The 72,089-nt window shown below is 39.3% G+C and overlaps 2 pseudogenes; both read left to right on the forward strand.

Moving 5' to 3' along the window:
* The first annotated feature begins 23,881 nt into the window (after window positions 1-23,881).
* Window positions 23,882-24,466, forward strand: LOC114896257 (annotated as a pseudogene).
* Window positions 24,467-59,827: 35,361 nt separating this feature from the next.
* LOC114896236 lies at window positions 59,828-60,901 on the forward strand (annotated as a pseudogene).
* Window positions 60,902-72,089: the final 11,188 nt, after the last annotated feature.

The following is a 72,089-nucleotide window of genomic DNA, read 5'->3' on the forward strand; positions in this document are numbered from 1 at the left end:
TTTAATAAACTGTAATGTTTTAGCTTTAATAGGAAAAGATAATAAGCTCAAACAGAAGAATGGGTTTAATTATCCTCTAGAGTTAGTGATTCTTATAAAAACACATAGGGCTTCCCTGGTGGCACAGTGGTTGAGAATCTGCCTGCCGATGCAGGGGACACGGGCTTGTGCCCCAGTCCGGGAAGATTCCACAGGCCGCAGAGCAGCTAGGCCCGTAAGCCATGGCCGCTGAGCCTGTGCGTCCGGAGCCTGTGCTCCGCAACGGGAGAGGCCACAACAGTGAGAGGCCCGCATACCGAAAAAAAAAAAAAAAAACATAGTAGCTTTCATGTGTGTATATATAATTCATTTATATTTAGCTAAATGATCATGATTATCTTGACTATTAAAAGCAAGAAGGACTTCCCTGGTGGCGCAGTTGTTGAAAGTCCACCTGCCAATGCAGGGGACACGGGTTTGTGCCCTGGTCCGGGAAGATCCCACATGTCGCGGAGAGGCTAGGCCCGTGAGCCATGGCCACTGAGCCTGCGCGTCTGGAGCCTGTTCTCTGCAACTGGAGAGGCCACAATAGTGAGAGGCCCGTGTACCGCAAAAAAAAAAAAAAAAAAAAAGCAAGAAGATTCACAAGTTTTGCTGGCTGTAGTGAACAGAAGGGGTTGAGAAGACTGGGCATTAGAATCCCAGACCCTGCACTGCACTCTGCACTGTACTGCTTCACAATCGTTGTCAAGTGACAGCATCTCTAGCCTCAGGAAATGAGAACACTACCTCAATTGTGTTTTGTTTTGTTTTAGGAGATTTCAGTGACTTAATGGGTAACTGGCACAGGGGCTGAGGCATGTGTGGTGCTCAAAAAAATGTCATTTTATAATGATTTCAAGAAATCCTAGGAGATCCCTGATTCTTTTGTTACCACATATATCTTTAAAATTTCCGCTTCAAGATGGCAGAGGATTAAGAGATGGAGATCACCTTCCTCCCCACAAATACATCAGAAATACATCTACACGTGGAACAACTCCTACAGAACACCTACTGAACGCTGGCAGAAGACCTCAGACCTCCCAAAGGCAAGAAACTCCTCATGTACCTGGGTAGGGCAAAAGAAAAAAGAATAAACAGAGACAAAAGAATAGGGACGGGACCTGCACCAGTGGAAGGGAGCTGTGAAGGAGGAAAAGGTTCCACACACTAAGAAGCGCCTTCACTGGCAGAGACGGGAAGGGTGGGGGTAGCTTTGGAACCATGGAGGAGAGCACAGCAATAGGGGTGCAGAGAGCAAAGCGGAGAGATTCATGTACAGAGGACCGGTGCCAACCTGCACGCACCAGCCCGAGAGGCTTCTCTGCTCACCCACCAGGGCAGGTGGGAGCTGGAAGCAGAGGATCAGGCTTCGGAGGTCAGATCCCGGGAGAGGACTAGGGTTGGCTGCGTGAACACAGCCTGAAGGGGGCTAGTGAGCCAGAGCTAGCCGGGAGGGAGTCCAGGAAAAAGGCTGGACCCGACTAAGAGACAAGAGACCATTGTTTCGGGGTGCGTGAGGGGAGAGGATTCAGAGAACCACCTAAACGAGCTCCAGAGACAGGCACGAGCTGCAGCTATCAGCACGGACACCAGAGACAGGCATGAGACGAAAAGGCTGCTGCTGCCGCCACCAAGAAGCCTGTGTGCGAGCACAGGTCACTCTCCACACCTCCCCTCCCGGGAGCCTGTTCAGCCTGTCACTGCCAAGGTCCCATGATCCAGGGACAACTTCCCCGGGAGAACACACGGCGCGCCTCAGGTTGGTGCAACGTCACGCTGGCCTCTGCCACCGCAGGCTCGCCCCGCACTCCGTACCCCTCCCTCTTCCCTCGGGCCTGAATGAGCCAGAGTCCCCGAATCAGCGGCTCCTTTAACCCCGTCCTGTCTGAGCGAAGAACAGACTGCCTCCGGCAACCTGCACGCAGAGGCGGGGCCAAATCCAAAGCTGAACCCCGGGAGCTGTGCGAACAAAGAAGAGAAAGGGAAATTTCTCCCAGCAGCCTCAGGAGCAGCAGATTAAATCTCCACAATCAACTTAATGTACCCTGCATCTGTGGAATACCTGAACAGACAACGAATTATCCCAAAATTCAGTCAGTGGACTTTGGGAGCAACTGTAGACTTGGGGTTTGCTGTATGCGACCGACCAGTTTCTGATTTTTATGTTTATCTTAGTTTAGTTTTTAGCACTTGTTCTCATTGGTGGACTTGTTTAATGGTTTGGATACTCTCTTCATTTTTTTTTCTTTTTTTATTACTTTATAAATTTTTAAATTTTATTAATATTTAAAAATTTTTTATTTTAATTATTTTGTTTTATTTTACATTTTTTTCTTTTTTTTCTCCCTTTTCTTCTGAGCCATGTGACTGACAGGTTATTGGGGCCAGCTGTCAGGCCTGAGCCTCTGAGGTGGGAGAGAAGAGTTCAGGACATTGGACCACCAGGGACTTCCCAGACCCACGTAATATCAATTGGCAAGAGCTCTCCCAGAGATCTCCATCTCAACACTAAGCTCCACCCAATGGTCAGCAAGCTCCACTTCTGGATACCCCATGCCAAACAACTAGCAAGACAGGAACACAAACACTCCTATTAGAAGAGAGGCCACCTAAAATCATAATAAGTTCACAGACACCCCAAAACACACCACCGGACTTGATCCTGCCTACCAGAAAGACAAGATCCAGCCTCATCCACCAGAACACAGGCACCAGTCCCCTCCACCATGAACCCTACACAACAAGTGAACCAACCTTACCTACTGGGGCCAGAGACCAAAAACAATGGGAACTACAAACCTGCATCCTGCAAAAAGGAGACCCCAAACACAGTAAGTTGAGAAAAATGAGAAGACAGAGAAATACACAGTTGATGAAGGAGCAAGGTAAAAACCCACCAGACCAAACAAATGAGGAGGAAATAGGCAGTCTACCTGAAAAAGAATTCAGAGTAATGATAGTAAAGATGATCCAAAATCTTGGAAATAGAATGGAGAAAATACAAGAAACATTTAATAAGGACCTAGAAGAACAACAGAGCAAATGAACAATGATGAACAACACAATAAATGAAATTAAAAATTCTCTAGGAGGGATCAGTAGCAGAATAACTGAGGCAGAGGAACAGATAAGTGACCTGAAAGATAAAATAGTGGAAATAACTACCACAGAGCAGAAAAAAGAAAAAAATAATGAAAAGAATTGAGGACAATCTCAAAACCTCTGGGACACCATTAAACACACCAACATTTGAATTATAGGGGTCCCAGAAGAAGAAGAGAAAAAGAAAGGGACTGGGAAAATATTTGAAGAGATTATAGTTGAAAACTTCCCTAATATGGGAGAGGAAATAATAAATCAAGTCCAGGAAGTGCAGAGAGTCCCATACAGGGAAAATCCAAAGCAAAACACACCAAGACACATATTAATCAAACTATCAAAAATTAACTACAAAGAAAAATATTGAAAGCAGCAAGGGAAAAACAACAAATAACATATAAGGAATCACTATATGGATAACAGCTGATCTTTCAGCAGAAACTCTGCAAGCCAGAAGTGAGTGGCAAGACATATTTAAAGTGATGAAAGGTAAAACCTACAACCAAGATTACTCTACCCAGCAAGGATCTCATTTGGATTCGATGGAGAAATGAAAACCTTTACAGACAAGCAAAAGCTGAGAGAATTCAGCACCACCAAACCAGCTTTACAACAAATGCTAAAGGAAATTCTCTAGGCAGGACACAGAAGAGAAAGAAAAGACCTACAATAACAAAACCCAAAACAGTTAAGAAAATGGTAACAGGAACATACATATCGATAATTACCCTAAATGTAAATGGATAAAATGCTCCAACCAAAAGATATAGACTGGCTGAATGGATACAAAAACAACATCCGTATATATTTTGTATACAAGAGACCCACTTCAGATGTAGGGACACATACAGACTGAAAGTGAGGGGATGGAAAAAGATATTCCATGCAAATAAAAATCAAAAGAAAGCTTGAATAGCAATTCTCATATCACACAAAATGACTTTAAAATAAAGATTATTACAAGAGACAAAGAAGGACACTCATAATGATCAAGGGATCAATCCATGAAGATACAACAATTGTAAATATTTATGCACCCAACATAGGAACACCTCAACACATAAGGCAAATGTTAACAGCCATAAAGGGGAAATCAACACTAACACAATAATAGTGGGGGACTTTAACACCCTATTTTCACCAATGGACAAATCAACCAAAATGAAAGTAAATAAGGAAACACAAGCTTTAAATGATACGTTAAACAAGATGGATTTAATTGATATTTATAGGAAATTCCATCCAAAAACAACAGAATACACTTTGTTCTCAAGTGATCATGGAACATTCTCCAGGATAGATCATATCTCGGGTCACAAATCAAGCCTTGGTAAATTTAGGAAAATTAAAATTATATCAAGTATCTTTTCCAACCACAATGCTATGAGATTAAATATCAATTACAGGGAAAAAATTGTAAAAAATACAAAAATATCGAGGTTAAATAATAAGCTACTAAATAACCAAGGCATAACTAAAGAAGTCAAAGAGGAAATCAAAAAACACCTAGAAACAAATGACAATGAAAACACAATGACCCAAAACCTATAAGATGCAGTAAAAGCAGTTCTAAGAGGAAAGTTTATAGCAATACAATCCTAACTCAACAAAAAAGAAAAATCTCAAATACACAACCTAACCTTACACTTAAACCAATTAGAGAATGAAGAACAAAAAAACCCCAAAGTTAGCAGATGGAAAGAAATCATAAAGATCAGATCAGAAATAAATGGAAAAGAAATGAAGGAAGCAATAGCAAAGATTAATAAACCTAAAGCTGGTTCTTTGAGAAGATAAAAAAAATTGATAAGCAATTAACAGACTCATCAAGAAAAAAGGGAGAAGACTCAGATCAACAGAATTAGAGATGAAAAAGGAGAAGTAACAACTGACACTGCAAAAATACAAAGGATCATCAGAGACTACTACCAAAAACTATATGTCAAAAAAAGGCACAACCTAGGAGAAATGCACAAACACTTAGAAAAGCACAACCTTCTGAGACTGAACCAGGAAGAAACAGAAAATATAAACAGACCAATCACAAGCACTGAAACTGAAAGTGTGATTAAAAATCTTCAAACAAACAAAAGCCCAGAACCAGATGGCTTCACAGGAGAATTCTATCAAACATTTAGAGAAGACCTAACACCTGCCCTTCTCAAACTCTTCCAAAATATAGCAGAGGGAGGAATACTCCTAATCTCTTTCTATGAGGCCACCATCACCAGATACCAAAACCAGCCAAAGATGTCACAAAAAAACTACAGGCTGATATCACTGATGAACATAGATGCAAAAATCCTCAACAAAATATCGACAAACAGAATCCAACAGCACATTAAAAGGATCATACACCATGATCAAGTGGAGTTTATCCCGGGAATGCAAGGATTCTTCAATATACGCAAATCAATCGATGTGATACACCATATTAAAAAATGGAAGGATAAAAACCATATGATAATTGCAATAGATGCAGAAAAAGCTTTCAACAAAATTCAACACCCATTTATGATAAAAACCCTCTAGAAAGTAGGCATAGAAGGAACTTCCTTAACATAATAAAGGCCATATAAGACAAACCTACAGCCAACATTGTTCTCAATGGTGAAAACCTGAAATGATTTCCACTAAGATCAGGAGCAAGACAAGGTTGCCCACTCTCACCACTATTATTCAACATAGTTTTGGAAGTTTTAGCCACAGCAATCAGAAAAGAAAAAGAAATAAAAGGAATACAAATCAGAAAAGAAGAAGTAAAGCTGTCACTGTTTGCAGATGACATGATACTATACATAGAGAGTCCTAAAGATGCTAGCAGAAACGAATTTGGTAAAGTAGCAGGATACAAAATTAATGCACAGAAATCTCTGGCATTCTTATACACTAATGATGAACAATCTGAAAGAGAAATTAGGCAAACACTCCCAGTTACCATTGCAACAAAAAGAATAAAATACCTAGGAATAAACCTACCTATGGAGACAAAAGACCTCTATGCAGAAAATGATAAGACACTACTGAAGGAAATTAAAGATGATGCAAATAGATGGAGAGAATACCATGTTCTTGGATTGGAAGAATCAACATTGTGAAAAAGACTATACTACCCAAAGCAATCTACAGATTTAATGCAATCCCTATCAAACTACCAATGGCATTTTTCACAGAACTGGAACAAAAAATTTCACCATTCATATGGGAACACAAAAGACCCCGAATAGCCAAATCAATCTTCAGAAAGAGAAACAGAGGTGGAGGAATCAGGTACCCTGCCTTCAGACTATACTACAAAGCTACAGTAATCAAGACAGAATGGTACTGGCACAAAAACAGAAATATAGATCAATGGAACACGATAGAAAGCCCAGACATAAACCCACACACATATGTTCACCTTACCTTTGATAAAAGAAGCAAGAATATACAGTGAAGAAAAGACAGCCTCTTCCGTAAGTGGTGCTGGGAAAACTGGACAGCTACACATAAAAGAATGAAATTAGAACACTCCTAACACCATACACAAAAATAAACTGAAAATGGATTAAAGACCTAAATGTAAGGCCAGACTCTATAAAACTCTTAGGGGAAAACGTAGGCAGAACACCCCATGATGTAAATGACAGCAAGATCGTTTTTGACCCACCTCCTAGAGAAATGGAAATAAAAACAAAAATAAACAAATGGGACCTAATGAAACTTGAAAGCTTTTGCACAGCAAAGGGAACCATAAACAAGATGAAAAGACAACCCTTAGAATGGGAGAAAAGATTTGCAAATGAAGCAACTGACGATGGGCTAATCTCCAAAATATACAAGCAGCTCATGCAGCTCAATATGATAAAACAAACAACACAATCCAAAAATGGGCAGAAGACCTTAATAGACATTTCTCTGAAGAAGATATACAGATTGCCAAAAACACATGAAAAGATGCTCAACATCACTAATCATTAGAGAAATGCAAATCAAAACCACAGTGAGGTATCACCTCACACCTGTCAGAATGGCCATCATCAAAAAATCTACAAGCAGTAAATGCTGGAGAGGGTGTGGAGAAAAGGGAACCCTCTTGCACCATTAGTGGGAATGTAAATTGATACAGCCACTATGGAGAGCAGTATGGAGGTTCCTTAAAAAGCTAAAAATAGAACTCCCATCCAACCCAGCAATCCCACTACTGGGCATATACCCTGAGAAAACCATAATTCAAAAAGAGTCATGTACCACAACGTTCATTGCAGCACTAGTTACAATAGTCAGAACATGGAAGCAACCTAAGTGTCCATCGACAGATGAATGGATAAAGAAGACGTGGCACATATATACAATGGAATATTACTCAGCCATAAAATGAAATGAAATTGAGTTTTTGTCGTGAGGTGGATGGACCTAGAGTCTGTCATACAGAGTGAAGTAAGTCAGAAAGAGAAAAACAAATACTGTGTGCTAACACATATATATGGAATCTAAAAAAAAAAAAAAAAAAGTTTCTGAAGAACCTAGGGGCAGGACAGGAATAAAGACGTAGACTTAGAGAATGGACTTAAGGACACAGGGAGGGGGAAGGGTAAGCTGGGACATAGAGAGTGTCATTGACATATATATACTACCAAATGTAAAATAGATAGCTAGGGGAAGCAGCCGCATAGCACAGGGAGATCAGCTCAGTGCTTTGTGACCACCTAGAGGGGTGGGATAGGGAGGGTGTGAGGGAGATGCAAGAGGGAAGGGATATGGGGATATAAGTATATGTATACCAGATTCACTTTGTTATACAGCAGAAACTAATACAATAATGTAAAGCAAGTATACTCCAATAAAGATGTTAAATCAATCAATCAATGTAAGAATCAAAATAAAAGTCCCCCCCCCATTTCTTGAGATCGATAGAGTGACTCTGCTCCTAGAAGTCAAAGGGCTTTCCTAACACATTACACTGTGTTACTTCATGAAGTTCTAATTTGTCAATGGATTTTACTTTCTATATTTTCATGCTGTGCAGCCATGGATGTTGGATAAGTAGTGTTGTGTGAACTCTCTTTAGGGTCACATGCGCATTTATTATTCTTTCATCTAATTTCGTTAAATACATGGAGAATACATTTATTGGTGTGAGGCCGTTTATTTGATCTAGTAGATAAAATAAAACATCCACAATAAGACAAATTGTCCTCATTTCCTATTTTCCTGACCATTGAGGGAAGAAGAAAGCTTACAATCCTAGATCCTTTCATCTCTGTCTCACATTTCATCTTCCCCTTCCATTTCCAAAGATGCTGCTTTTCTTTTTTAAGGCAGGGTAGTGTTTAGCTAGGGTTGGCTTCCATGTCTCACCTCTGAAAACAGTCACTAAGAGGCAGCATGACTCATTACCACTGTCTCAGGTGCTCCTGATATAGTGAATCTTTTGCCAACACTCAATACGTGTTTGTACAAAAAGGATTCAGCAATCCCTACAGTACAGGTGACCAGTCAACAGCCTAAGGAAACCTATAAAATGATCTGGAGGGCCAAGCTGAGAAGTAATGAATATATATCTGTGATATACTCCTCCTCTCCTCTCTCAAGTTACTCCACCCTGCTTTATACTTTTTACTCCCTTCAGGTTACCACTAATCAAGGAAATTTTAAATTATTCCATTAGCCGAATATGGTTTAAAGTGAACTAAGTCTGCTCATAGAGTGTTTGCCATATTTTGTACCCACAGTCTATAATATATATATACATATATATATATATACTTTAAAGGAGAATTGAACTTATGGAAGAGATAAAATGCACAGCCCTTGTCAAAAGCATCTATCAAACAACATGAGAATAATTACCAAGTGACAACTAGTGCCAGTTATTAAGTTACTTTCTCTTGGCTCCAAACCACTCTCTACACTCTGCTGGCCCCAGGTCTCTACAGATCACATTTCTGCTTTTCCAGCTGACTGATGGGGGCCCTAGAGGAAGACTGCAAGGCTAGAGGGCGAAGGAGAGGCTCACTTCTTCCCTTCCGCTCCCCATTTCCATGGACATCACCCCATTAACTCTTTTCCCACCAGCGGCAGCAACCCCTTCCCACAGCTGCAGCTGGATCAGGTTTGCAAAGTTTTCAGCATCACGTCCACACTCCGCACTGAGCGGCACCACCTCCTTTGAAGTCTGAACTCAGCTCTGTGGGGTCTCTCCTCTTAAGTTTCCAAGTTTTAATAATTCCAATACCTTCTCTTTGTTCTCTCAATCCAAAAAATGGTAGCTGCTTCCTACAGTTGCTACCTCCTTGTTAACTAGAATTCACTTTTTACTCTTTCAGCTACCTGGTTATAAAACTTAGGTTTCGTTAACAATTCTTCAAATTCTGCCTGTTTAATACCAGATGTGATTTCTATCTCCTATCTGGACCTTGACTAACATACAACTTAACACATATAAAGTAGTATTATATAAACTGGGTACACTGAAATTGTTGTAAAATAAAACTGTATGTAAAAGTAGGGCAGGCAAGAAGGTAAAGTAAATGTGTAGCTGTCAGAGGTTGTTAGATGGAGGGGGGAAATTGTGGAGGAAAGGAAGGGAGGACTAACATTATAAAGTGGGAAGACAAGAAATATTGTCTATGGTAAGTATAGTAACAGAGACTGTGAGTATAATTTGAAATTGCATAGCAGAACTAGGATTAATGACATATGACAACAATTAAGAGAAGAGAGAAGGAGAAGACCGTGTCAGCAAATTAAATTATTTTCTAACATAGCAGGATGATGTTTAGAGATGATAAATTAAAAATAATAAAATAAGCACATTATTTAACTATAAAGAATTAGAAACAAATGATTAAAGTGTTTATCTCTGAGGGATAATGCTAACGATGTGTAGGAGAAGGACAAAGGATAGTTGTCTTTCCCATAATGAATAAGTCTTTCCATTTAATTTTTAATATTTTATTAATTTGATTGTTTAAATTTTAAAAATTCAAGGAAACAGACTTGCACTTTTGGGATGATGGAGGAAATTACTTTTCCCTACTCCTCCCACTAATTACAATTAAGAACCATGACCATTATACATAAAACAAGCATAAGAAAGTTCTGGAAGGAGGAGAGAAGGCAGACAGACTAGGTATCTCAGGACTCAAGGAAGCACACACTATGAGATCCCTGGGTTACCTTTTTGCCTCATATATTCCAGATATAGAAGTAAAAAGTCAACAACTGGGAAAGACCAATGAACACAGACTAAAAAGCCCCAAGAAAACCTGTTCCTTCTAGCCAAAGAACCAGGGAAACGACAATCTAGCAAGGCAGAAAGCTTACAGAAAATAGCTGTTCTACTCCAAACACTACAGAAAAAGCTGTGCCCTACCCCTACCCATGCCAAAAAGGAGGCAAAACTTCCACACTCAAGAGTGTCAGTCAAGAGCACATAGGGTGTCTGGACTCCACTCTAGCCCAGCAGTAAAGAACTGTCCTTCCCCTTCCCCCCTGCGGTGAGGACAGAGGAAGGCTAGTACAGAGTCAGGACTTTCCACACCACCAGGAGGTGATGAGGCCACCCTCCCCCTACCCCATGGTGTCAGTTGAAATTACATGGAGAGCGGTAATAAGACGCTGAGAATTCTAGCTCCAGACCAAAATCGTGGGTCTGATTTTTTTTTTACACCCAATCATAGGCAATTACAAATGCTTCATCTGGTGGTCCTCAGCAGGGAAAGCTGCCCTCCCCACACCAGACTTGGTGCACAGCCAGAGCACTGCAGACTCTGAAGAGAGTTAGAGGCAAGGCCCCAGGCCAGACTGGCTGGCCTTGCTCTTATGCATATCTGCATTCTTGAAAGTCTCCTCACTGGGGAAACTTGAGGATACTTTTCCACTCCTACTCCTTTCCCCTCCCTTTCCCCCGACCCCTGGGTTCATAAATGGCGGTGGCCTTTTGTTCAGGGCTCCGGCAGCAGTGAGATAGTACCCAGAGCCCCTGTGTTGACCCACCTGACTCCGGTGGGGAGCCAGCACTTTCTGGTTTAGCCTCTGGCTCACACTAAAGGCTTGACTCTTGCTTTCATTCTGGCTCAGCTCCCTCCAGCTCAGCTAGTACCCCTCCCAGTGAGGCAGGTGTCCTTGGAGGCATAATCAGGAGTCAGAACTTCACACCCACTTGGCAATAGCAAGGTGGTGTCATTCATTCCCTGCTGGAGTGGTATCAGAGAAAACCAGCTAAAACAGAAGGTTTGAATAAGATCTAGAGTCTTTTAACATTCAAAATGTCCAAGTTTCCATAAAAAATCATTCATCATATCAGGAACCAGGAAGATCTCAAACTGGGTCAAAGAGGAAGTGTCAAGGAAATTTTAAAAATACTTTTGAAGAGAATGAAAATGAGTTTACAACATATCAAAAATTCATGGTTCACAGTTAAAGCTGTGCTGAGCAGGAAGTGTATAGCATAAAATGCATATATTAGAAAAGAAAAAAAGTATCAAATCAATAATCTAAGTCCCCACCTTAAGAACCTAGGAAAAATAAAGCAAGATAAATCCACAGTAAGCAGAAGGAAGTAAATAATAGAAATAAAAACAGATATTAGTGAAATAGAAAAGATAAAAACAATAAAGAAAATCAATGAAACAAAGAGATGGTTCTTTGAAAAACTGAATAAAATTGACTAACCTCTAGCAAGACTGACAGAAAAAAGAAGACACAAATTACTAATATCAGAAATATCATTATAGACCCTGCAGGCATCAAAAAGATCACAGACATTATTACAAACAGCTCTACACACATAAATTTGAAAACTTAGATGAAATGGACCAGTTCCTTAAAAAGAAAATGCTAACTACCATAACTCACCCAATATGAAATAGACTATTTGAATATCCTTATAACTATTAAGGACATTTAATTCATAATTTTAAAGCTCTCAAAAAGGAAATCTCCAAGCCAGATGGGTTCACAGGAGAACTCCAACAAACTTTTAAAGAAGAATTAACACTAATTCTATGCAACGTCTTCCAGAAAGTAGAAGAGTGAAGAAAACATCCCAATTCATTTTATAAAGCTAGTATTACCCTGAAACGAAAACTAGACACACACAGCACAAAAACAGAAAGCTATACATCAACATTTGAAGACCACATATCCACAGAGGACTAGTATCTAAAATATAGAAACAACTCTCAAAATTCACCAGTAAAAACAATAATCCAATTAGAAAACTGACAAAAGTTATGAAGAGACATTTTACTGATGGCTATAAGCACATGAAAAGTTGTTCAACATAATCAGCAATCAGTGAGTTGCAAATCAAAACCACAGTGAGATATCACTACACACATATCAGAATGGCTACAATAAAAAATAGTGACACTGAATGTTAGCAAGGATGTGGAGACACTGGATCACTCACTGATAGCTAGTGGGCATGTAAAATGGTACAGCCACTCTGGATAGCAGATTGGCAGTTTCTTAAAAAGCTAAAAATACAATTACTACACAACTCAGCAATTGCATTCCCAGGCATTTACCCCAGAGAAGCAAAGGCTTATGTTCACAAAAGAAAACCTATACATGAAAGTTTATAGCAGCTTTATTCATAACAGCCAAAAACTGGAAACAACCCAGATATCCATCACTGGGTAAATGAGTAAACAAACTGTGGTATATCTATATCGTGTAATACTTCTCTGTAATAAAAAACATACGGACCTTGATACAGGCCAAAATCCAGATAATAATACTCAGTGGGGGAAAAAAGCCAATCCAAAAGATTACATACTGATTCCATTTATATAACATTCTTGAAATGATGAAATTATAGACATGGAGAGGAGATTAGTAGTTATCAGAGGTTTAAAAGAAGGTAGGGGTAGGAGGGAAGTGGATGTGGATATAAAAGACAACATGAGGTATCTGGTGGTGATAGAAATACAGGAAGATCTAAATCCTGATTGTATCTCTGTCAGTATCTTGGTTGTGACGTGCACTACAGTTTTGCACGATGTTACCACTGGAGGAAACCAGCTAAATGTTATTAAGATCTCTCTCTATTATTCCTTACAATTGCATGTGAATCTACAATTATTCAAAATTAAAATTTTAATTTAAAAATATTTTAATTTCTTTTAATATGACGGAAAAGACCACAGTTTGCAGCCAGTTAACATGACAAGGAAATACTTAGAAAGAACGTGGCAATGCCTTCAGGTCATTGAATATGATACCACAGTTTTTCTCAAAATACAAAGAGGATTTATTATAAATTGTACTTCATAAAATATATTAACTCCCTAGCATTCAATTTTTATGGTCCACAGGGATTTGATTCCCTCTTCTGAATTCTGCAATTCTGATACAAATTACATTTAAGCTGATCCAACTGGGAGTTGCTAAACCTGATAAAAACAATCATGGTCATAAAGAGATACTGTAAAATTGGTATTAGAACTATTCAACCCATAACCTCCTCCCATCCCTCTAGCCCCTTCCTACACACACACACAAAGTGTTTGTCTTTTAGGCATGTGCTTCCAGGTAATCAAAGGCTGCATAAAGTTATTGATTTTAAACTCTCCTTAATTAACAAACTATTACCTTGACTTTCTGAATAATTCTAGCATAAAATAGCTCATGAAACCAACATTCCCTGTTTTTCCATTTTTCATACTTTTGGACATTGTCCTTTTGTATTCTATTCAGATGAGGAACTCAAAGCTAAGAAGCAGTTACCTAAAGACTGACAACTGGGAATTTATGGACATTTCTTTTTCTCCATAGTTACTTCTTTTCCTTTCTTTTCCAAGAAACTAAATACCATGGCCATTGTTCTGCTGCAAATTTACATTATTTTCTTACCCCAAGTGTGGAAAACTAAAAATATAAGCAGAGGCAAATTGTAGGGTGAAAAATAGGCTATTCCTCACCTACCTTCACAATTTAGTGTCTCTAGGGGATCAAGATGGAGTAAGAGGACATGGAGCTCACCTTCTCCCACAAACACATCAGAAATACATCTACATGTGGAACAATTCTCACTGAAGACTAACCGGAGACTGGGGGAAGCACTCTTGTACAACCAAGGCTGCAAAAAGACACACATGCAATCCGATAGGAAGGGAAGAAAAGTGATCAGGTCTGGACCTGTGCCCCTGAGAGGGGTCCTAAGTATGGGGGGGCGGAGAACAGAAGCCCCCTTGGCATGGTGGAGGACCACTGGGATAAACACAGGGCTGTGGGAAGCCTGGATTCTGCTCATGAGGCGCTTATGCTGGTTAGCACCCAAGGCAGGATGGAGACAGGTCTGTTCTGGCTGCTGCAGGATTTCCCCTGACCACCTCACTGTGCACCCCAGCCTGAGCCGGGCAGACGCTCTGGCCCTGCTCAGTCTGCACCACAGCAGAGCACTGGATCTGGAGCAGCCACAACCAGGGAAAAGACTCGACTGTGGGAAGCAGAGGGGACCCAGTTCTGGGGTGGAGGCTGGGTGGGGTTGTGGCAGCCATGGTTGGTGCTTGCTCAAGAGGTGCTCCAGAAGCAGCCAAAATAACCACTGGCCACAGCTCATTTCCCCCCACACACCAAGCGTCCACATGGTCCCACTGCCCTGTGGAGCAGTTCCACAAAAAGGTGTGGGGAGCAGAGGCTGGGGACAGTAATCTGCACCTGAGTCTGCCTCTAAGCAGAGCCATGGACACCTGCACAGGCAGCACGTCACACCTCGGTCTGCACACCAAACCCATCTTGCTCCAGCACTCTCCTCCTCTGGGGCAAGCGTCCTGGTGCAGGGAGAGGGGAAAACACACACTTAAAGGGAACAGAACCTGCTAGAACCGACCTTCAGGGCTTCTGCTCCAGCAACTTGGGATCAGACCCTGACCCTGACCCTGACAGGGTGATGATGGCTGCTGAGCAGAGGGGAAGTCCTGCCCCAGCTGGAGTCCTGGCTCCAGCTCTAGCTCCTCCATCTCCAGCCACACCCCCTACCAAAGTGATAGCTGCCAGCACACCCCGAGGGAAGACATGACTTGCAAATCCAGCTCTCCCACCAAAGACATGGGTCCAATGACCCACATAGTCTGCATAGGGATGCTCCCACATAAGAACACCCCTTCAAGACTGCAGTAGATAGATGTTTCACCTAAATTCATAGAGGCAGAGAAAGTTAAGTAAAATGAGAAGACAGAGGAACTGCTCCCAATTGAAAGAGCAACAGAAAACCCCTGAAAGGACAAATAATGAAACAGAATAAACAATTTAAAAGATAAAGAATTCAAAGCATTGATAGTAAAAATGTTAACTGAATCAGGGAAAAGAATTGATATAAACATGGAACATTTTGACAAGGAACTAGAAAATATTGAAAAGATCCGATCAGGAATGAAGAATTCAATAGCTGAAATTAAAACACACACACACACACACACACACACACACACATTAGAAGGAATGAATGGAAGAAAAATAGATCAGAGTGCATAAGTGATCTGGAAGATAAAATAATGGAAATCACACAATCAGAACAGCAAAAAGAAAAATGAATTTTTCAAAAAATGTAAGCAATATAAGAGATCTCCAAGATAACATTGTGTTCCAACATTCACATTATAGAAGTCCCAGAAGAAGAGAGAGAGAAGGTGATCAAGAATGTATTTGAAGAAATTATGACTTAAAACTCCCCAAACTTGAAGAAAGAAACAGATATCCAGGTACAGGAAGCACAAAGTGTCCCAAACAAGATGAACCCAAACAGACCCACACAAGACGTCATAATTAAAATGACAAAAGTTAAAGAGAAGATTCTAAAGGCAGCAAGAGAAAAACAAAAAGTTATATACAAGGGAACCCCCATAAGGCCATCAGCTGATTTCTTTGCAGAAACTTTGCAGACCAGAGGGAGTGGCATGATATATTCAAAGTACTGCAACCTAGAATACTCTACACAGCAAGATTATCATTTAGAATAGAAGGAGAGATAAAGAACTTCTCAGATAAGCAAAATCTAAAAGTGTTCATCAATACTAAATCTATCCTAAAAGAAATGTTAAAGGGTCTTCTGTAATTGGAAAAGGAATGAGAATCTATAGGAAAGGGAAAATCCCAATAGGAAAAGAAAATATATAGTAAGGACTGAAAATCAATCACTTAAATAAGCCAGTACAAAGATTAAAGACAAAAAATTGTAAAATCAAAAAACTGCAAAAAGCAGCTATAATCACAAAAGTACAGTTAAAAGATAAATATGAAAATGTAAAATATGACAGCAAAAACACAAAATGTGGAAGAGGGGAGTAAAAAAATGTACATTTTTAGAATGTGTTTGAACTTAAATGACTACCAGTTTTAAACAAGCAGATATAGTATATCAACATATATGAACCCCATGGCAACCACAAATAAAAACTCACAATACAGTAAGTTCCCAACATACAAACCTTCAAGCTGTGAACTTTCAAAGATGCAAAGGTGCATTCACATGTCCAATCACATGTTAGTTCACCTGCCTGTTTACATTGTCACGTGCGTGCATCCTCTACAAGTGGTTGTGCTTTTGTGCACTTTACTGTACAGGACTGTATACAGTACAGTAGTACAATATCTTTTTTTCAGGCTAGATCTGCAAGAGGATGACTTCATTGAACTACTTGCTGTGCAACATGAGAAGCTTATTAATGAAGACCTGATGGAATTGGAGGCTCAGATAAAGGACAAATAGAGACAACAAGAAGAAGTAGTAACTGAAGAACTGAAGAGAGTCATGACACAGGAAAGGGCAAGGGGATTTTCTTGATCTAAGGAGACACTGTTAGTTTTTGAGGCACAGGACCCAAATGTAAAACTGTACAACAAGGTTGCAGCAGCCTTTCAGAATGCAATGCAGCATTACCATGTCATCTCTGATAAGAAAAAAAAGGAGCTACTACCCAGACATCACTGGATTGTTTTTTCAGGAGGGTAGATAGAATTGAATCTAGCAAGGAACCAGAACCTGTGCCATCAGCGTCAGGAGTGAGTGAAATTGCAGCTTGTCCTCCATCTCCTATTGCCGACGATCCTACAGCTCTACCATCTCCCACCTCCTCTCCCTCCTCCAGTCAGTACCTCTTCTTGCCTGTTCACTAGACGCCAGCCCCTGTATGCCAGCTGTTGTACTATACTACTGTACTTTTCAAGGTACTGTACTGTAAGATTAAAAATGTTTTCTTTACTTTTTGTGTTTGTTTTTTATATATTATTTGTGTGAAAAGTATTATAAACCTATTTTCAGTACAGTACTATAAAGCCGATTGTGTTAGTTGGGTACCTAGGCTAACTCTGTTGGACTTACGAACAAATTGGACTTACATGCTCTTGGAACAGAACTTGTTCATATGTAGGGGACTTACCATAGATACACAAAAACTAAAAAGAAAGGAACACAAGCATACTACTAAAGGAAATCATCAAACCACAATGGGAGAAACAAACAGAAGAGATGAATCAAGAAGAACTACAAAAACAACTGGAAAACAAGTATTAAAATGGCAATAAGTACATACTTATCAATAATTACTTTAAATGTCAATGGACTAAATGCTCCAATCAAAAGACATAGGGTGGCTTATTGGACAAAAAAAAAAAAAAAAAGTAAGACTCTTCTATATGCTTCCTAGAAGAGATTCACTTCAGAGCTTAAGACACACATAGGTTGAAAGTAAGGGTGTGGAAAAAGATATTTCATGCAAATAAGAAGAAAGTAAGTGTAGAAATACTTATAGCAGATAAAATAGACTTTAAAATAAAAGCTATAACAAAAGACAAAGAAGAGCATTATATAATGACAAAGGGATCAACACAGGAAGACGATTATACTTGTTAACACATATGTACCCAATATAGGAGCACCTAAATATATAAAGCAAATGCTGAAAGACATGAAGGGAGAAATGGAGAATACAAAATAGCAGGGGACTTTAGCACCACACTGACATCAGTGGACAGATCATTCAGACAGAAAATCAATAAGGCAACAGTGGTCTCAAATGACACATCAGGCTAGTTGGACTTAATAGATATCTACAGCACATTACATCTCAAAACAGCAGAATACATATTCTTTTCAAGTGTACATACAACATTTCCAGGATAGATCACATACTAAGCCATGAAACTAGTCTAACAAATTTAAGAAGATAGAAATTATATCAAGCATTTTTTCCAACCACAACAGTATGAAACTAGAAATCAATTACAGGAAGAAAAATGGTAAAAGCACAAACACATGGAGACTAAAAAACAGGCTATTAAAAATCCAAGGGGTCAAAGAGAAAATTAAAAAATACCTTGAGACAAATGAAAATGGAAAAACAACACTCCAAAATCTATGGGATACAGCAAAAGCAGTTCTAAGAGGGAAGTTTATAGCAATACAGGCTTTCCTCAGAAACAAGAAAATTCCCAAATAAACAATCTAACCTAACAGCTAAAGAAATTAGAAAAAGAAAACCCAAAGTCAGCAGAAGGAAAGAAATGAAGAATAAAGATCAGAGAGGAAATAGAGATCATAAAACAATAGAAAAGATTTTTTAAAAAAACAAGAGCTGGGTTTTTTTTAAAGATAAACAAAAATGATAAACCTTTATCCAGGCTTACCAAGAAGAAAAGAGAGGACCCAAATAAGCAAAGTAAGAAATGAAAGAGGAGAATTAACAACTGGTACCATAGAGATACAAAAAAATCATAAGAGAATACTACAAACAGTTATATGCCAACAAATTGAAAAACCTACCAGAAACGGACACATTTCTAGAAACATACAACCTGCCAAGCTTGAATCAGGAAGAAATAAACAGTCTGAACAGACCAAAAACTAATAGTGAAATTGAATTTGTAATAAAAAAATCTCCCAGCAAACAAAAGTCCAGGATCAAATGGCTTCACAGAGGAATTCTACAAAATATAGGTGTTAGAGGAACTAAAACACCTATTCTTCTGAAACTATTTCAAAAAATTGAAGAAGATAGAATACTCCCAAATTCATCCTACAAGGCCACCATTACCCTGATACAAAATCCAGACAAAAACACTACAAAAAGAAAATTACAAGCCAATATCTTGATGAATATAGATGCAAAAGTCCTCAAGAAAGTATTAGCAAACCAAATCCAGCAATATATAAAAAGGATCATACACCATGGATTTATTCCAGAGTCACAAGGATGGTTCAACATTTGCAAATCAATCAATGTGATACACCACATTAAAAAAAGGAAGGATAAAAATCACATGATCATCTCAATCGATGCAGAAAAAACATGTGACAAAATTCAACATACATTCATGACAAAAACTGTCACCAATGTTGTTATCAAGGGAACATATCTCAACATAATAAAGACCATGTATGACAAACCCACAGCTAACATCATACTCAACAGTGAAAGTCTTTCCTCTAAATTCAGGAACAAGAAAAGGATGCCCACTCTCACCACTTATATTCGACATAGTAGCCTTGAAATCTGAAAGTTTATTGAAGATTTAACTCCCCAGATGTGTGTTTACACTTCTAGGGGCAGATGAGACCCAAAGCCATAGATATATTCCAGGATTCATAAAGCTAGAAACACTTGTTTTATCTTTCCCAGGAGATATTTATTTACATCTTAAAGGGTAAAAACCCAGGGCTCTTCCCCTTCTTTTTCCAAGGAGAATTTGTTTATTGTAGGGAGCGAAGGTAACTCTTGTTTCCTTGAAAGATGAGGGGACAGCCATTCATCTCCTATATAAGCTCCAGATTCATATTTTGTGGGTTCCTTTCCTACAGAACGACAACCACCCTCCTACTATGTGTAGGCCTGTCCACTGCCTCTTTTTGCATCATCCCTGAACCGGGAAAATTTTGGGGGGAAAGAACAAATAAGGTAATTTCTGTAAGTAACAATAATCTGTACCTGTCCCAGTAACAACTTTCAGTATAATACAATGAATAGAGATAGTAAACATGTATCACCAGGCACTATCTTAAGTGCTTTACGTGAATTAACTCTTTTATTCCTCATTACAATACTATGAGTTAGGTACTCCTATTTTTCCTATGTTAAGATGGAGCACTGAGACACAGAGATAACAAGTAAGTTGCCCAAAGGCTCCTAACTAGTAAATAGCAGAGGCAGGATTTGAACCCGAAGAGTCTAGCTCTAGAAGCTGTGCTCTAAATACCATGCCACACTTCCTCTAATCAATAATCTTTCTCATTGACTATTTATGATTCACACTAAACCACAGTATCCACTGTGTCTAGAGACCTCTTATTCAGTCATATCCAACGACTTCCTCTCACAGTTGAAAATAATTTTACAGATGGTCTCCAGCTTATGATAGTTCACATTAAGATTTTTCAACTTTACGATGGTGTGAAAGTAATATGCATTCAGTAGAAACTATAGTTCGCATTTTGAATTTTGATCTTTTCCCGGGCTGGCGACATGCAGTACACTCCTCTCTTGTGATGCTGGGCCGTGGCAGCGAGCCACAGCTCCCAGGCAGCCATGTGATCACCAGGGTGACAACTCACAACCATTCTGTACCCAGACAACCATTCTGTTTTTCAGTTTCAGTACAGTATTCAATAAATTACATGAGGTATTCAACACTTCATTATAAAAGGATTTGTGTTAGATGATTTTGCCCAACTATTGGGTAATAGTGTTCTGAGCACGTTTAAAGTAGGCTGGGCTAAACTAAGATGTACAGTAGGTGAGATGTATTAAATGCACTTTCAACTTACAATATTTTCACCTTACAATGGGTTTATCAGGACATGGTCCCTTTGTAAGTTGAGTAAGATCTATATAAAGAAATTGTCTTTCTGCCTAGTCTTTGTGGGTCCTGAAAGTATACATGTAGCTGTTTAATGCTTAAAATAAAACACTCTCTCATCAAGATAATTCTGCCGATTTTGAATGGGCTACATGTAGGCCATAAGTATTCATGTGTTGATGGCCACAGGCTAAACTTGAGTTCATTTGATAGTCCCCATTTCTACCACATTGATTAAGATAAAATTGTCTCATATCTGAATAGCTTTCAGTATTTTCTGAACAAAAGTTTCATACTTTCTTCCTCAGCTCCTCCTGGAGAAGTCTCTATGTATCTTGTCATGGGACTAGCAGGAAACAGGATAATTGAAGAGAGTTTAATAAAGCATTTATTTACAAAGGAGTAGGTAGTATTGGAAGAAACTCACAAAGGCTGGTTCAGTAACCTAGTGCCAGGAAGAATTAGGAGTTATTGCCACCCCTTGGACTGAAGGGCAAGAGAGGGTCACCAGAACCCCGAGGGAGAGGCTGTGGTTGTCACATAGGGTTGCCCTTGGAGTTGTGACCTATAGGAGAGGAACAAAACCAATAAATGGCAACCCAGCAAAAAGGAAGCTGGAGGGATAAATACCCCAAACCCATTCTCCTCTCATTACTGTAGCTCCACTGGTGCCTCTGGTTAGACAGACCCAAGCTGAAACCAGATGGGGAGGGAGCCTTTGGTATAGTTCATAAAAGTCAGCCTCCTAGGACAAAAAGCACAGTGAAGAAGGAGGGAAAGCCAATCATGAGAAACAGGAAATATCAAGCACATTCTGGGATAAAAGAGACTCATATGAACTCTTCCCTATCTGTTCTTTGCAAAGGAAATTTCTCCTTTAAAAAGCAGTTTCTCATTCATTAGTTACATGTGTTAAAGGGCAAGATGTACACAATTACGGCCTTCTCTGCAATCAGCAGTCACAACAAAGCTATCATGTGCCTTGAGCCTTGTGCCAAGGACAGGAAGCCCTGGAGATGCAGGCTGCATCAGAGGACACGCTGTGCAGGTGGAGATCCCGGAAGATAAGTAGGATTACAGGAGAACAGCCCGAGGCCACCAAGATGGAGCAACCAAATGAGATGGAGAAACTAAACTCTGTCCCAGGTAAACCTTATTCAGCCAAGGTGAAGATTAAGATTAAGGCTGAAAGATATAGAAGATTAAAGTTTACTAAGCACAAATTCTGTTATGGGTTATTTCATTTGAAGACGCGAACTATGAAATTTCTGGTTAAAAGCTGGCTGTGGTTTGCCTATTTTTATAGCATGTCTGATAAAGAAAGTTTGGTGAATACTAATGGTGATAAGGAAATAAACTTACAGCAAGGACTAAATGGACAGGTCTCCCAGCTTCCGCATTCCCCCATCACCTCCACCCGCCACACACACACAAAGTCTATTTATTATCCATACAACAGCACAAGTGATTCTTTTGCCGTATAAGTCAGATCGTGTTACTTTTCTGCTTAAAATTCTCTAGTGTTTCCCCATTTTATTTGCAATATAATCCAGACCTTACCAAATCAACAAAGCCCTACTAGAATTTTCCAAACCATGCATCATGCTCATTTATGGATCATGAAATAAGGTTCCCCAGAAACCCACAAGTGAGGTCTCTCCTTATTTTCTTCAAATGCAAAAGTCACATACCCAGAGAGAACTTTTCTGACTACCCCATAGAAAGTAGGCCCATCAACATTTTCACTCTCTTTTTTCTTACCCTACTTTACTTTTCTCCAAGGCTTTTATTATCAAATGAGATATCATGTATTTATTTGTTTGTTTCATCCCTTGCTTTACTGAAATGTAAGCTTCGTGAGAACAAAGACTTTACCGTATTCACTACTGTATCGCCATGCCTAGAATAATGGGGGCTCAAAAGTTTGTTGATGATGAATGGATGGATGGGGAGAGGGATGATGTAATAAGATGGCCTTGAGGAAATAATATGCTAAGAGGACTCTGGAGCTAACAGATGACCCAGTTTCCTTCTAGAAAAACCAGCTTGCCTGTCACGTCCCCCTGCTGTACACCCCAAACACACATATAGACACACACCTCCCTCACTGCCGCCTGCAGGACTCTGCCTACTGTTAGCAACATCAGGAGAGGCAAGGCTTCAGCCAGGTGGCAGTGGGGAGAAGAGTGTGGAGTGAGTATTTGTGTGATTATCTGCTTTGCCCTGCCTAGATTGAAGGCTTTAAAGTGATGCCGAGAAGCAGGATTGTCTACAGACCCTAGAATCTGGCTTTGAAGGCTATACCAGCTAAAGGCTTCACTGTGGTCAGCAAGAGTCCCCAGCTAGCTCAGATCCTTAGCACCAACCCTCATCTCTTAAATTTTATCAGACTCTCATTTCAGCCTGCCTTATCCACAAATCCAACCTTTATTCCATTTTTCCTTCAGAAATCCCATTACTCTGATTAAATATGTGGCAGTTTTAATAATTCAGCAACCAGAAAACAATTAATTTCATAGTATATGCAATATTTTTAAGTCTTAAAAGAGAAAAAAACATGTTTATTTCTTAAAGCAACCATATAGCATTGCTTATTAACAAGACATCACATCAAAATCAGTTGTTTTCAAAATAAATGAATGAGTCCACTCCATTTGCAAGAGCGCTGGCCCTTGTGACCCAGGACCCTCTACCCCCAGCTTTTGCTGCCCCTTCGCCACAGATTGGCCTCCTGGGGATCCTGCCTGTCCTTAAAAGGAAGGAGGCAATGACCACCATTCTCCAGATAGCAAGGCCGAGGATTAACACAGAAAGGCAGATGGAGGATTGGCCCAGAGCACACTGATTGGAGGCCCAGCAACTCCACAGAGTTTTGAAGAATAAGAGGCACCCTTAGAAAAATCAAGGGCTTCTCTTCCTAAGCCTACTAGTGGCTGCGGCGGCAGCAAATGTTGGCCTCATTGGCAAGGTCCAGGCCATGTGCAGTGCCATCGTGGAGATCGTGAAGCCCAATGACGAGAAGCCTGACGAGTTTGAGTCGGGCTTCTCCCAGGCCCTCCTAGAGCTGGAGATGAACTGGGACCTCAAGGCCTAGCTGCGGGAGCTGAATATCACGGCCACCAAGAAAATTGAAGGTGGTGGTGGTCAGAAAGCTATCATAATCTTTGTTCCCTTTCCTCAACTGAAATCTTTCCAGAAAATCCAGGTCCGGCTAGTGCGTGAGTTGGAGAAGAAGTTCAGTGGGAAGCAAGTTGTCTTTATCACTCAGAGGAGAATTCTGCCTAAGCCAACTCGAAAAAGCCGTACAAAAAATAAGCAAAAGCGTCCCAGGAGCCGCACTCTGACAGCCATGCATGACGCCATCCTGGAGGACCTGGTTTTCCCAAGTGAGATTGTGGTCAAGAGAATCCGCGTGAAGCTGGATGGCAGCCGACTCATAAAGGTTCAATTGGATAAAGCACAGCAGAACAATGTGGAACACAAGGTTGAAACATTTTCTGGCATCTATAAGAAGCTCACGGGTAAGGATGTTAATTTTGAATTCCCAGAGTTTCAGTCATAAACAAAAATGACTAAATAAGATATTATTCACAATTTTTTAAAAAGCAAGGACTTATTCATTCATTCATTCATTCAACAAACATTTATTTGCCAAATATCAGCAGTCTAACACATACCAGTTATAGTTCTAAGCACTGGGGTAAAATGATGAGCAAGATAGACCAGGTGTCTACCTTCATGGAGCTTATGTTCTAGTGGGAGGGAAAGGAAAATAAATAGGAAACCAAAAAGTAGGTAAGCCAATAACCAAATAGAATCCTGTTAGAGAGTGATAACCGGTGCAGGAAGTAACCTGAAGTAAGGAGGGAGAGAGTGAATGAGCACCTGGGCTTGGGTTGGGTGAGGTGAGAGGTGCTTTAGTGGAAGGGACCATGGAAAGCCTCTGAGTAGTGACAGCTCTGGTGAGTGATGACAAGCGGCCACCATGCATAGGTCTGAAGAAGAAACATCCTGGCAACAGGAACAGCAAATGCAAAGTCTCTGAAGTAGGAACAATCTTAAGTGTTAGAGAAAAAGACCAAGATAGCTACAGCCTGGTGAGCAAGGCAGGGAGTTGAAGGAAACAAGGTCAGGGGGACAGCAGGTCCCAGATCAAATATACACACATAAATATGTGTGGTTAATGTCGTTGTGAAACAATGTAAATGCTGAAATCATTCTTAAAGGAGAGGCTCTACAATGTAAAAAAATTAATAACCATCAAGGTGAAAATGCCAATTGATACTCATGAAAAAACTGGGAAAGAACAGAAGATTATATAGGAAGTAAGAAGGAAATTGTTCATCCTATATAAGGAAATGTCAGCATATGTGATGTTATTCTTGATTTTGAGGAAGAAAGAAAAGTAACTGATTTCTGAACATTTACAGATAAGAAAAAATAATGCCGAAATAAATCTCTATTCATCTAGAAAGAGAAAAGACAGAGAGCTCAAAAGAAGCTGACATAAATAAGACCAAACATCTGTGATCACAGTAAATGACAAGTGGGTCAAAAATCAACAGTAATTACTTAGAGAACGAACATATGGTTACAAGGGGAGGAAGGATGGGAGGAAGGGATAGTTAGGGCATATGGGATCGACATGCACACAATGCTATATTTAAAATGGATAACCAACAAGGACCTACTGTAGAGCACAGGGAACTCTGCTCAATGTTATGTGGCAGCCTGGATGGGAGGGGAGTGTGGGGGAGAATGGATACATGTATATGTATGGCTGAATCGCTTTGCTGTGCACCTGATACTATCACAACATTGTTCATCAGCTATACTCCAATATAAAATTAAAAGTTTTAAAAAAACCAATTAACGTAAAAAAATCAACTGTTAATAATCAGCAAGCATAATTTTAAATTATAAAGAAATATTAATGATTATAAGGCATTAAACAGAACAAAACTACATAATATATTGAGTTATTAATTAGTTCAAAATGAAGTATAACTTTCACTAAAACTTATATTACAAATAGTATAACATTTAAATAGATAAACAAATATTAGACTTATATGGTAATATAATTAAAACAAAGGTGAAATTTCGGATCAGTACAGGGAGGATGGATTATTTGATCAACAGTGAGACAACTGGTTAACCATTGGGAAAAAAATAAAAGTAAAGCCAATATAAACCCCAAATGCATTAATTAAATCATATAAATACCAAAACTTAGAAGGATTTTTTTATGTTTGAAGTATTGAACACCTTTCCAAATGTGACATCGAACTCAGAAGTCATAAAAGAAAAAAATGGATACCTTTGATGATATTTAGAAATACTGAGTAAGAAAACTGCAAACAAAGACAAATGACAAACTGGGGAAAACATTGTAATTTATAACATGATCAACTACTTCCCTTAATATATAACAAATAAGAAAAGATAAATAATCCAACAGAAAAATGTAAAAAGCCTAGAACAGAGATTCATAAAACAGCCCTTAGAAGTAGGAAATGACACCTACCTTCTTAAAAAGAAAAAATAAGTTAAAACTGCACTGAAAGGCTTCCCTGGTGGCGCAGTGGTTGAGAGTCCACCTGGCGATGCAGGAGACGCGGGTTCGTGCCCCGGTCCGGGAAGATCCCACATGCCGCGGAGCGGCTGTGCCCGTGGGCCATGGCCGCTGAGCCTGCGCGTCCGGAGCCTGTGCTCCGCAACGGGAGAGGCCACAACAGTGAGAGGCCCACGTACCAAAAAAAAAAAAAACAAAAAACCTGCACTGAAATCCTATTTTTTAAAACCAATAAAATTGTCAAAGATCTAAACATTTGATACCTCACACTTCCTTAGTCTCCCTAGATGGGGAGCCTCTTGTTCCGTCTTGCTCTGCCCCCGCCCACTCCAGAGTACAAAGTGCATAACAGAACCTCAACAAGTAGTTCTTTAATTGACTCTCTAATGAAGAAAAGGAGCTCATGGAAGAGTTTGAAGATGATTGATGGAATTAATATTACTTGTTGGAATTCCAGAAATCCTAAAGGTGTTTGTCCGACTGGTCCCCCAGATCTAGTCTCTCTCTACTCTAACCTCTGCCCACTCTACCATGAGAATTACCTTTTAAAATCTCAGAGATCATTAAGTCTGTCATGCTAACAAATATTTGATATTGTTTAAATATAATGAGCATATGTGTATATAATTCAGTAGAAACTATTTTTGTTTTAATTTCATGCCTATAGGGTAAAATCCAAAGCAGGAGGTCATTTTACATTCTGATTCCAAATGTTTTCAGTCTCATCTCTTGTCATACCACTTGGACCCCTCTTGTCTTCCACCAGGTTCTCTCAATTCTAATCAATCCAGACTCTATTCTCCAGATTAATTATGCACTTCTACATCCCTAATCCTTTGGAATTTCCTCTGCTAGAAAGGTTCTTCCTTTGAGTCCCACCCATTGGACCACTTATCAAAACTCTTGTCTTCAAGGTCCAGTTCAGTTGTGGAAGCTTTCATCTCCATACACCTGGTTCAACACCCTGGTCAGAATTTATCACATCTCCCTCTGTGTTTCCATAGCCCTTTTTTTATAAAAAAGGGATTTCTCCTCTAGCTTTGAAATTTTCTGATTGCCTTTTTGCTCATTGTGGCTACTTTTCATTTATTCAACATTTATTGATTCATTCAAAAATATCTATTCAGTGCCTACTATATTCTAGGTGCTAGGTAATTAGAAAAAAATAAAATCCTCTAAGTCCTCCTGAAGCTTAGATTCAAGTCATGAGTTAAGTTTTGAGTTCCTTGAGTGTCACTATCATTTTCCCCAGCACCAAACACCAGGCCCTTCCTGCATGGAGTAGGTATTCAAAAGCTACACCTGCCTGTTCTCCCTTTCCCATGAATAACTGTTTCTCTGCAGTTAATGAAAAGTTTTGTTGACTGAAGCATGCCGATAGATTGTAGAGATTGTCTAACTATTATGAAGGAATCTAAATTATTCAATAGAAAATACTGCTGCCTTAACAAATAGCAGTTAACCCACCCATGATAGCAGTCACCTGGAGTACTTTTTTTTTTATCACTAGAAATAATGGTTTGTTTCATCATGAAATGGTGATGCCTGTGGAGTCTTTACTATTTACCAGGTATCATTGGAGGGCTTTCTGTATTCATCCATTTAACTGTATCAACAACTCTAAGAAGTATTGTTATCTCTTTTTTTTTATAGATGTGGAATCTGAGAAAAATCACTTGCCCCAAATCACATAGCTGGTAAAAGACGGAGCTGGCATTTGAACTCAGGCAGCCTGGCTCCTAAGCCTGTGCTCTTATCCACTACATCTTAAGGGCATAGAAAATAAGATTCTTTTCCAAATTCAATAGACTTAAATGACTTACAGATGATTATGAGTGCAAGAAGACTGTTAACACTAGTGGTTTTCACTTCTCTTAAGCTCTTTTATTTGTAAGAAATAGATATATATCCAATTTACCTGAAAGAATATAAGATGAGGCGGGATGGTAATATAAGTTCACACATACATGTGTGAATGAAAAATGTTGCTGCCATATCAGTAAACAAAGGATGTTGCAGCCATCACATTGCAGCCTCCCCAGGTGAGCCCTGATGGAACTCAGGATGGAAACAGGATGCCCCACATCAAGCAGTCAGCTGCTGCAGCCACCCCCGACAGTGCACCCTGAGGAGACTCAGGATGAGAAAACACAGGATACTGGCCCCAGATAGCTGAGGTGCATGTCAAAGGAATGATTTCAATAAGCCCAGACTCTTGCATTTTCCCATTCACAGAAAAATGCTAAATTCACTAACTTGAGATGTCTGGTTTATCTTAAATTAACAGTAATCTTTTGATATTCCAACTACCTGTTTTTTGTTGCAAAATTCCTATATACCCTGGCTCTCCCCTTACCTTTTGGGAGCAGTCCCTCACAGTGATCTGAGAGGCTGCCTCCTGGGCTTGAAGTCCTCAGAAAATCCACCAAATAAAACATAATTCTCAACTTTTAGGTTGTGCATTTTTTTCAGTCAACACACGGAAACCCTGGAAAGGCAGGAAGCATTTGGAATCAGACTCATAGGACCAGAAACTAGAAGGTCATTCTGATCCCTAAGCTCCCCTGTGGACCTGAGAACAAGAACTTCATAAATGTTCTTTACTCTAGTGTTCCACTATTAACCTGTCTGCTCCTGTGTGTCCCCTTCTCTTTCTGTTATCAACTAGTATTCTTTTCATTCTCCTCAGTTAAATTCCTGAGAAGAATCTGGTTGCATCAACTCAAAATGATGTAGAGCTCTCCTTTTGTCCCTGGCCAGTCCTGGAGGACTCGCCTGCTGTGGATCTACCCCTGAGCCCAGTTCCCTCTCAGTCAACCAAGGGCAGGCCAGAAGGAGGGAGAGGACAGGGTCACTTCATTCAAAACACTTATGCTAAAGCAAGGCCTAGGCTCAGGTAGCTTCCCTAAAATAGTGCTTTGTGTGTGGCAGACACTCACTGCCATGCTTGATATAAGAATCAAGAACATGTGGTGATTATCTCTAATATAAAGAGAGATGTATAGAATTATATGTTTAATAAAATACTATATGTAGAAGCTTTATAAATTCTCACCTGAATTATTGCAGTTGCCTGCCCACCATGTTCTTCTCCCCACCCTAAACTCCACATTATCTATTCTCCACACAGAAGCCCTCTAAAGTGTATCAGATTATCTCAAAACCTGACATGGCCTCCTCACCTCTCTTCAAGTAAAGACAAGAGCCCAGATGATGGCCTAAAAATGACCATTGGGTAGTCAACATTCTCCTTCTCATTTCACTGCCTGCAGATCCCCCGCTTCATTCTGTCCAGCAAACTGTTTCTCACACATACCAAGCACACTCCCACCCCAGAGGCTTTGCCCTGGTTTATTCTGCCTGGAATGCAATAATATTCCAAGTAGCCCTCACTCTTCCTGTCTTTGTGCAAATCACACCATTTCGGTAGGGCCTACCCTGGCCACTTTATGTAAAACTGCAATCATCCCCCACATCTCCAGCTTCCCATCTCCCTTTACCCTGTTCTATTTTTTCCCCGTAATACTTAATGGTATCTGACACACTTTAATTTATTATATTTATTATTTGCCTTTTTCTGGTAGCATATAAGTTCCACAAGGTCAGAAATTTTATTTTCTTTGTTTAGTAAAATATCTTCTTCACTAAAACAGTACCTAGCACTTTTGTTGAATATGCACCCAACAAAATGTTTGTTGAATGAATTAATGAAATTGCCACTAATTATGTAAGGTGTAATCCATCCTATTTTCTATACCTAAGAGCTTTGATACATTTCCATTATGATCTTGAGCTTTTCGGTGAGTGCTGAACTTTAAATCCATGTGGGTTGGGGATTTTATTTGACCCAAGAAAAATTCAGTAGAGTTGGAGAAAGTGAAGTTCAACTTCTCTATCTATTCAACTTCTATTCTTCTAGAAGTACACTTTTCTATCTAATAGTAGCTAGCAAAGATAACTTGTTTGTTCATGTTTGGAAATCTTTCTAAAATAGTGTAGAATCTGCTGTCAGTGTGCCTACCAATAGCAGCATTTTCTATTTTGATGGAATGGAATATCTGCAAAATGTGAGGGCTGGCATGTCTCTACCACAAATAAAGTGCTAGCTTTTTTGATATCTACTGTGATCACTGAGGCTTTTTTGTTTAGGTTCAGGTTCACAGCTACAGATTTGGGTTGGGATTGCCAGAAGGCTGACTACTGAATAAGCAGTGTCACTATATTTAGAATGTAAATGGTAGTTTACAAAAATAGAATATCTGTTTTTGCTACCTTACTTGACTCTATGTTTTTAGGATTCATTTGGGATTAAAAGAATTTGAGAGTATATGAATATTTTTGTTACAATCTAAGGGTTTCTATAAGTTTGGAAACTATAAATATTATAAATTTTTTCATGGCAAAACCTCATATTTATTTATGCCTCTAACCTTTGGGTAGTCTTCATGAAACTCCCTATTTGAGTTAGCTTGTAGATGCTGATTTCAGGTATAAGAATGCTATAAGGCATATTATTGATAATTAAATGATGGCACTTATCCCAACTCAAGGTAAGGAATCCAAATAAGTTGCCTAGTAGAATTTAGATGTCATCCTACAAGAAACTGAAAGAGCCTAGTGAGTTCTGATCATTGAAAATTCTGGTCAGAAATAGTCCTCTGATTTATTAAAATATTACTTTGTATAACTGTATCTCATAATATTTCATCTCAGAATGAGGAACTTCTAAATTATGAAAAAAATAATAATTTCTCCTTCAAGGTATAAAGTACTTAGCAAATCTTCAGAATAAAAGACACTGTGCAAACATTGGACATTACGATCATTATGTTATTTCACAATGTTCTAAATATAATACTTCTTTGTTGTACTAGGAAGAAATACAGAACTTAGCATACTCACCAAGTACAAAGAGGAGAACTGTACATCTTTAATTCCTATACCAGGAATTAGCAATTCAAATTTGCTTGAAAAACTGAAAATTAGCTTATACCTAAATTTCAATGACTTCATCCTCATTTATTGAATGTTCTAGGGAGGATTAAGTATAGATCTTGCTCAGTTTACAATGGGGTTACATCCCAATAAGCCTATTGTAAATTTAAAATATCATAAGTCAAAAATACATTTAATATACCTCCTAGCAAATATCATAGCTTAGCCTAGCATAGCTTAAACATGCTCAGAACATTTACATTAACATTTAGTTGGGCATAATCATCTAACACAAAGCCTATTTTATAATAAGTTGTTAAATATCTCATGTAATTTATTGACTACTGTACTGAAAGTGAAAGACGGTTGTCTAGGTACAGAATGTCTGGGTACAGAATAAGTGTATCAGTTGTTTACCCTCTGATCACTTAGCTGACTGGGAGCTGTGGCTCGCTGCGCAGAATCATGAAAGATATTGTACTGAACATCACTAGCCTGGGGAAAGATCAAAATTCAAACTTTGAAGTACAGTTTCTACCAACTGCATATTGCTTTGTCACTATTGTAAAGCTGAAAAACCTTACTATGAAACATTGTAAATCGGGGACCATATGTATCTTTAATCTTTAAGCATGAGTCAAAGGAACAACTTTCTAGGGTATTTAAAACCAAATCTATGGAAAGTTGACAAATTTGGTCCAGTCACATGATGTATTGAACCTAGATTTTTATGTTTACTTCTACCCCAAACACCTATAAATTTTAAATAGTTAAACCCATAGGGACAGCAGAGAACAGAAGATGCAACATAAGAGAGAAGAGGGGAAATATCAAAAGAAAATAAAAAGAGAAAGAGAGAACTGAGACAAATATCTAGGATAATGGTGAATAAACATCCCAAAATGGCTGTTCAAAATTTCTAAGAAGCAACCAGTTCAAGTTGGATCAAGAAAACAAAAGGTGATATTACATGACAATTTTATTCAATTAGAGGAAGAAAAGAAAAGAAAAGAGAAGGTATCACCTGGGGGGATAGAAGTAAATATCTGTTGTGTGAACTATTCAGATCTTTTTTTCAGTTTATAGGTAAAATTTAGGGATTGATTGGTGATTGAATAATGGAAAAAAACAGAAACAAAACACTAACTCTAAACAATACCAACTCGGGAAATACAAGAAGTGTAAACATAGTATACTATATAGATTAACTGTAAATAATAGTTACATAATAATATAAACACAGATCATTAATTGAACTCAAAAAAGTAATAATAAACTTTTTGGAGGTGTGAGACATGGAGAAGTATTTATCTGAATACGTGTGTGTGTGTGTGTGTGTGTGTGTGTGAGAAAGAGACAGAGAGACAGAGACAGAGACAGAGACAGAGAGAGAGAGAGAGAGAGAGAGAGGAAGAGAGCAAAATCATCTTCCTTAGTAGAAAAGCAATAGGTTATGTCTAAAACTAAAAACCTTAAGAAGCATGTTACCTACAAATACTAAAGTAAATAACAAAAGAAACAGCTAAAAGAATTGAAAGTGGTTGTTTCAGTGGTTGTTTTATCATCTCGATAATCAAAGTGAAAAAATATCAAGAGGGGCAGGGGTCTACCTTTTTATATAAATCTGTAATACCATTAGAAATGTATTTATTAATTAAGATAAATTTAAAATTGGGACTTCCCTGGTGGTGCAGTGGTTAAGCATCCAGCTGCCAATGCAGGGGACACAGGTTCAAGCCCTGGTCCGGGAAGATCCCACATGCCTCAGAGCAACTAAGCCCATGTGCTACGACTACTGAGCCCATGTGCTGTGACTACTGAAGCCTGCACACCTAGAGCCTGTGCTCTGCAACAAGAGAAGCCACCACAATAAGAAGCCCACACACTGTAATGAAGAGTAGTTCCCACTCACCGCAACTAGAGAAAAAGCCTGCACACAGCAAGGAGGACCCAATGCAGCCAAAAACAAACAAACAAAAAATATAAATTTAAAATTAATTAAAAAGCTAAGTGAAAAATGCAACATGCAGAGAATTACATATGCATAATTTTTATGCATCTATTGAGATGATCATATGATTTTCAATCTTTGATATGGTGTATTATATTGATTGATTTTCTTTTTGTTGTTTTTAATTTAATTTTTATTTTATATTGGTATAGAGTTGATTTACAATGTTGTGCTAGTTTCAGGTGTACAGCAAAGTAATTTAGTTATACATATACATATATCCATTCTTTTTCAGATTCTTTTCCCATATAGGTTATCACAGAACATTGAATATAGTTCCCTGTGCTATACAATATGAGTTGTTGTTGATTATCTATTTTATATACAGTAGTGTGTATATCTTAATCCCAAACTCCTAATTTATCCCTCCCCACACCCCAACTTTGGTAACCATAAGTTTGTCTTAGAGTCCATGAGTCTGTTTCTGTTTTGTAAATAAGTTCATTTGTGTCATCTTTTTAGTTTCCGCATATAAGCGATATCATACGATATTTCCCTTTCTCTGTCTGACTTACTTCATTTAGTATGATAATCTCTAGGTCCAACCATGTTGCTGCAAATGGCATTATTTCATTCTTTTTTATGACTGAGTAATATGCCATTGTATATATGTACCACGTCTTCTTTATCCATTCCTCTGTTGATGGACATTTAGGTTGCTTCCATGTCTTGGCTATTGTAAATAGTGCTGCTATGAACTTTGGGGTGCATGTATCTGTTTGAATTATGGTTTTCTCCAGATATATGCCCAGGAATGGGATTGCAGGATCATATGGTAACTCTATTTTTAGTTTTTTAAGGAACCTTCATACTGTCTCCCATAGTGGTTGTACCAATTTACATTCCCACCAACAGTGCAAGAAGGTTCCCTTTTCTCCACACCCTCTCCAGCACTTATTGTTTGTAGGCTTTTTGATGATGGCCATTCTGACCAGGGTGAGGGGATACCCCATTGTAGTTTTGATTTGCATTTCTCTAATAATTAGTAATGTTGAGCATCTTTTCATGTGCATTTTGGCCATCTGTATGTCTTCTTTGGAGAAATGTTTATTTAGATCTTCTGCCCATTTTTTGATTGAGTTTTTTGGTTTTTTGATATTGAGTTACATGAGCTGTTTGTATATTTTGGAGATTAATCCCTTGTTGGGCGCTTCATTTGCAAATATTTCCTCCTATTCTGTGGGTTGTCTTTTCATTTTGTCTATGGTTTCCTTTACTGTGCAAAAGCTTTTAAATTTAATTAGGTCCCATTTGTTTATTTTTGTTTTTATTTCCATTACTCTAGGAGGTGGATCCAAAAAGATGCTGCTGCAATTTATGTCAAAGAGTGTTCTGCCTATGCTTTCTTCTAGGAGTTTTATAGTATCCAGTCTTACATTTAGGACTTTAATCCATTTTGGGTGTATTTTTGTGTATGGTGTTAGAGAATGTTCTAATTTCATTCTTTTACATGTTGCTGTCCAGTTTACTAGCATGATTTATTGAAGAAACTGTCTTTTCTCCATTGTATATTCTTGTCTCCTTTGTTGTAGATTAATTGACCATAGGTACATGGGTTTATTTCTGGGCTTTCTATCCTGTTCCTTTGATCTATATATTTCTGTTTTTATGCCTGTACCACACCAGAATAAACTCATTTGGTCATGATGTATGATGTTTTCAATATTGCTAAATTCAGTTTTCTAATACTTTGTTAAGGATTTTTGCATTACACCTATGTCCATGAGGGCTATTAGAGTTTAGTTTTCTTTAATGTCTTTATCAGTAAATGATTTGAGACATTCTCTCCTTTATTTTCTGGAAGAGTTCATGTAGAATTAGTATTATTTCATCCTTAAATCAAATAGTTGGTAGGATTCACCAGTGAAGCCATCTGGGCCTAGGGTCTCTTGTGTAGAACAGTATTTCACTGCAAGTTCTATGGTTTTTAATAGTCATAGAACTATTCAGATCTTCTGTTTCCTCTTGTGTGAACTTTGGTTGTTTGTAACTTCAAGAGAATTTGCCTAATTCATCTAACTTTTCAAATTTATTGGTACACAATTATTCATGATATTCCTTTATTATTTTATAGTTCTGCAGGAACTATAGCAATGTTTCTTATTTCATTCCTAATGTTGGTAAGTAATCTTTTCTCTTTCTTGTTTTTCTTGTTAGCCTGGCTACAGATTTATCAGTTTTACTGACATTCTACTGATTTTTCTTTATTTTTTTCTCCTTTCTATTTCACTAATTCCCTCTCTTATTTTTCCTTCCTTATGTTTACTTTGGGCTTAATTTGTTCCTTTTATCTAGTTTCTTAACACTGAAGCTTGGATCTTTGATTTGAGACATTTTTTTCTTTTCTAATACAGACATCTACTGCTATAATTTTTCCATAAATTACAGTTTGGGTTATACCCACAAATCTTGAAGTGTTATGTTTTCATTTCGTTTCATTCAGTCCAAAATATTTTATAATCTTAAATGTCATATCTTCTTTGACCCATGTTTTATTTAGGGTATATATTTTTAATTTTCAAACACATGTAGATTTTCCATATCTTTCTCTTATTGGTTTCTATTTTAATTTCATTGTGGCCAGAGAACATACTTTGTATTATTTTATTTCAATCCAGTTGAATTTAATGAGATTTGTGTTGTGGCTTAGAACAGTTTGTCTTGGTGAATATGAATGTTACATATGTACTAGAAAAGAATATATATTCTGTTGCTGTTGTATGAAAATTTCCCTAAATATTAGACTAAATAAGCCAAGTTGATTTTCTGTGTTTCTCAAGTCTTCTATATCCTTACTGATTTTCTGTCTATTTGTTCTACTAATTACTAAGAGAGGAGGGTTGAAATCTCCAACTAGAATTGCAGATTCATATATTTTCCTTTTAGTTCTATGAGTGTTTTGCCTCAGGTTTCTTGAAACTCTGTTTTTAGGTGCATATACATTTAGGATTTTTAGGGCTTCTTAATGAATTGACCCCTTTATCATTATGTAACGCCTTTTTTTGTCCCTGGCAATATTCCTTATCATAACATCTACTCTATCTGAAATTAATATAATCACCCCAGCCTTTTTACTTTGTACTGTTAGTGTTTGCATAGTATATTGTTTTCTGTCCTTTTACTTTTAACCAATATGTCATTATATTTAATCTCTAAAACAACCCTATGAACTAGGTACTACTATCATCCTTTAATTTACATGTGAGAAAACTGAAATAGAGTACTTGACACTGCCCTGTACTTCCTCTTCACCCAGCCTGATTCCAGAGCTCTTAGTCTTCTCCTGATGCTACTTCTCAAATATGTCCAGATCATAATATTTTCAGTGCCAATTTTTTTCCATTTACATTCCAATATAAATAAAATATTCAAATAGTGTATTTTTCCCATTACCTCCATGGGATGTAGTAAGGCTATTAGCATTTTGCATGAGGAAAATTAAAATGTGGATTAAAGTATTTTTTATTTCCCTGAATTGATTCTGGGCCCAAAAGAAAAGAGTGGTAAGATTCTTTATCACTTGTCTGTGAATACCTGTATTGAACTCCACTTTTCTTTCTGTTGTCTGTCAACTTATTTCTGTTTAAGTTAACAATAATTTATCTTATTAACAGATACCAGGTTTAGGGTCAAAATCTATACTAAAAGTTTTTACATTTTATTTAAGAAAATAGGTGAGAGCAACCCCACTAATAGCACCTTCTGGATCTCAGTAATTAGTTTATGTCTCAGAAGAGAGTAAGGCTTTGAGTAGTGCTTCCTGGAAATACCACACAGCGCCCCAAATTCAGTTGAACCCCCTCATCCTGCAGCAGCTCCTTGGAGCTTGGGCTCTAGTCCATCACCCCACATTGTCTCCACTCCCAAGAGACTGAAAACACCATGACAATCTGTCGGCTTTGGCACTAGCCAAAGAACAGGGGTTTAGAAACTGTTCTATAGAATCCCTTTCATCAAAGCAGAGAAGGGAAGAAATGGTTATTTTGCTACTAGGCCAGGCCTCCAGCTCTTTCTTGCTGGCTTCTCTGAATGAGTTGACAAGTTCTGTAGGCTTCACTCTGAACATAAATTTCCAACAGAAGAGTTTAGAGTCCCTTAACCTCTACCCAGACAATCATACTGCTTCTCCAGTTAAATGTGGGGAAAACAACCTTAGTGTTTTTATTCAAGAGTCAAAATGCCTAACTCAATCAGACCTTGCTCAGACCTTGGCCCTCCCCTCACTATCACCTCCACCCACCAGAGACCACTGACACCATAAATGCTGGGAAGGTGGTGGCTTAGTCCACACTACACCAAATTCCTGGCTTGAATTTTTTTTTTATACTAAGTTTATTTCTTTGTCATCTTACAGATGCACTTTTTCTTTCTTTTTTTTAAATTTATTTATTAATTTTTGGCTGCGTTGGGTCTTCGTTGCTGTACGTGGGCTTTCTCTAGTTGCGGTGAGTTGGGGCTACTCTTTGTTGTGGTGCACAGGCTTCTCATTGTGGTGGCTTCTCTTCGGAGCACAGACTCTAGGTGAGCGGGCTTCAGCAGTTGTGGCACGTGGGCTCATTCGTTGTGGCTCATGGGCTCTAGAGTGCAGGCTCAGTAGCTGTGGAACACAGGCTTAGTTGCTCCGCAGCATGTGGGGCCTTCCTGGACCATGGCTCGAACCTGCGTCCCCTGCATTGGCAGGCAGTTTCTTAACCACTGTGCCACCAGGGAAGTCTCTACTTTTTCTTTCTAAATATATATATGCTGGCAACTGAATAATCTAGATATTTTACTAATCCCAATCAGATGAACTAACACCTTTACATGCTGATCATGTGCCAGGCACTAGGTTGGGAACCTTTATTTATTTTGTGTCGTAAGTAGTAGAACCTCAAGCTAATATACTCACAATTCTTTCTATAGAGGCTGCCATTTAATTTTATGAAGTGACCATTTATAATAACACTGGAAACAAATGTCTGTGCCTACAATTTTCTAAATTTCTTCACTTTTATTTCTACAACTATGACAATGTTACTTTATTTCTATATACCTTCCTTCAGAAAAAAGTGTGAACAGTAATTCTCCTTAGTATTGTATCTTATAATATCTTAAGAAGAGCACTGAATTAGAAGCTTTGAAGATCTTTGTCCTAAGAGCCAGCTAAGTTTGGATGGAAGACTTTGTGAGAGTCATTCAAACATTCTTGGTCTCAGTTTTACCACCTAAGACATTAAAAAATAGACTAGGTGCTCAATAGGGACCTCTTTAATTCTAAGCATCTAAAAATCCTTCAGAGAAAGAATGTACTTTGGAAACAACTAACCAGGTATATGTTTTTTGAAGTGTTAATGATTGATAGGTTGTGACACTGAAATCAGTTAAACACGAATCAAGTATTTACAAATACCTCCCATGCAGTGTATTTTCCATTTTGGGAAGGTATTAGGCAATGGAACATTTCTCAGATATTTTTACTGGAAGAGACTAATTAGGCTGAGTTTTTTGTTTCTACTATGTAAAGTTCCCACTAAAGCAATAATGATATGTGAACTGCTCTGTTTATTCATAGACTAAAATATCACATTAAGAATTATTTAGCAAATTGCTCTCAGACTAAGAGGTTTGTGATTTGCCTAATAATACTTTTCTAAAAGTACTGAAAGACCAAATCTGTTGTTGTTGTTAATATAAACAATTATAATTCAAAATATCAATGATTTTCTCATTAAATATAGGCACTGTTCCTTGTCCTAAAATGTAAGTCAGCAGTCAGGCTTTACATTTTTAACTCATTTTTAACTTTACATTTTAACTTTACATTTTAACTCAGTCAGGCATTACATTTTAACTAACTTTTGAGACAGTAAAATGTCAAGCCATTTCAATTCTCTCAAAAGATGGAAAAAATGCCATTCAACCAATCACCCCAATCACTGTGGACAGGTAGAGACCATGTTAATTGTTCTCCAGGCATTAATATAGAAAGTTTTGAAAAACACCCACTATGTTTTCTAAGTTAACTTTCTAAACTTTCCTAAATTAATTTTCTAAAATAACAAAATAATGCCTAAATGTTTACTAAGTTTATTACAAATTTATTTTCATGCTTTTCTAAAGTTTTCAATTTTCCATTTAAATTTTCAACCTGTTCATTCTTTCAGCATGAAGTCCACATGTATATTACCTATTTTAAAAAAAATTTTTTTCCCTTTATTTGTCCTGAAGCAAACTTTCTGAGGCTTCAGTGATTACCTAATCATACCGGAATTTAGGATTTGATAACCAAGTCCACATTCCTCCCATCCACACCCTTCATTGTGCAAGAGACTTTGATCTTATCTCCTTCTGGGCCTTTTCCACATCAGAATCCTAGTCTTTCAAACCTCCTTCCAGATGAAAGTTTTCCATTCCTTAATTTTTATTACCCTTCTTTTACTGACCTTTATTTATTTATTTTTAGCTCATTTTCTTCCTTGAGTGTGTTGTCCAAAAACACATCATGGCTTTTAAGTAAAAGAAAACTATGCTTTCTTTCATCATTATAATGTTTCCTAATAATATCCAGTATTTCATTTATCGTGTATTAAAACAACACATTGAGTAATTAAATGAAAATTTCTACCCGTACATTCAAATTGACATCTTTTACCTTGAAATCATGTTTTCCGTTATTCATTACAGGATGTCAACCATGATGTTTGCCCAGGCTGAATATCACTTGACACTTTCTTGTTCATTTCTATTATTAGGAGAAGTTTTCTTAGTTCCTTTCCTTCCATTATTACTTAAGTGGAAAATGCGTTTCCCAGAACACACCAGCCTAAGAGAAAAAAATAATCACAATGGCAATCAGGCACCAGGATTTTTCTGGTTACACCCCAGCATGCTCTGGGGAAAACTGAGCCTCCAAAAAATTCAAGAATGTGTCCCTCTGAATATTTTATTGACTGCTGTCTTCTTTTTAAGAGCACTGAAGTGATACCTCCTGTTGCCCTTGATATCCAAAGCAGTAGCCAGGAAGACAGTGACCACGGCCCCATACCAGAGCGTGCCCGCAGCTGCAGCCCACTGAGGTCTGTACTGGACGCCTGGTGTTGGGCCCTAGGGGACTGTCTATCTTCTGTAGCTCCTGGCACCACTGTCATTGCCATCACAAACCCTAAAGACCTCTGCTCTTTTGATTTTCACTTGTTCTCCATTTATACTCCCTTATCTTGGGATTTAGTCCTGAATCCAATGAGCCTAAACTAGGAGAGACTTCATCCCCCAAACACTGGCTGACCATTCTCAAGCCCAACCTAGGCTATCAACACTGAACTCTCTCTTCCCACATGACAAGTTGTTTCCCATAGGTTCTTTGTTGCCACAGTGTGTTCTACATACACCTGATCTAATTTCTTCCTATGATCACCCCCGGAAAAGGTAGTGCCACCAATTTTACAGATGAAAAAACAAGGCATCAAGAAATTAAATTAATTACCCTACATAACACAGCTGACAAGAGACAGAACCCAGAATTAAATCTGGTCTCCAGCCCCAAACCCTGAAGTATAACACATAGATTTTTCCACTTTCTAGTGATTTGTGTTTCAGATATGCTGCTTCCTAAACCTCATAATATACAGCCCTAATGTCAGGGAATCCTGGAAGCTGCGTGACACTTCTTCACAAGACGTGCCCGGACATGCTAGAATCCTAAAGCTAACATGATTCTGGCCCCTACTCCAGTTCTTATGTGTAAAAGTGTTAGCATGCAGTCAAGGGAGCTTGCACTCCACAGATGTGAAGACCTGGACGTGGATACATGCTTTGCAAGTATTTGTGTAGACCCCGGACCCTGAGATTTTTCTCCTTTATGAAATTGGCTAGGAACATTTTCCAGGGTTGAAAAGGGCCTGGTGCTATCAGGCTTCTCTCTTCTCTTCTGCAAGCTTCAAAGTCCTCTCTCTCACTTCTAGGTCTTTTCTAAGAGTCACATATAAGCTTTCTCGGATTCTCTGAGGCAGAGCATGAACTCTCCTTACCCTGTAAATTTATCACCTTCTACATACTTCTCTCAGCCTCCACATCACATTGCTTCAGAATATCTGTAGGTCTGTCTTGCTCAGTAGGCTCTGAGGTAGTTGAGAACAAGGACTGTGTCTTACTCAGGGTGTGGCCCTAATGTCCAGAAGTAACAGGAACTCCTGGAAAACTCCATAACTAATACTCTCTCTTTACAGATATATAAACTAGATTTTGTTTTATGTTTTCTAAACCTTATTCCCTAAGCAATTTATTTCACTCTTCTCACCTACATGTCTCTGACAGCAGAAAGATGTGTCCAGAAGGTCAAGAGGCCTAACTCTACACAATGTACTTGCCGTGAATTCAAATTCTGACATCTTGATTATCATTTGTTTCCATCTTGCTGCAGGCTACTCCATAATCCAATGTGCCCATGATTGTAACAGATGAGATCATCTGGAATGAAATACAGATAAATATATTTCTTTTCTATTTTCTTAAATATGAATTTATTTTCAGGTGCAACTTAGGAGAAAATATGATCAGCCGATCAAACTGTTGTTTCATGGATGTTGTTTCACAAATAAGAATTATAAAAGGAGGACTTGAATAGCTAGATGCTTGGAAAACATTCCTTTTTCTTTTGATAAGAGAGATATCATGGTAGTAGAAGCACAGACTCTAAAGCCAGACCCCTGAGTTTAAATCATGGCTTCCCCACTACCAGTTGTGTGATATTGACAAATTTCCTACCATCTTTGTGCCTCTTTTTTCCACCTTCCAGATGGAGGTAATATTTGTACTTACCTCATAGAGTTGTTGTGAGGATTAAATGAGTTAATACATGTTAAGCATTTAGAACAGTGCTTGACACATATTGATACTATTATGTTTTAAATGTTTCACATTATGTATGGTAGAGTAAAACTGAGGCTCCACTAAGATACGACAAGGATCTGTCACCTCACCTTGTTCCATCTCTCTCACCTTTACATGTCACAACATCTAGAAACGCTCATACTTCTTTTTGAGAAGCAAGTTGTGATAGATTCTTGTAAATACTTATGATGTTCAAAAGCTCCTCTTTACTATAACATGAAAGTAGTACTTTATCAGTTTTCTCATAAGGATTTACAATCCTGTAAGGGCTTACACGTGCCCTATGACTGCCGACTCTGTAGGAACTCTGGCTTATTTACTAGGCGTGACGTTATTGGGAGGCCATGTTACCGAGGGAAAGCAGGTCATACTTGTGTGTACCCGACCAAACTAGGCTTTGTTGTAGAGCCTTTAACTATGTCCCTAGTGCAACTTGGATAATAACATATGAGTTGAAAATCCAACCTTTATATAGTGGCTTGTAGTTTAGCAAAGTGTTTTGAATGTATTGTCTCATTCAATACAGTCTGAGAAAAATTAGCAAATCCATTTTGCAGATGTGATGAAACTTTGTTTCAGAAAAAGTGTGTAACTGACCAAAACCACAAGGCCAAAACTGGGCAGTATCAAATAGCCAACCAGAATGTGGCTTAATAGTTATCTTCAGGGATAAACATTGAAATAGTAATAAAATGATTATTTGGATTTCCTTCAAAATAATCCAACTGGGGAAGGGAGTATAGGTGAAAAGAAATTGGCCAGGAGTTGACAAATGTTGGAGTCGGATGACAGGTATTTGGGGCTCATTATCCTATTCCATCTACTTTTGTTCCTTTTTATAATTTTTCCATAATTTGAAAAACATTGTTTAAGTTAAAAAATGTGGGGCTTCCCTGGTGGCGCAGTGGTTGAGAGTCCGCCTGCCGATGCAGGGGACACGGATTCGTGCCCCGGTCCCGGAAGATCCCACGTGCCACGGAGCGACTAGGCCCGTGAGCCATGGCCACTGAGCCTGCGCGTCCGGAGCCTGTGCCCCGCAATGGGAGAGGCCACGACAGTGAGAGGCCCGCGTACTGAAAAAGAAAAAAAAAAAAAGGAAAGAATGTGTTTCTGATTTTCCAAAATATCAGTATAACTCCTGGCTGTGTTCTTGATCTGCCAGCTGCCATTGGGTGAGTCTGTGCCCAGTTTCCTCATCTGTAAAATGATGATAATAGCAGTGCTCCCCTCATAGGGGAGCTGTGAGAATTAGATGAGCTGCAGGCCGCTCTTCATACACTGTTATTCTGATTCCTCGTTGTTTGTTTTTTTTCATAACAAGCTAACATTCACTTTGAACAAAATATTAATAAACTCATTCATTCTTTCAATAAACAAACACCTAAATGATGTGCAAGGAATGTTCTCAACACTGGGGATACAGAGGTGAATAGAATAAGCAGGTTACTTGCCTTCCTTAGCTTGAATTCTAGTAGGAAGAAAAAAGAAAAAAAGACATATGCATAGAATGTGTTAAATGCTAATGGAGAAAATATAGCAGGATAAGGGGGTTAAAGAGTGATGGGAAGGAGACAGCTATTTGAGCTGGGATGCTCAGGAGATGGGTGGTATTGTGTCAGACTCTGCTCTCACCAGCTCAGGAGAACCAACTAAGTTTCAGAAATTTTGTAGCCCAGTTGTAAAATGCAATCATCACTAAAAATTAAATTATATCAATTTAAAATTAAATAAATTTTGTAAAAACAAAGGTAATAAATATTTAAAACTCATCACTTCCTAACTGCTTTCCTGCATTTCACTGTCATTCTTGCCATGGGTTGTCCGTGTCTGCGTCTGTGTCTGTGTGGGAGAATTGCTGTGTGACAGTGCCCACTGCTGCCCATCTGTTCCCAACTCCGCCTACACTGACCCCATTATAGAAGCTTGAAATTGCCCAGCGTGGAAGTAGTTACACTGGGAAATGTGGCGAATGCAACAAATCAGGGCTTGTTTTATTGTTTGGTGATGGTCACCCTAAACTTCAGCAAGTGATGAATAAAATTGTCAACAATACAGATGAAACTTAAAATTGTGTTATAATATAAATATCATACATTTTTCTTCAGAGAGCCAGTTCTTAAGCATTTACCAGCACATCCCAGGTAAACCTCTCTATTACAGTGACAAGGAGACTTGGAGATGAGAGTGAGCCTTGCAGATGTCCTGGGGAAGAGTGTTCCCGGCAGAGGAAACAGCAAGTTCAGGCCAGTGTGGCTATAAGCAAGGGAGCCAAGGAGAAATGCTTGAGATCAGAGCAGTAAAAAAACCAGCACTTGTGGCACCTTATGGATTGTTATAAAGACTACCTTTTAATCTGGGAGAGACAGAAAAACCCTAGAGAGTTCTGAGCAGAGACGTAACCTGATCTGACTTACATTTTAATAGGCTGCTGTAGCTGCCGTGGAGAGTAAACCGCCAGAGGGAAACACAGAAGCAGAAAGATCAAGTAGGATGCGATAGTCCAAGGAAGAGGTGATGTTGGCTTTCACCTTGGTGGCAGGGAGATGTTTAAAATGGTCACCTTTTAGAATGAAACTGGATCATTTGTACAGACATGGATGGACCTAGAGACTGTCATACAGAGTGCAGTAAGTCAGAAAGAGAGAAACAAATGTCATGTATTAATGCATATATGTGGAACCTAGAAAAATGGTACAGATGAGCTGGTTTGCAGGGCAGAAATAGAGACACAGATGTAGAGAACAAATGTATGAACACCAAGGGGAGAAAGTGTTGGGGGGGGAGGTGGTGGTGGTGTGATGAATTGGGAGATTGGGATTGACATCTATACACTAATATGTATAACTAATAAGAACCTGCTGTATAAAAAAATAAATAAAATAAAATTCAAAAAATAATAATAAAATGGTCACCTTTTAGATTTATTTTAATGGGAGAGTCAACAGGACTTGCTGAAAGATTGGAAATTGGAGATGAGAGAAAAGAAAGTCCAGAACGACTTACGGTTTGGGCCTAGGCAACTGGAGGGTGAGTTGGTGTTCACCAGGATGGAGAAGAAAAGGATGGTGTTTATCAAGACTATAGGAAGGGGAGGGAAGAAGTGGGAGTTTGGCTTGGCTTTAGACACATTAAATGGATGCCTGTTAGACATCCAGATGAAGATATTACACAGGCAGTTGGATATTTCTGTGAGGAGTTCAGGGGAAAAGTTTAGGCTAAATGCATATTTAGCTGGTGTTTAAAGCCATGAGGCTGATTGAGATCATGCAGGGAGACAGTTTAAAAAGGTAAGAGGTTAAGTATTAAGGTCTGGATGTTGAACCATGTGGTGCTCCAACATCAAAGGGTCTAAGAAATGAAAAGGAACCAGCACAGAAGGCTGAGAAGGTGAGCCTGTAAAACCGTTGTTATTTATTTCTTTGTACCCTGGTTCTTTCCTACAAAGCCTTTGAGACAGCAAACAATGAAAGCAAATAATAAGCTAATAAAATAGAAATAGAAAAAAGTCTGTGTCAACAGAAACACTAAAAATATGTGAACTGTGAGAAACAACACTATAGTTACTGTGAACTTCACGTTTGGTTCTGAGTTTCCTAGAACTTGAAGCAAAAAGGAAACACAATCAGTGTATTAGTTTGCTAGGGCTGCCATAAGAAAATACCACAAACTGAGTGGCTTAAATAACAGAAATGTATTTTCTCATAGTTCTAGAGGCTTGGAAGTCCAAGATGAAAGTGTCAGCAGGTTTGGTTTCTCCTGAGGCCTCTCCTCTTGGCTTGCAGACGGCCACCTTCTCCCTGTGTCTTCACATGGCCTTTCCTCTGTGCACCCCTGAGGTCTCTTCCTCTTTTTAAAAGGACAGCATTCCTATTGGATTAGGATCCCATACTTATGACCTCATTTAGCCTTAATAATTCTTGAAAGGCCCTACTACAAATATATTCACATTGAAGGTTAGGAATTCAATTTTGGGGGAGACACAATTTAGTCTACAACAATCAATGACACTATTTTTACTAACAAAATTCTAAGAGATATACTCAAGTAGACTGTATGCTATAATTGTTATGTTAGTTCTCTTTAAGTCAATACTATTATAGGATACTTGGTTTGCTCAAATATTACTTTTAATGATTTTATTAAAGGTACATGTGAGAAAGTGTGCAAAGAGAATGTCCACGAGCTGAGAGTAGAGGAGGCTGGGTACTGAGCATGCCCCAGGGAGCCAGCTTCAGAAATGCAAATGTCTCTCTAAGAAATAAGTGTTGCTCTTATTCTGCTTTGATTGCATCTTTAGGTTTTGATGTTGAGAAGAGGAGTATACCAAACGTAAAATAGATAGCTAGTGGGAAGCAGCCGCATAGCACAGGGGGATCAGCTCGGTGCTTTGTGACCACCTAGAGGGGTGGGATAGGGAGGGTGGGAGGGAGATGGAGACGCAAGAGGGAGGAGATATGGGGATATATGTATATGTATAACTGATTCACTTTGTTATAAAGCAGAAACTGACACACCATTGTAAAACAATTATACTCCAATAAAGATGTTAAAAAAAAAATACTCCATAAAAGGAAAAGAAGAGGAGTAGGTAATCAGGCAGGAAAAATTCTACATAATCCTTACTAAAATCCAAGTCAGATGTTGGAAGGCAATGCTGTATGCATCACTATTAGAAATAAAGATAAAAATCAAACACTGAAAAAATTCTGTGGACCAGGACCACAAATATTCAAGATATGATGGGGAGTCACAAAACTTAAGAAAATTACTTATTGAAAACATGACTCCTTTATATTCTCTAGGAGATGTATAAGTACTTATTTTTACTTTAACCTAAAAAAATGTATATATAAAGATTCTAGAGACTTGTGACTTCTCATGGTTTACTAGGGCATTTTAATCTTCACCTGTTAGCTTGCTCTGATAAGCTGTAAACCTTTAACATGGAAAAGGACTTGTTTATTTTGGGGGGAGGGGGAGGAATAGAAATATTGCTGTAGACTATGCCTACTTTGAGGTCATGCTTAGTAGGAGCACAAGAAGAAGAATGCCAAAGAACATTCCTGAGGGATGAAGTAGATGGTAGCATGCCCAGGTAGAAATAAGTACATGAAGAGAGAATTCTATGAGAAAGGTGGTATCTGGTGTTATTGACTCTGAATACTGAAACATCGAATGTAGTTGAGTCATCCCTTTCCATAAAGACAGCAACATGAGTAACAGGCAGGCATCTTTACCTAGGAACTTGTTGAAGATAACACAACAGTTAATTGAGTATCACTAAACCACAATGATGAAATGAGGATTTACATTCATTTTACTAACTACCTAATGGTCCAGATAACACTAGTTTCACGAAATGCTCTGTGCAGAAAAAGTTTTCACATCAAAGAGATAGGGAAAGTCCTACAGACTTCGTATCTACTATAACTTCACAACTTCCCATTAGCATATTTATTGTTCTGAAATATACTTTAGTTCAAATTTTAAAAGGCCTTTAACCTTGTTTAAAATGTCAAATTTACTTGACCAAGAAACACTTTTTTTAATGATACCTATTAATATCTTGATGAACTAAAAAATTTTAGAATAGTGACAATTTTTTAGCACAACCAATTTCATATTATAATCCATTACACTCACCCCAATATAACAAAATCTTCACAAAATAACACCAAAAATGTAACTTTTTTCCACTTCTTTCTTTTTTTTAACATAAGTAACAACCCCACTAAATTGATTTGACCTGTTAAACCATTTTAACTCACAGTTTAAGAAACGACACTTTTGATGATGATGCATAGAGGGAGCCAACGATGTAATGACTAGAAAGGATGTACAAGGAGTTCCATACCCTGCCCTTTAAGTCAGCTGATCCTCCCATGCGACCATGCACCTACTGCCCATTAAAGCAAGCCCAGAGCACTCTCTGATGTTTCTCCCATTGCTTTTTAGATTTTCCTACCAAAGTATCCTTTATAATCTTTATAATAGCAAAGGAGAGAGAATATGTATGCAACCCTGCATGGCTGTAGCATAGCCCAAACCAACCACTGGCAAGGGTAAATTGTCTTTGAAGTCTTAGGTTTTACCTTAAAAATTCATGCAAAATTTGCATTTGACTCTGTAATGTAGAAAGTAATGTAATGTAAACTATCATTAAACACAACTGACATTCCAGGAAAGTGCTCCAGGGAGGTTTTTTTTTCTGCAGATTTTCCTGCTGTGCCACTAAGAGATTTTGTCACACTGTTCTGAGGAATGACTCTTATTCTTTCACCTAATTCCACTCCAGTTTGATCCAGGATTGTTTCTGTTTCTCCATCTCTCTAATCCTCAAAGTCTAACCCTATTTCTTGCCCCTGCAGCCACAGATTTAACAATCCTTCTGATTCACCTCCTTGTATTTTTGATCTTTGTATTCCTTTATGGTTTTTAAATTAATTTATTTATTTCTGGCTACATTGGGTCTTTGTTGCTGCTTGCGGGCTTTCTCTAGTTGTGGCGAGCAGGGGATACTCTTTGTTGTGGTGCACGGGCTTCTCATTGTGGTGGCTTCTCTTGTTGCAGAGCACGGACTTTAGGCACATGGGCTTCCGTAGTTGCAGCACGCAGGCTCAGTAGCTGTGTCTTATGGGCTCTAGAGCGCAGGCTCACTAGTTGTGGTGCACGGGCTTAGTTGCTCAGTGGCATGTGGGATCTTCCCAGACCAGTGCACAAACTCGTGTTCCCTGCATTGGCAGGTGGATTCTTAACCACTGTGTCACCAGGGAAGTCCCCCTTTATGGTTTTTGATGGTGCAGAATCTTATCAATTTTTGTGTCCAATGACAACTCTTATTCTAGTTCCCTGTCAAAAGAAACGTTGTCCCAATTTACAGCCCTTTATTCCACACTTGACTCAATCTGGCTTGGCCCCATCTTGGTTGAGAGTTTATTCAAAAATAGAAACGGGGAGTGGAGAGCGGGTAGGAAAATGTTATCAAGATTCCAAAATTCGGGAATTCCCTGGCAGTGCAGGTTAAGACTTGGCACTTTCTCTGCCTGGCCCAGGTTCAATCCCTGGTCAGGGAACTAAGATCCTATAAGCTGTGTGACACAGCCAAAAAAAAAAGATTCTAAAATTTCTCAATACAAAATGGATTGGATTTTAGTGATGCTTGAAGTATTTCAACATTTGGTGCCTAATAGAGGCCCTCAGAAGTGCCACCCTCATGTATCAGCAGAATATCCTACCTCTGTGAGCTCCCTGGAGAGATTCAAGTATCAATCCATGGAATACCTGGGTTTTCTGATACTAGTGCAAGATTATATATATATATAAAACACTGTTTTTGGAGAAGCCTCTTATTCCACCAACAAGCGAGGGCAAAAAAGGCAACTCCTTCCCTGAAAACTGTGCTCAATTCCAGGCTATCCTTTATAAGTTTTGGTACTTCTACCAATCAGGATATGGTAAACAATGGTATCTCTCACTTCAGCAAGGGGTAAGTCCACCAATTAGCTGTGCTCCAGGAAAAGAAGTTTGACACACTGTCCTGAACTCAATTCAAGGAAGGCCACACTAGGTTGTCTCCATAGAAGGTATCTTACTGATCCACTCCCACTCCAGCCCATGCTTATGTTCAGCTAGACCAACTTCTTAGATGTAACCAGCCCTGATTTCCTGACCCTACCACATATCCCATACACAAAAAGTGTCTGGGAGAAATAGATCACAACAGATTTTACATCATTCTTTATTTCCTCATTACTATGAAACAGGTAAAATAACCCTTGGCCAGTGTGGTCAGGAAGAGTCTCTGCTGTCTTCCAGACTGGAGTCCAGCTCATCCTCATTCATTGGGTTGGCCACAAAGTTCGTTCGGTTAATGAATACTTTTTTTCAGTAAAGTTCTTGGTGAAAATGAAAAGTGTGTCTTTTACTTTTACTTAAAACCCAATGAAATTTTTTGGCCCACCCAATATTTCCATCTGTACCTGCCACAGGGGATTCGTTTCATGCAAGTCCTTGGGATGTCACTTCCCTGTATGAGACTCATTCTGTCTCTAGAAAATTGTCCTTGGTTATACTTGCTCAGTGTTATCTGTAAATAACAATATGCACTGCAATTATGTGGAAAAGCCAGGGCCTAGAATTCTATCTCATAACCCCCTAGATTCAGAAACAGATACATCCTCTAAAGGCAAGGTTCCCAAATAAGCAGCCCTCAAGCCATGTGTTGCCTGAAGTGTGCTTTGTTAGACCCACACATTTGTTTATAATTTGACTTGGTCACCAATATTTGGAAATTGGAAGATTTTAATCTAAATGTTTGACTTTTCATGGAAAATCAGAAGAACTGGCAAAGCTTGGCCCTTATTCTGACACTCCTATTTGATACCTCTGGGGCTAAGCAGCAGGACCTCCTTCAGAAGCTGCCTGCCCTCTCCATTTTAACCCAATAATCACCACTTTCCGTTTTCTCTCATACACACAAACCAAGTGTGAACTGCTGATTTTCTTAGACTACAGAAGTATTTATTTGCACCCATGCCTATATCAAAAGTGGGAAAAGGAAAGCTAGACTTCCTCACAGATTTTGTGAAAAACTAGATAGGACTATATTTTTTGGTGGCAATAACAAATTTTTCTTACAAGTTTAATATGCAAAGTATGTTTTAAGTTGAAAGGATTCAACTTAAGACATAATTACAAAACAAAATGAACTGCTATAAGAACTACGACCTCTACAAGGGAAAAACAAGTGTGATGAAATAAATAATAATTTAAAAATTGAGGTGTCAGGGTCTGTTTGGGGATGTGGTAATGCTGCTGTGAAACGCATTTACAAAGCTGGCTGTCTTCACACATGTACCTCATCACAGCCCCCTACACCATAACCTTCCACATTTATCCCCATCCCACCCCACTGGCTTTTGAGTTTGCAACTTTTGCTCTAAAAGAGTAAGTCTACAAAAAGAAATGACGCCCAATTCCTCCTATCACTACCCACATGGACCCAACATACCTGTCATCCAAAAATACCATAACAACATGGTATATTTCTGGTTAACAGTGACTACAAATCATGGAGATGTGATATATGTATACTTTCAGGTAAGAGATAAAACTCAGTGACTTAATGGTGAAACAGAAAATGAGGCATTTATACAACTGGGTATTCAAAACAAGTTGGTGCTGAATTTTTTCTCCTGTCCTAGACTAGTGCAGAGCTACACAGAAATAATAGCCAAAGTATACTTCAACTGGATATAGAGTGTTCCAGACAGGAAACAGGGGCTGACTGATAATGGCAGGAACACACTTCTAACATTTGGGCTAATGGTAGTTAGATAAATCCCCCAAGCTCTGATTACGCAAGAAGGAGGGAGAAGAGGCAGCGTAGGTGGCCTAGGCTAAAGTCCGAAAATATTTTGAGCAGATCAGCATTTAGTCACACGCGGGTTGTGATGTCAGCAAGACAGCCTCAGGACAGCCTTCCCAGAAATGAGCTCTGAGCAGGGGCTGCCCAAGTCCTGACAAGACCCGGGAGTGCTATAATCAAGGCAGCCATTCCCAGGAGGAGAAGGGCAGGGGGTCTGGAGCAAAGTTGAAGCATGTAGCATACTGATCCCTTCAGTCTAACATCACTCAGATCAAGAGCATAGTGAAGGTAAAGGACCTTACTATGTAGAATTTTTTGTTTTTTTTTTTTTTTGACCGTTAGATGTAATAAAAACATAAGAGATAGAGACTTAAGGAGATTCTTCACCAAGCAACAAAATCACTTAAAGTTCACTCCGGTGTTATAGAATTACCTCATAATTATATGACTTTTTGTTGCAAGTTTTCCAAACTGGGTTATCCTATCCTTGCAAATCCAGCAGCCTCATCAGAGAAAGCCTTGATGTAGCAGAAGTTGCTAGAGCAGTCTGACAAAACCAGACTGTTCCGATTAACTCTATGACATAACAAATTACCCCGAAATTTAACAGCATAAAACAACCATTTTATTTGTTTACAATGTGAAGTGTCAGTAATTCAAGAAGGTCTCACTTGGGCAGTTCTTGGAGCCCTTCACACAGTTGCAGTCCAGAGATTGGCTGGACTGTAATTATTTGAAGGCTCAGCTGGACGGGATGTCGGCTGAGAGCTCAGCTGGGGCTGTTAGCCCCGCATCTGCATCCTGTCTCTCAGTGCAGCTGGGTCTTCTCTCTGCAGAGCCACTGGATTCCAAGAGCCATTATCTTCAGAGGGAGAGTCTCAAGAGCACAGAGAACAAAGGTTCCAAGAGACCGAGGAAGAAGTTGCAAGACTTCTCTTGACCTAATGTTGGAAGTCACTCAGTGACACTGGTGCTGAACTTTATTGGTCAATGAAATCACTAAGACCAACCCAGAATCAATGGATCCAATTGTTCTATGAAAGGGGTATCATCTAAATTTGGAAATTGACATCCTTTACTCTGAAGTTATAGGTTTTAATTGAAACCCTTCCTGGTAGTCAAGCCTAGAGGTATGGAAAATAACTTCTCTATGTTTGTTTGTTTCTAACATTCAATCTACTGTTCTGCAATACCAAAACTTTTATTTTTTTATTTTATTTATTTATTTTTGGCTGTGTTGGGTCTTCGTTGCTGCGTGGGGGCTTTCTCTAGTTGCGGTGAGCGGGGGCTACTCTTCGTTGAGGTGCGAGGGCTTCTCATTGCAGTGGCTTCTTTTTTTGCAGAGCACGGGCTCTAGGCGCGCGGGCTTCAATAGTTGTGCCTTGTGAGCTCTAGAGCTCAGGCTCAGTAGCTGTGGTGCTCGGACTGAGTTGCTCCGTGGCATGTGGAATCCTCCCGGACAAGGGCTCGAACCCTTGTCCCCTGCATTGGCAGGCAGATTCTTAACCACTGTGCCACCAGGGAAGCCCCTACCAGAACTTTTAGAAGCAACATTTCTCATCCATAATTTGTGATAATTTTTGAGTTAAAATTTAATATATAGAATTTCAGTTAATCTTCCTTGAAGAAATAATTCAAAACAAAGTTTCTTAAGCTTGGAAACCAGGAAAGACAGTCAATAGACTTCTTTTTGTTACATGCTGTTCTAGTATACTTGGTGTTATGTAGTCTGTTCCTAGTTAATCTCAAATTACCTTTATACAATTAAAAACTCATAATCTTACTTTTAATCAAATGTTTTTCTTTTGTTCTTCTGTAAAAAGATGTTTCTGATCTCTGAAAGCTTTATAAAGAGTAAAAGGATATTCTTATTTTCCCCCAAATGATGAAATTGCTGTATCTTCTTTCTTCATGGCTAAGTAAGCATTTAAAGTTCACACCCCAAATCAGATGCCTTATTAAAAGGAATTAGAGCTTAAAAGGGAAATACAGGGTTTCTTTGAAATATGACTTGGAGGTCTTGTCCTAGACTGTGAAACTTAAAAAATGTTTCATCATGTAAGATCTGGATCTGGTTTTTCATCCCTTTTTGTTTGCAGAATAGGGGCATGGCGTGACTTTTTTTTTTTTTAATCAATCAGTAGTTGTTTCTTCTTTAGTTTCTTCAATATAAGTTTCTTTCCTCTATGATACCGTCGTAGTCCTCCTCCCCCTCCCCTCCCCTCCCCCTCCCCCTCCCCCTCCCCCTCCCCCTCCTTCTTCTTCTCCTACTGCTTCTCTTCCTCCTTCTGCTCTACATTCTTCTTATATTCCTTTTCCCTTTCTTTAGTATTCTGTATCCTTGAATTGGATTTATATTGAGGGAAAAATCAAAATAAAAGAGGAAAAACTAAGCATGAATCTTTGTATATATTCCAGTGTAAGAATTTATGGAATCAAATGCATGGTTCTTCACTGAACCTCCCTAAATTAGAAGTCTTTCAACTTAGTAGACAGCCATTTAAATTAAACTAAAAAGGCTATTTATAGCAAAGAGGGAGGATTTTAAAAGGTTAGTAAAGTATTAAGCTAAAAGGGATTTAAAGTATGTATTAGGTAATAGGCAAATCCATAGTGATAGAAAGTAGATTAGCGGTTGCCAGGGACTAGGGGAGGGGCAATGGCGAATGCCTTAATGGGTACAGATTTCTTTTGGAGGTGATGAAAATGTTCTGATAACAAAGTTCAACTCTTGTTTTTCCTAATACTCCTAGGGCCCTAGAACCTGTTCTTATTCTGAAGAAATCCTAAACTTCCATCATCAATCCTAAATAGGTTATGTTACACCATCCTTGTGGGGTTGTGAGAGGTAAGCAGGAAAGAATTGTTCTGAGGAACAAAGAGCCAAAAATAATCCTGAGCTGAAATGGCTGCCTCACCACCCCCACGTATGGTTCATTCTAGTCACACAGATGATCATAGTTCATCCTGAATCTGTAAAGATTCAAGAATTTAAACTTATTCCCTCAAAGGGAATTGCAAAAATCCAACACAATCTTGAGTAAACAATTAAGGTGTTTATTAATTTATGAACCAGACACCCTAATACAGACATAAGTAGAAAGAATAGTAATAATGGTTTGAAAATCAGAACATGCACTGTGGGATTGTGTTTAGTCATAAAATTCAAGCCGTGTCTAATTTTCATGCACACCTTCTCCCCTATTTCCTATGTAAATAAAGTGAAGACTTAATTTAGAAATTATTTCCCTTTGTGAAGAAAATTGGGTTCTATAACCATCTTCTCTTTGAGCTTGTTTCAAGGCATTGTGCTTTATTTTGTTATTTAGGGAGATGAGGTTGAGGGGATATTGCTTGTTTTCCGTGATTAACTTCCATAATTTCTTTATAACTAACAGCATTTTTGAAGTCCTAATAGATCAATTAGTGTCCTAGGCTGGACAAAGCTATTTCCTTCCCTTCTGGGAGCCTTAAATGTGAAAATGAAAATATGTGAGAAGATTGCAGTCAAAGAAAGGAGGAGGAGGAGGAGAAGAGGAGGAGGAGGAGGTGGCAGCTTGTAGAGAGTTGGAGAGGAGATATGGGATCTAGACTTGAAAACTGGTCAAGCACATCCAGTTTGAGATTGGGGAGCACTCTAACAATACATCAGTGGGAGAATGCATAGGCCTCAGAGTCTTAGAAGTATCAAAGAAGCCTGTTGGATTTACACTTTTATTCAAAATCAAAACCACCTCCATGTGTGTCTCCTTTTTTGACTTCTTCCTCTCTAGGGAGTTTCTGATTACCCCCATTAGGAAGCCCCTATCTAATACCTTCCTTAGCCAGCTCTGTACCATCCTTATCTGGTCCCCTTGGGATGGCCATACAAAGCCAAGCAACTTTGCTCTGTCCCTCCTTTGTATAGTCATGTCATTACCATATGGGTAGAGGTTTGATGGCCTTTGTACTTACTGTTTCTTCTGCAAGGAAATGCTCATCCTTGATGTGCACAGGGCTCCCTCCCTGTCACAGGTTGGGTTCCCTAGGAAGCCCACTCTGAAACAGGCTTCTGACCATTAGATATGAATATTTATTGGGGGTATTCTTAGAATCAGCTGTGAAAAGAAGGGAAGGGCGGTAGGGTTAGCAGCCTCAGCTAGCCCTAGGAGGGAGACTCCAAAACATAAATCTCCCACCAGGTAGGTCCTGTTTGGGCTTTTTTATCCCCACCTTGATGAGTCATTGGACATGGGCCACCTTCAGGAAGGACACGACCTTGAGAGAGGCTCCTGGCACCAGAGGTGCCCCTGAACATTCCGAGGCTGAAGGTTGTCTTTTGACAGCTCTCCAGCACCTGGGGCAGAAAGTCCTTCCTTGACGGGGGACCTGGGTGGCACATGTCTGCATCCCTCATTTCATGCAGACTCTTCATAAAGGTTACCTCCTCAGAGACGCCCTTCTGACCGTCCTTTAAACTACTCCCATTCCTAGCCCCTAGACACTGAGATCAGGGTGTCAGCAGGGTTGGTTTCCCCTGAGGCCTCTCTCCCGGGGGTGTATACGCTCGTCTTCTCCCTGTCCTCACATGCTCTTCTGATCTATCTGTGTCCAAATTTCCTCTTCTTATAAGGACACCAGTCATACTGGATGAGGGTCCACCCTAATGACCTCATTTTAACTTAATTACCTCTTTAAAGACTTTATCTCCAAATGCAGTCACATTCTGAGGTACAAGAGGTAGGGCTTCAAAATTCAAAATATGAATTTGGCAGGGGGATTGGCACACAATTCAGCCCGTAACACACCACAGACTAGGTTTCAAGGTTAGCCAAAAGGATGTTAAAATTAATTTATGTACCATAAGATCACCCTAAAATAATAAGCATCAGCTCACACAGAAAATTCCAGAAGGTTGCCCAGATGTGAAAGTAATTGAGGGCATGTAAATAGAGAGGTTTACAGGAGTGCTTTCAATCTTTTGGCAAGTGGACAGGCTTGGTCTAGCTTCACATTGGCACTGCAAACCTGCATTCTATACCAAGGCACATACTAAAAGACGATTTACTTTCCAAGACATTGTATTGAAGAATGACTTGGCCCCAAGGTGAATAACTTCTGGACCAGTTGTGTCAGTAATACTGTAATAAAGACCAAACATGACTCCATACTGGATCTATTCCTTTAGCTCTAACCTTTGTGCTCTGTTGCCTGTGCTTAGTCATGCTGGCTCTGGATCTTTTGTAAAAGAATGTTGTCTATAGTGTGACATATACAGGATAGCCTATTCTCAAGGCTCTGACCTTTAAAAGTATAACACTTTTCCATTCATACAGAGATTAAAAGTTGCAGAACAGAGAATAGTATTTGTCCTGTTGGAGGTTTACAGGAACATTGTGACCAGACCTATGTGGACAGATGTAAGAGCAAAGGATTCCAACACCAAGTTTGTGACAACCATCCCACCTCCTCCCCTTTTAATATAAAAGAAGCCTGAATTCTAACTCGGGGAAATGGTTCTTTAGGACACTAGTCCACCCTCTTCTCGGTCTGCTGGCTTTCCAAATAAAGTCACTATTCCCTGTCCCAATACCTCGTCTCTCAATTTATTGGCCTGTTGTGTGGCAGGCAGTATGAGCTTGGACTCGGTAACAATATCTTGCTATTATTGTTAAAGTATATATATATACATACATATATATATATATATATATATATATATATATGTATATGTATATGTATATATATATGTCCTTACAAAGGAAGTCCTGAGGTGGTTTCAGTATTTTAGAACTGAAGTAGGGGTAAATTGCTGAGTTAATGTATCAGAACGTAGACACCCTCTTTTCCCCTAACAGCATCCCCCATCAAACCTTCAGGATTTGAAGGAAATTGTGAGTTTCATCCACTTTTTCTTTTTTACCGAAAAAAGACATTCTTGTCTTTAAAAATCTTGTTTCTTAAACTGTGACCCTTCCCAGCGAAATCAGAATCACCTGGGGTCTTATTAGCAGGCAGCATTGCTCCCCCAGACCCACTAAATGTGATTCCCTGGGGATGGGACCCAGTCATCTGCTTTGGTAACAGGCTCTCTAGGTGATTCTTATATTCAACAAAAGTTGAACATTGTTTTTAAAAGCTGATGAGGGTCTCATATACAAAATATTTACTTTGGTGGATAGATGTTTTTTAAAAAACTGCTCCTTAAGATAGCAGGAAGAGAAATATTAACAACAATAATAATTTTGTTTTGAACATAGTTGTACATAGTTAACTCAAAGGCGTGAATGAATCCTTACTAAAGTCTATCACATGACTAAGGGCTCTCCCAGCATAGGTAAGAGTGGGAATGGACCTTGCAGGTAAGATACTCCTGGTCAGTGAAGGTCCCACCTGTCGAGCAGCCAAGTATGTCCTGCTGGGTCAGCTTGCTGGACTCCTGTGGATGCAGCCAGTAAGGAGACGATGAGCCCACCTGAATTTGTACAGTTTGTGACACTTGGCAGAGCAGACGGCATGAGCTTCATCTTCACATTCGTTCCTCTTTCCCCCCAAGTTTCATGCCCAGTGTCCAGGCCAGGTAGACACTGCATGCACAGTTATGACAGTTATGTCATAGCAAGGAAGCTCACACTTAGAAAAAAAACCCAATCTATTAAAGGAGCTGTTAGTAAACCTGTCCATCCACCCCTACAGAGAGAGAGACAATATCTTTATTATTCTGATCAGGAAACAAATCTATCTTCTGACTCAGAGAGAGGTATCATTTTTATCATCCTGGACTATCTCCAAGGATAGAAGGAAACTAGCTTCATTATCCTGGAGAATAAACAAAACTTCTCCCTGCCTGGAGAAGATCTGCAAATCTCCTTGAACAAAACTATCAATGCTTTTTGCTCAGAAGACATCCAGATATGCCAGGATTATCTCTCAGCACTACCTTTTAGTATGTTTTGCTTTGATGACTCAGAAGTTAGCCTGGGTGTTAGGACAACTCAAGCTTGTCTTCTTGCATTGACTCCAGAAGGTAAATCTTTCTATTTAATACTTTGTATAATCATGAACTCAGGCTTCAAACTTTTTAAGTAATGCATCCTGTACCTCAGGCAGAATCTTGCATGTAGCCTCAATGTATAAAAAAAGATGAAAGCAGAGGAGATGAGGTGAAGCTGTCATGAGCTGGGACTTCTCCTCAGCCCCTTTCCCTTTATCTCCCTGCATTGTATTCTGGATCAACTTGGCCTCTGAGCAACCTCAGAAGCTCATATCCCTCAAAATACAGTTGAAAACCATCACTGTACTAAAAGAGTGATTGCTGTTTTATAATTGCTAGCCCTCCTCAGCAGGTTGGTGGGTTATCGTGCAGTGAGAAAAGGGGTTAGGGTATGAGTAAGTAACAAACAGTTCTTCCTGGCAGCAGTGGAGGGGAAAGCTGGTGGTTTTAGTCACTAAGTCATGGAGGAAAATAGTTTAGTTTCTGTTACAGGAAACATGTCCAAGCGTGTCCGTAAAGGATAGTGGTCATCTCTGTACCCTTTTACTTACTTATTTGTGCATTTATTTTTTTCAGCAAGAATATCATATTGATATTGATAACCTACTAAATACCAGACATAGAGTTAGTGTACAAAAGTGAATAAGACATGATGCCACTAAAAGGAGGGATAAATAGAAGCAAGTATTACATCAGTAAAAACTAAATTTTTACAATGACAACATTACATACATGTGCCGTACAAGGGTATGATGTGTTTCTATGACATCTTCTGCTAGTTGACTCTTTCTGCCTGAGACAGTCATCAGAATATGTGCAGCAATTCCTTGTGTTGGAGAAGATGGAAAGCCTTGAGCGACACTTTTTATTTTATTTTATTTTATTTATTTATTTATTTATTTATTTATTTTTGGCTGTGAAACGAGGCACGTAGGATCTTAGTTCCCAGATCAGAGATTGAACCTGTGCCACCTTTAGTGGAAGCGCAGAGTCTTAGCCAATGGACCACCAGGGAAGTCCCAGAGGGACACTTTTTAAAATCTACTTGCTTTCCCACTCTGAGGCTCAGCTGGCCACAGGCCGGGGGCTGAGGTTCCTTTCTTCCAAGCCAGTGATTCTGGTTCTCGGATAAGGTGTTGAGGAACACTAAGAGCAGTGGGGACTGTGACCTCAGGACTTTATCTGCAGGAAGAAAACAGTCCAAATATGAGACTGATTCACGTGGGTACCCGCAAGAGCCAGCTGGCCCGCATACAGATGGACAGTGTGGTGGCAATGCTGAAAGCCTTATACCCAGGCCTGCAGTTTGAAATCATTGCTGTGTCCACCACAGGGGACAAGATTCTTGATACGGCTCTCTCTAAGATTGGAGAGTTACCAAGGAGCTGGAACACGCACTGGAGAGGAATGAAGTGGACCTGGTCATTCACTCCCTGAAGGACCTGCCCACGGTGCTTCCTCCTGGCTTCACCATTGGAGCCATTTGCAAGCAGGAGAGCCCCTCTGATGCTGTTGTCTTTCACCCAAATTTTGTTGGGCAGACCCTAGAAACCTTGCCAGGGAAGAGCGTGGTGGGAACTAGCTCCCTGCGGAGAGCGGCCCCAGCTGCAGAGAAAGTTCCCACATCTGGGGTTCAAGAGTATTCGGGGAAACCTCAACACACGGCTTTGGAAGTTGGATGAGCTGCAGGAGTTCAGTGCCATCATCCTGGCTGCAGCTGGCCTGCAGGGCATGGGCTGGCAGAACCAGGTGGGACAGATCCTGCACCCTGAGGAGTGCAGGTTGGGGGCTCTAGGAGTGGAAGTTCAAGCCAAGGACCAGGACATCTTGGATCTGGTGGGTGTGTTGCATGATCCTGAGACTCTGCTTCACTGCACTGCTGAACAGGCCTTCCTGAGGCACCTGGAAGAGCAGAGCATACAGCTGTGAAGGATGGGCAACTCTACCTGACTGGAGGAGTCTGGAGTCTGAATGGCACAGGTAAGTAACATGCAAGAGACCATGCAGGCCACCATCCATGTCCCTGCCCAGCATGAAGATGGCCTTGAGGATGATCCACAGCTGGTGGGCATCCCTGCCCGGAACATTCCACAACAAGCCCAGCTGGCTGCTGAGAGCCTGGGCATCAGCCTGGCCACCTTGCTGCTGAACAAAGGAGCCAAGAACATCTTGGATGTTGCACAGCAGCTCAATGATGCCCACTAACTGGTCTGTGGGGCACAGGTGCCTGGGTTGCTGGTGCCCAGTGCCTACATCCCAACCCTCAGTGCCCCATTCCCATTGCTACCTGGGGGGTGATTACCCAGGGGATTGAACTGCAGGAGCAGAGACTTCCAGAGACTTGTCTCACCTTGGGTCCTTGGTGATGGCTTGTCTCCTCAGTAGGTGGGGGCTTAGCCTCTAGAGAAAAATATCTAACAAGCCACAGCCTTTGAATGTAACCAACTCTACTAATAAACCAGATATGAAGGTGAAAAAAAAAAAGTCTACTTTCTTTGAAGGCACTGAATCTTATAAACTCTAAATATTCTCATAATTCTTAAATTTTTGTGACCAACTAACCAAATTGTGCATCAGAAAGGCTTTTTCCTATAAATAACATCCAGCTGCTTTTCTAACAGGATAATCACACATAAACTAAGCAGAGAATGACGTCTCCTTAGGGAAGGGCCTAGAAGCTTAAAATTGATAATATGTACCTTTTATCAAAAGTGACGATGATCTCCACTAAATGTTCTAGTTATATTAAATCATTTAGTTTAGTTCTCATAATTACTTAATGAGTTAAGTACTGTCTAACTTTTGAAGTGAGAAAAGGGAGAGTCAGGGCTGCTAGGTGATTGCCCAACATGCTACAGGAAGTACGGGCAGGTCTGTCCACTCCCGTTCCCAGGTTCCTCAGAGCCCTGTGCTGTGCTTGAAGAGCAGGAAGCCACTGCCAGCTCCTCTGTACCCAAGTCATCCTTTTAGCTTTCATCATAAAGGGAAATTCATGTCTTTTATCTTCTCTGACCAGTAAGCTCCCTACATCTTTCCTTTCTCAATAATGTCTAATGAAATATGAGAATATATGTAACCTGGGGTATGAATTTCCCTTTTGAGTATTCAGAAAGACTCTTCTGCAATAAAGAAAGAAAATAAATTGGTAGAAGAAATTCAAAGAGTGTTAAATCTTGACAAAAGTTTGAATAGGTAAAATAATTTTTATCTTTATGTTGATGACAAGAAACTTTGGACGAAATCACTTGAAGATGAATTTTCTCTTTCAATTTTGAATTGAAAGAAGATAGCAAATAAATGTAGCATATACAAGAGTGGGTAAAATTATATTTATCTTTTTGCTAAGAATCATTAAAGTAACACTGATATACTACTAAACAAAAATGTACATCTTTGGATCATTTTTAAAATATAACAAACTCGGGAATAGAAATAGGTTATAAAATCAATTCATAGACTAGTTTAACCTAAATGAATACTCTTGCTCTACAAAATTTTTCATATAATGTATTCACTAATTACATTCTGTTGAAGATATAAGAGCTTTATTTGACATTTATACAATTTAAGGTTCTGCTATGTCTAAATAGCTAGGAATGACGTCTCTTTAATTCAAAAACTAAATTAAGTCTATATTTTACTTTTAAAATATAAAAATAATCAAGAAAATGCTATCTGTCCTACAGTTCCTTTTGTTATTAGACTAGCCACTGGGTTTTATTTCAGCAAAAAACCATGAACTGACGCCTTATTGAATGTACTGTTACATAGGAAGAGCAAATACTCCAGCACATGTGCAAAAGATTCCACCAAATGTAAAATATTTGGTTTCAAGTCTTTACACAGCTGCCTGGGGACACCAGTTCACTAATGGCTGAAGAGTGTCTGCCTCCATCTCGCTTCCAGGTAGACAGCAATCATACCTCCTTCCCATCTGCTTTCACTGGTAACCTATGTAAAGTTGAGAGTGGGTGAGCGATTACAGGAAAGTTAAGAAAGATGGGCAGTTCTAAATAAGAACGTATGATTCCTACCTCTGTAAGCAAATGGACCATTTCTTAGGTTGCTGGCAGATGTTGAGATAAGGTAGACAACTTATCAGTCAAGCTGAAGATATAGGGAAAGAAAATCCTTCCTTCCAGTCCTTGAGCCTAACATTTAACCACGCCCCAACCAGAGTTAGTAACTGTCACATGACAGAGGGGACTGTCCCCTTCTCTGACAGGAACTGCTAAAGAAGTGCCCTTGGCTGGGAACTAAGAGTCCTCCAAGACCATGGGCCTGCTGGATCCACTTCAGGGTTGGCACTGCTAGCAGTTTTCACCTAAGCTGAGAGGCACTAGGCCTTCTCTTTTTAACACATCCTAAAATATCAAGAACTTCCTGGGCATGGCACAGGGATGCCTTCCTAATTGTGACAGTTATGTTTCTAATGAATGGCCTCTAATCTGAATTTCTGCAAGTGTCAATGCAAGTGTGGACTATTCACTATAGATTCATATAGATTTGTATGTTTTACTGCCATTCTATTTCAACTCCAAATTAGTGTCTAATGATTTAGCATCATTTCACTCTTTTTCCTCCTTCTGCCTCAACTTCCTTCCATAACCAAATATGTTTAAACTTCCTAAAATATCTATTTAGTAAATGGGATCATGTGCATAACTTGCCCAAAGCAGGAGACACCTACTTCTGTACTGAGTATAGAGACTAGTGATTTCAAAGTGATCTCAATAAGTGTGTTGCCAGCCAGGCCCTCCTTCCAAGCAGCTGTAATATGAGCTTATGCTATATTTAATTTATTAGCCTAGGACAAGTTAATTGCATAGGTTCCACAAAACAGAACATGTTGTTTATAGTAACTACATGTTAATACCTTTGAACACAACAGCAGTTATACAGTGACTTTGCATCTCGACCGTCATGTGATTAACTGGTGTTTGGGGTTTTAAGCTGTGTGTGAGGTCAGCATCGAGGCAGACAGGGTTTATGCGTAAACGGACACCTTAGTATCCTTACTCTGTTCCCACGAACTTTGCTTCTTGTTTCATTCTAGTGGGTTTGCACACAGTTCGCTGGGGTAGGAGGGCTGCTGCCCCAGCAGCCCTGACGCTTAAGACCAGCACACAGAGGCAGCAAACCTTTTTGGGGCACAGGACACCATGTACTCAAGGAAGACAATATCAGCGTTTGCCCAGTACATACACATCTATAAAAAGTTCAGTAAACACACAGGTGTAATGGCTTGAGTCTTATGCCTAAACAGAACTTTAAAATCACACTTCAGCCTGAGTACTTCTGAGAAATGATTACACTTTTCAAGATGTTGGAAGGTATGTGGCTTTCAGGATTCTATCTCTTAAAGACAAGAAAGAAGAGTCGTTTTTGCCCGAAGTGCTGACTTGGCTTTGAACATCACGTTTTACAGAATATTCTGCTCTGGGTTATGTTTACAGCAGTGAACGCCTTGGTGCTTTTAATTAACATTCCTCCATTGTCTAATTAATGGTCTCCTCTTTCCTCCCCAAAACCCTTCGTTAGCCCCTCCAGTTTTGATGAGAAAATATACCAAATATACCATTATTTTTCCCTGAATATCCTGTTTTGATTAGTTACTTCAACAGAAATAACTCTTAGGAGAGTGAGGCCGCAAAAGGGGAAGTAAAGAAAATGCAGAGGTGTAGAAAGCAGTCATTTCACAAAGCACAGATTTCATACCCAAGTTTAATAAAATGAAATCAGCAGCCTGACTCAGCTCATAGACTATAAAGCCCCCCTTCCCCCCAATTTTCCTCCCAACTCTTCAGGTTAGATGGGAGAAATGTTCCTTAGATTTCAACCCTGGTGGTTTGGGGTTGGCACCTCTATAGGACTCTCCAGGTTTCTAGTTTAATAACTTAGTTTCTGGCATTTAATCCAGGTGTGGAAACATTCAGGCCATCGCCCGCGACCCTGAGGCCCTGTGTGCAGAGGACGTCAGGTCGAGGCCAAGGCCGCTTTGGCCTGGCCTGCACAATGACAAGGGCCCCTCAGCCATCCCTCCTGTCCTCTGTGTCTTGTAAAGCAAAATCAGGAGCCACTGGCCTGACTTGCCTGAGCCCAGGAAGGATCACTCCTGATTCAGGTATCAGCTCTGTGACGATTCGTTTTCAAGTGGCTCCTGGGAATGATTTCAGGAGTTCTGTAAACTTTGGCTTTATAAAACCAAAATTGCTTTCAGAGGCAGATTTAATTTCCAACAATGGAAAAGGTGAGTCATTACATCTCAGCCTCCCTTGCAGCAGGGAAAGAGAAGAATCATCTCTACCGTCCTTGGATTTCTATATTCACCCCAAAGCAGCAGCCTATAGCAGTTTAGCATTACAAGTCTTATATATTCACTAAGTCTCAGTGTCAAATATGTACAGTAAGCAGAATATATGTGTATTATATATAGATTTTTTTTCCTTAAACTAGCAAGTTTATTATGACAATAACAAAATCAAAATTAAATAAGTGACACAACGCTTCTGAAAATCTTAACAGTGTACTTCCAAGCCCACAGCTTTCAGTCGGGGCCCCTGCTCTCGGCTCTGACCGCAGCCAAGTGGCAGACCTGCCGGCGCAGCTGGTCCAGCCGGGTCACCTTCTTCTGCGAAAGGCTGTCGCCGGGGTCTTTCACTTCCAGCAGCTTGACGCGATGACTTTGGGGGCTCCACACCACCAGGTCAGGGAAGCCCACTCGGCGGTGTCGGAAGTCCATGGCAAGACGCCGGCGCACGCCACTGAGGACGGGCCCCCAGACAGGACACACGATCCTGAGCTTGTGAAGAGAAGAGAATGATCCCAGCTGACAAGGGAGGCCAGCCTGCCTTCCTGAGCCTGCCACGCGGCTGCCACCCAGGCCGTCAGGCTCTCTGCAGGGGTGGGCGTTTCTGCAGACGTCTGGCATACAGTCCATGAAGATAGACAGATAGATGATAGATAGATAGATAGATAGATAGATACATAGATGATAGATAGATGCAATAGAGGAGTAAAAGATTCAAAGAAATGAGAAAAATAGTGGAACATGTCGAGAACATATGTTTCTGTGGTTCAAATTTCTGATTTTAATTATAGATCCACATTTGAAGTTACTTGAGAATTGGCATGCCTCCAATCACTGAAAAGCCCATCAACCAATTTCTAAAGAGAAATAGCATTTGAAAATGTTTAAATCATTCTACTCTCCTTCAAAAGAAAATGTGTTAGAGCCAAAAACTTTTACCTTGCTCTGCTCTCTTTACAAATTCTATAGAGTCTGATAAGTTTGTTTATTCATTTAGAGTCTGGTAATAAATATTTAACATTCCACTAAATTAGATAATATCAGTAGAAGAATTTTCTGAAACAAGATATTTACTGGGAGAACATTGGCTACTGGTTTCAATATGAATAATTCTTTTATTTGTAAGTTTTCAAGTCTTGTGTTAGTAAATATTAAAGTATCATACATTGTAAGCTTTTGAGGGAGAGCATGGAGTTTTCATTGTCTATAACTTACATAATAAAATTAATTCAAAAAAATAAAAATAAATAAAATTAATTCATTTTCTACAATTTACAAAGCACTGTACTAGACACTTTGAGAATTATACAGATTTTTCACTTAACACAAGCTCTATAAAAAGCAATTATGCTTATAGCTTATGTTTATTGATCACTTACAAGTGCCAGGCTTTGCATTAAGCATTTACATGGATTATATCATTCAGTCTTCACATTAACTGAAAACAGTGTTATTTTATCCCCATTTTATGGAGAGGAAATGAGCCTCAAAGAAGCTGAGCAACTTTCCCAGCATCTCATGTTTAGCAAGTAGCAGAGCAGAGATGCTTCTGTCCCCAGAGCCTAGGTACTAACAGCCCCACCTCAGATCTGCTCCCCACTTCTCAAAGGTATTTCAATCTAATGAGAGGATGAAATTCAGGATCAAAGGGAAAATCAAATAAATACTGCCTAAGCCGGAAAACATGCATGTCAAATTTTAAAGCAGTAAAGAATTGCATGCATGTTTGCTAAGTGGGAAACTCACAGGTAATAATTTGTGACTCCTCTTGTGTTAGTTTATATGGTTATTTAATCCATACTGTTGTTTAGCATTTTGCATGTATATGAATCGTTTCCTCAACTGGATCCTGACCTTACCAACTGCAGACTGTGTTTTCTATTTTAGGAATCTACCTATGACATAGCTACTAGTGCAATGACACATACATAGTAAATGATTTATAAATATTTGTGGAGTGAATGAATGAAGGAATTACAGGCAATTAAGACAATTTTGTATATGGCTGTGTGGAGTGGCTCTACTCAAGGGAATGGCAATAGCTTACATGAGAGAGCAAAGGGGTAGATAAGATAAATGAGAAAGAAGGGATAGAGCAGGGAAATGGGCTATAAAGGAAGCAACATTTATGGAGTACTTACTATTTGAAGGGCTTTACCGGCAGTGAACCACTCGTCACAACAATCCTATGAGGTAGTACTATTATTATCTCCACTTCAGAGATGAAACATAGAGAGATAAATAATTTAACATCAGCCAGGCGGGAAGTCGCTGTGTCAAGAACTCATGCAGTTTTGTTCTGCCCTTGACCACAGAGAGGGTCCAAGGGTGCTTTGAGCATCCAAGTGGCCTGCTAAGAGTAAAGGAGAACAATCAAAGGTTATAACAAAAGTTCTTGCTTGGAACGTCAGAAAGTTATATCACCGCACAGATGTGGAGAATGGACTTGAGGACACGGGGAGAGGGAAGGGTAAGCTGGGACAAAGTGAGAGAGTGGCATGGACGTATATACACTACCAAATGTGAAATAGATAGCTAGTGGGATGCAGCCGCATAACACAGGGAGATCAGCTTGGTGCTTTGTGACTGCCTAGAGGGGTGGGATAGGGAGGGTGGGAGGGAGACGCAAGAGGGAGGAGACATGGAGATATATGTATATGTATAGGTGATTCACTTTGTTCTAAAGCAGAAATTAACACACCATTGTAAAGCATTTATGCTCCAATAAAGATGTTTAAAAAAATAAAATAAAATAAAATAGGAGTAATAATATGCATTTTGTAAAGAAGTAAAAATAAAGGAAACCCAGTCAGAGCAGCCTTCCGGACCTGGCAGCACAAGCTAAAGCTCCCCCTACTCATTTGGTCTTTATCTCATTCTCTATTGTCTGTGTCAACAGAGCACCCACCCCTGTGGCTTATCTCTACATTTTGTTTATTTTCTATTTGCTCTCTCTGGAATAAAAGTTCTATGAAAGCCCGGTCTGGGGTCAGTCTTGTTTTCTGACCTTTACCCACACAATACCTGGCGAGTAGTACGCACTCAATCGAGGTTTGTTGCAGAAATGAGAGAAACCCAAATCCCCATTCCATCAATAACAGTGGAATGTTGGTTGAAAAAGCACAGGACTGTGGATCATGTATCCTTGTGGTTCCCACCACTCCCACTGTTCTGGCTATGAGATAACTGCTCGTTTACAAGATTTAAGGGGGCAGCAAATGAAAGAAAACAGGAATTAATCAGGGAACTTTACAGGAAACTCTTCCTGACAGGGAAAAGTGGTTGTTACACTGGTAAGATCGTAGGGCAGCCAGATGTAGAAAGCAAACCGTATAACAGCAGTATACCAAACGGTCATTTTGTGCTTACCCGAGTTTACACTGAGTTTACAGTGATAAATGTATTCGTTTATTGTCTGTCCCTACTGAAAATACATACTTTAAGAAAAAAAGCACATTAAATATAACATCTTTAGAGTTTCTTTCCCACATCCCATATTCTTTTAAGAAGTTTCTTTTTAAAGTGAAAAAGTCAAGTGCATTGCTTTGTCCGCACATTGTTTCTGGGATCTTTCCTGCCACATCCAAAGGTAAATCAGTTCTATTAGTTTACTTGATTAGTTAGCAATCTGTCCGCAACCTGTATGTGACCCATGATGCACAGAATTTTCATTTAAACATTTGAATCATAATAACTTTCACATCGATCTATGGGCTTGTGTTTGGTCTCCTGTTGGAAGGGAACCTTGGGAATTTGTATAAAGGCTGAACAGAGTGCAAGAAAAAGTAGAGTTCTCCCAGGTCCCCCACTGACCAGCTGTAGTACCGCAGACAAGAAACGTGGTGCTGGAGTCTGTAAAATGGGGAGAAGAACCCCTAATTTACAGAGTTGTGAGAATTAAATAAACATGTCTGGCAAATAGTAATAGCTTGATATTTAGCTATCTTATCATATAGCGTTAGATTCCTGAAAAGCTGTCCAGCTTTTATGCATGGGGCTTTAAGGGCCTTTCAATCCCTCCTGTTCCTTCCAGTGGATTTAGGGGTTACAGAGAAACAACCCTCTCTTTTCATGGCATTTGAGCAAAACATATTTCTCTCCTGCTTTCAGGTGCATCAAAAATCTTCATAATTGCTGAAATTTCCTGTTCAGCACTCCAGTTATGGGTTTCTCTCTGTACACCACTTATGAGACATCTGGTCATGGCTTTTGTGTTGGCCACCCCTGTGAGGACACCTTTAGGGTCTGTGCAACCTGACCAATCTAACCCCCTCTTCACAGTGTCCAAGAAATGGACAGGATAAGATGCAGGGCTGGATTTGGAATTAGCAACAAGGTGGGATTTTGTTATGCCCAATTTACATTAAGTCCTAGGGATGGAAACTGGATGCCAGAGGCTCATGCAGCCAGATAGACAAGTTCTCTGCCTTCTGAGGTCCTTATTTACAAATCTAGATAAGATAATTTAAGCTTCCATATAAGTATAATTCCATACTTTTGTGAGGGTGCCCTTCTCCAAGTCTTTGGCTGTTTATCTCTACTTGTCTTGGCATGTTTCTCAATCCACACCACTGTGCTGGTTGTCACTCATCCCCTGCTCCAGGTCACTGCAGGTCACTTGAATCAGCCAGCATTGCCCACCCAAATTTTCCTGGTATGCGCTAACAGAGATCCCTCCCTAGACACAGAAAGCAAAGCTAAAACCAAGCTAACCAAGGTGTAGCATTTAACAAAACTTACTGAAGACTTGGTGATGTGGAGAGGGAAGGAGAATGTAATCCTACACAGAAACCATCTCTGATGCAAAGAAGGCAGTTGTCAAGGGCATGGGCTTGAGAAATGGACAGACTGGGTGAAAGAGTGAGCTTGACAGGTTATTTAAAATCTTGGTGTTTCATCTAGAAGCAATAAATGCTGGAGAGGATGTGGAGAAAAGGGAACACTCTTGCACTGCTGGTGGGAATGTGAATTGGTACAGGCACTATGGAGACCAGTATGGAGGTTTCTTAAAAAACTACAAATAGAACTACCATACGACCCAGCAATCCCACTACTGGGCATATACCCTGAGAAAACCATAATTCAAAAAGAGTCATGTACCAAAATGTTCATTGCAGCTCTATTTACAATAGCCAGGAGATGGAAACAACCTAAGTGTCCATCATCAGATGAATGGATAAAGAAGATGTGGCACATATATACAATGGAATATTACTCAGCCATAAAAAGAAATGAAATTGAGCTATTTGTAATGAGGTGGATGGACCTAGAGTCTGTCATACAGCGTGAAGTAAGTCAGAAAGAGAAAAACAAATACCGTATGCTAACACATATATGTGGAATCTAAGAAAAAAAAAGGTCATGAAGAATCTATGGGTAAGACAGGAATAAAGACACAGACCTACTAGAGAATGGACTTGAGGATATGGGGAGGGGGAAGGGTAAGCTGGGACAAAGTGAGAGAGAGGCATGGACATATATACACTACCAAACGTAAAATAGATAGCTAGTGGGAAGCAGCCGCATAGCACAGGGAGATCAGCTCAGTGCTCTGTGACCATCTAGAGGGGTGGGGTAGGGAGGGTGGGAGGGAGGGAGATGCAAGAGGGAAGAGATATGGGAACATATGTATATGTATAACTGATTCACTTTGTTGTAAAGCAGAAACTAACACACCTTTGTAAAGCAATTATACTCCAATAAAGATGTAAAAAAAAAAAATCTTGGTGTTTCAGAGGGCAGCCACCTCACAAACATATCCTGAATAAATGAGTCGCCGTGTTACTTAGACTTCTGCGCGATGCCTAGCGAGCACCCAATAACTGTGTTCTGTTATTACTGTTGTTGTCATTGTCATTTCTGCCTGTGTCTCTTTAGTGCTCAGCCGGCCATCACACTTTAGGGATTAACCCACCTCCTACAATATCATTCTCATTACTCGTCCATCCCCCACGTCTAAATCTCCAGTTTTTCTGGGATTCAGAAATTGGTGAAAAATCGTTCTTGTCCTTCGGTAAATTCATCTGCCATCTACCCAAAAGAAAGACAACTTCATTATTATGTAGCTCAGTTAAGTTTCTTATTAATTGTATCCCCCCAATGATGGAATAGTGTTTTTATTTTGCTCTGTAAACCACAAATTCCATTAAAGTGCTTTCTCCCCAGAAGGGTAACATCCTTGAGGTGATAGAGGCAAAGAGGAGAGAGACAATAAAATAAATGTATAATTTATAAAATTATAAATATATTTATAATTGTATATAATATATTTATGTTAAATATTGTTTTAATTAATATGTTAAATTAATTTTAATTGATATATATTAATATTTAATATATTGTATGTTATATTTATATTAAATATATTTAAAATTATAAACAAAATGAATGCAGCAAAAAATGCATAATTACTAATTAAGAAGAATACTATGGACAGTTCTCTGTGATCAAAAATAATCAAGTGGGCCACATCAGTTTATGTGGTCAGGAAAGGCCTCTTTGAAGAGGTGGCCTTTAAAGAGAGACCTCAAGAATGAGAAGCAACCAGCCGGGCAAAGGGTGGAAAGACTACCACTCCATGCAGAACAACATTCCCCCTTTCTTTGTTCTAACTGTGTTTGGAGATCAGCACAGATACTTTTATGCAGGGAATGTCAGTTCCTCTGGAACCTCTCTCCGGCAACCCAAGAGATGAGTAACAGTTGATGTTAACCAATCATGGCAATGCTGGTCCCCTTCACCAGTGATTGGTTTTGAGGTAGGTGTGAGGCTATATTCTGGCAGGGAAGAACATAAGCAGATTTTGAGACTGTGATGCAATAAGCATGCAATGTATGGCTATGTATGGCTGAATAGAAAAATACAAAAGGATGCATCCTTGATGAACTTACTGTGTCATTGGACAGCCTTGAAATCTGCTGCCAGACTTCACCTAATGTGAGATAAATAAAATGCTATTTGTTTTAGTAACTGTTAGATTTTTTCCATTATTTGCATCTGAAAACATTCCTATTACAGCAAGATAGTGGCATAATCATATTTTTAAGAAGATCATTCTTAAGGGGGATCCTCTGTTTTGGGATCTTTTAAGAAGATTCCAGTGCTATATGGAAAATTGGATCACTAACTAAACATTACTGTAAATTT

The sequence above is a fragment of the Monodon monoceros genome, unplaced genomic scaffold, assembly GCF_005190385.1.
Source record: "Monodon monoceros isolate NGI ecotype Baffin Bay Population unplaced genomic scaffold, NGI_Narwhal_1 Super_Scaffold_15, whole genome shotgun sequence".
NCBI classification, from domain to species: Eukaryota; Metazoa; Chordata; class Mammalia; order Artiodactyla; family Monodontidae; genus Monodon; species Monodon monoceros.